Source organism: Notamacropus eugenii, chromosome 3 (assembly GCF_028372415.1).
Source record: "Notamacropus eugenii isolate mMacEug1 chromosome 3, mMacEug1.pri_v2, whole genome shotgun sequence".
NCBI lineage: Eukaryota > Metazoa > Chordata > Mammalia > Diprotodontia > Macropodidae > Notamacropus > Notamacropus eugenii.
Window position 1 is genome coordinate 348,453,527 of NC_092874.1, and position 60,081 is coordinate 348,513,607.

At 36.3% G+C, this 60,081-nt stretch overlaps 1 protein-coding gene across 1 annotated transcript; it reads left to right on the plus strand.

The window, feature by feature from the left end:
- Positions 1–6,552: 6,552 nt before the first annotated feature.
- ALDH7A1 (aldehyde dehydrogenase 7 family member A1) lies at positions 6,553–45,503 on the plus strand. Its single transcript, XM_072597220.1, has 18 exons — positions 6,553–6,934; positions 7,890–7,943; positions 11,128–11,193; positions 16,581–16,661; positions 17,751–17,874; positions 19,413–19,545; positions 25,658–25,702; positions 27,504–27,581; positions 29,366–29,463; positions 31,641–31,682; positions 32,901–32,995; positions 34,677–34,761; positions 37,753–37,859; positions 38,858–38,974; positions 39,381–39,478; positions 40,143–40,216; positions 43,398–43,473; positions 44,073–45,503. Exons 1-18 carry the CDS (start codon positions 6,740–6,742, stop codon positions 44,125–44,127), a joined length of 1,623 nt encoding a protein of 540 aa, XP_072453321.1. The 5' UTR covers positions 6,553–6,739; the 3' UTR covers positions 44,128–45,503.
- The last annotated feature ends 14,578 nt before the right edge of the window (positions 45,504–60,081 follow it).

The following is a 60,081-nucleotide window of genomic DNA, read 5'->3' on the forward strand; positions in this document are numbered from 1 at the left end:
AACCGCCAAGTTAAGAATATTTTAGAGAAACAAGAGATAGATTCATGCTTCAGAGTGGACTGAGGTGGAGGGAGGGGGGAAAGTAGGGACACATCCAATATGGAAGTCTCAGAATCAAGAGAACTATACTATAATCATATCCTTCAGCAAAAAAACAAGTTCCCCTAAAACAAGAGAGCCTATTTACAGAGAGCTATAATTTATGAATTCTCTATCTGTGAAATAAATTCTTGAGGCAAATGCTAATGAAACACAGAAAGGACCAGCTTCTTCTAAGCTGCTCATGCTCCACAGACCATTTCAGCCCCAAATGAAGCTCTCATCAATCCATTTGACATGAGTGCTGGATCTTTCATGCTTCCCCTACATTGCCCTCTACTCCACAGGAACATTATTATAGGTGGACCTCCACTCCCCCCCACCTCGTTTTGCACAAGCAGTGCAATTAACACAAACACAATGCAATATACACAAACCAATGCAGTTAAAAGTAAAAGAGAAGTAGGTAAATGGGAAAGGCTATTTGCAGCAGCTTTCTCTGATAGGAGTCTCATTTCTAAGATAGATGGGGACCTGATTCAAATTTATAAGAAAAAGAGCCTTCCTCAGGGTAAGTAGCTGGAGGATATGAACAGGCAGTTTTTTATTTTTGTTTTTTATTTTGCCACTTTCAATTATTTTATTTGTTTTCCGTGTTCTACAATCAGTTCCATAGATTTTTCCCTCCCTTCTCCTTTTCCCCCTCCTTCCTCACTCCCTCCATGAGACAGCATACAGTTTTATATAGGTTCTACACACAAATACATTTTCACCTTAGTCATGTTGCATAGAAGAATTAAAATGAAAGGGAGAAATCATAAAACAAACCAAAACTTAATACAAAAGAAAATGATCTGCTTCATCGAATTCCATAGTTCTTTTCCTGGATGTGGAAGATATTTTGTCTTAAGAGACCATTGGGAATTATTTAAGTCCTTGCATTGCAATGAAGTGCAAACTCTACCAGAAAAATTCCTCGCACACTGTGGTTGTTGCTGTGTACAAAGTTCTCCTGGTTTTGCTCCTTTCACTCAGCATCAGTTCATATAAGTTTTTCCAGGCCTCTCTGAAGTCTTCCGAACAGGCAGTTTTTAAAAGAAGAGGTTCAAGTTATCAATCACTTTATGAGAAGATTTTCTGAGTCACTAATAATTGGAGAAATGCAAGTTGAAGCATCAGGGTCATCTAGGTGACAAAGGGGATAGAGGGCTGGGCCTGGAGTCAGAAAGACTCATTTCCCTGAGTTCAAATCTGGCCTCAGATACTTAACAGCTGTGTAGCCTTTGGCAAGTCACTTAACCCAGTTTGTCTCAGTTACTGTATCTGTAAAATGAATTGGAGAAGGAAATGGCAAACCACTTCAGTATCTTTGTTAAGAAAACTCCAAATGGGGTCACCAAGAGTTGGATATGACTGACCAACAACCAAAGTTGAAGCAGCAGTTCAACCTCACAGCCCTCAGATTGGCAATGTTCACAAGAAAGGAGAATAAACGCTGGAAGAGAAGTGGGAAAAGAGATATACTGTTGCCCTGCTGGTGGAGTTATGACCTGGTCCAGCCTTTCTGGAAAGTCATTTAGGACTGTTCCCCAAAAGTTATTAAACTGTGTATACCCTTTGACTCAGCAATCCTACTATATGCCAAGGAGATTAAGGAAGGAGAAAAGGGACCCAAATGTTCAAGGATATTTATAGCAACTCTGTAGTAGCAAAGAATTGATTGATTATTATGCATCAGTTGGGGAATGGCTGAAAAAGTTACAATGTATAAATATGATGGCACACTATTGTTGCTGGAAGGAGGACTGTTTCAGAGAAGCCTGGGAGGACTTGTATGAACTGATGCTGAGTGAAGAAAGTAGAACCAGGGGGACAATTTATACAGTAACAATGTTATAAAGGCACGCAACTTTGGAATACAGGAACTCTGATTAACACAATGACCCACTACAATTCCAGAGGATGTGTGTGTGTTCATCCTTTGTTGCCATCAGAGAAATGTTCACATGACTTGCACTTGACTCTGTTTTCTCCTCCACAGCCATCTGAATCCAGTGACCAGGTATTCATCAGGATGACCCAGGAGGAGGCAATTGGGGTTAAGTGACTTGCCCAAGGTCACACAGCTGAGTGTCAAGTGTCTGAGGTGAGATTAAACTCAGGTCCTCCTGACTCCCGCACTGGTGCTCTATCCACTGCACCACCTAGCTGCCCCTCTAGAGGACATATGCTGGGGGTGGAGGGTGGTGTATAAAAGGAAGTACTGGGCAAAGGGGAAGTCCAGAGAGTTAGAAGCACAGACAGGAAGGGAAAACATGGAATAAGTATTTATTTGCTACACACAAAAAAAATATTAAATATAAAACACAAGGGTACATTTGGCAGAAATAAACTTCTATATATAGTGTACTAAAAATAATCAAATTTTTCTTTTATCATGCACATATTTACAATACCTCAAGGTTGGTATTATGGATAATAAGCACAATGTTGCTGGATGGCATGGAGAATACCATGCTTTGGGTAACCCTCAAGCCGTCTCTCCACCCAGATCCCACTAGTTACTGGAGGATATAGAGAATACTAGGCCTCTGGGAGCCCTCCTCCTTTTCCCAACGATTGTGAGCCCAGATCATTTCCCCTACCCTGCCCAACTCCCCCTGCCTCTCAGATGAAAGGCAAACATAGCTACTCAAAACTATTTGATGATCAAGGAATTAACAATCATGCTAAGATAAAGAACCACTAGTTACCCTGCAACTGAATCCTAAGGATTACTGTGTTTTTCCTTCTGTTGTGCCATTGAATCCTAAAGACCAAGGCAATATGATAGTGAAACTAGGGGAGGAGCACTTAATATACTGTAAGAGAAAATTTTTGTGGGTATAGGCCCAGAAACCAGAGGGTTCCCAAAGAGGGAAAGTAGTTCTCATTTGAAAGGTACCAAACATCTCATACATATATCTCTAGCTCAGATCTTTTCCTTTATGTAAGTGACATCTACAATCATTATTGAGATTGTGTGTGCCAGTAGACTTTTTGTCAGGGTATACAAGCAATGATATTATGTGTCTTTCATTAGAAAAATAGCCTTGGATTATACTAATACTGGGCAGCTAGTTGGCACAATGGATAGAAGGACTGGATTCAGGGTCATCTTCCTGAGTTCAAATCTGGGCTCAGAAGCTTACTAGGTATGTGACACTGGCCAAGTCATTTAACCCTGTGTATCTCAGTTTCTCATCTGTAAAACAAGCTGGAGAAGAAAATGGCAAACCACTCCTATATCTTTGCTAAGAAAACCCCAAATGGGGTGACAAAGAGTTGAATATAACTGAACAGCAATGCCAGTGCTGGCTTATCAGAATAAAATGCATGAGAGTTCTATAGGTTATTATTGTTTATTTACTTATTTTGTATATTTCAGAAATACTCAATCCAACATGCTTTTAATTGTTTACTATATGTGGAGCATTGTGGGAAGTACTGGGGATGCAAAGACAAAAAAAGATTGTCTTGGTCCTTGAAGAGCTTACTGGGGCAGCATAACAAGAAAACAGAAAACAAACAAATAATAATATGCCAAGTTACCTAAAGTGACTTTAAGAGAAGAAAGGAATGGGGAAGTAAATGAGGATAAGGAAGGTCTCCTGTAGGAAATGGAAACTAAGAAATGGGGCATTCTAAGAGGCAAAGCTGAAGATTTGGTAGATACTGTGTAAAGGCCCAGAGGAGAGAGAGAATTTTGTTTAATGGGAACATTTAGCCAGTTTAGTGTGAATAGAAAGGAGAGTATCTATAAATGTACTGTGAGAGACAGCAAAAGTTAAGTTTCCACAATAAGTTACTGTTAGTTGATAAAGTCATTGAGAATAAGTTAGATAATAAGAAGGCCAGCAGACAGCAGGTGGACTCAACCAATCAAAAGACAGACAGTGCCCTTCAGAAAATTACAAAGTTTTTGATAAAGGAACCAGATCTACAAGTAGCTGGCACTAGCCAAGAAAAATGACCTAGAGTTATCTAGAGAAGGCTTTTCTTCATGTGCTTGCTTAATGAACTTCATGCATATAAGCAGACACACCCTGCATAAAATTATCCCTCCATTTTTTTGATCATGGGTCCTATGTTAGAGCATGTTTGGGAGGGGGAATCATACTAAGGGGGGGGTTACATAATGGGCATGTAGAGAAGATAGTGACCTAATGGAGGATGGACCAATCCATCTCCTGGTGGGAAGATCTGTCTTGAACTAACAGTATATAGCTCATCTTGCTTCTTCTATACTCAGTGATCCCTCCTCCTGAAAATAGTGGGGGCTCACTTTGGCCAAAGTGCTCGATTCCTCTGAACTCTGCTGCAATAAATTTTCCTTGATACCCTAATAGTGTCAAGCGTGTTTCTAACAGCATGTAGACCCTGGATACATTTCTGTTGGGGTTTAGGCTCTGTCCACTCAGGGACACCAAAAACTGTTGAGGTTTCATAATGTGTTGTGGTAGAACTGTCTCAAATAATTCAGTCAGACCAACTCTAATCTAGGTATAGGCATTTATTGATTGACACCTCTCATGATGTGGCCTAAGTTCCAAAAGGAGCCAATAACGTCAGAGAAAGCAAGATGGATTTTTTTATAGGGTAAAGATGAAATTACATAACAGAAATTATGAATATTAAAAAGGCAGGAGAGGTTTATTAAGGGATTAGGTAATAGGGGAGAGGTCCCTTCTATTGGTTTGGTGGTTAAACATTCTTGTCATGCTGTCCTCCAATTAGTTAGTTATTGTGGTTCTGTCTGGTCAAGATGGATAGTTAGGTACTGTGGTCCTGTCTTAGGCTAAATGGGTGATGTGATTGTGGTTGAGTACAAGAACACACCTGTTCAAATATGTGAATTGGATCTGAGGTCAGCGGTTCACTAGGGGCAATAGACCTGCTGTTTAGTGAGGCCTATAAGGAAATTAGACTACTGTGGCTGGGGGCAGCTTTATTAGCATCCCACCATTTCCTTAGTGACCATTATTGAACTAAAAGAGGAACCTCATGGGAATTATATTGGAAAAAGTATTATCATTGGGTATTTTAACTGCTGCATTGAATTTCCACCTTGAAATGTCTTGTTATGCAAGGACAACGTGCACAATCTTGTGGCTAGTGCTGAGGCAAAAATGTTTAAGCAATATTCCATTTTGTGGCTTGAAAATTTCTGATCCCCTAACTTCTGGGAAGATAAAGACTGGGATACCTGATGAGGTTTAGGGGTGATCAGGGACCCCAAAATACCGACGGTCTGGGTTGTGCTTGAATGAATTCGACTCAAGCCTTATTAAAGCCAAAGAGAACAAAATTTATTAAAGATTCACCTAATTGGGTTGCCTCTTAAGGAGCCTAAGTATTTGTAAGGCTTGTATTCACAAGCGGGCCAGATAGAATCCCAGCTAGACAGGGTCTGAGCTGGATTGAATCTGAGCGCCTTCATGGAGGCAAGATGGACCTTAAATACAGAAAAGAGTATAGGAGGGATCTGGGGTGGTGGTGGTGGTCTGGTAGTCCAGGGTGATGGGAGGAGGGGTTTAGGAAGGGTCTTGAGGAGAAGTCCAAGGAGGGAATCCAAGGAGGGTCAAAGACTGGAAACAGCTGGAGGCTATCCGGAGATATCAGACTAGGGGGCGCCTTGGTGGGAAGCAGGTGGGGCAATCCAGAGATCTTGATAGGGGCAGTATGGGAATGGATACAGATCACGATGGGAGTGGTCGGCAGCCTGGGGAAAAATGGGGTTTTGATGGGATCAAGGGTGGGGTGCAACAAAGACCGGAAATGATAATGAAAAGCCCTTGGGCTTCCTGAGACTGCTGGAACAAACGGGAAGATTAGATTTGAGTAAGAAAGGTCAGATTAAGTGGGAAGATTCAAGGGGAGCTCAAGGAGGCTCCCAGTCTGAACCCCATCAGTCCCTTCCTACTTTTTCTGTTTTCTTACCCGTCTACCCACTCTTCCATCCAGCAACACTGTCCTCTCAGCTGTTTCTAGAACATGACACTCCTCCCTCTCTGTGCTTCTGCAATCGTAGTTCCTCAGGCCTGGAATATTCAGCTTCCTCAAATCAGTCTCTTGACCTTTTAGTTTCGGTTAGAATTCAGTTCAAATCTTACCATCTGCAGGAGGCCCTTCCTAGTTCTCACCTTCCCTCAGGCAGAGCCTGTTAGCCGAGATTACATTCCATTATTTTTTTTTTGCATATCTTCTATCTTTCTAATTACTTTTGGGTTAGCTTCCCCATTAGAAATGCAAGTTCTTTGAGGGAAGGGGCTGTTTTTACCTTTCTTTGTATCCAAAGCTTAACAAGGTGCCAGTCATACTAGGCATTTAAAGGCTTGTTGATTACAACAAAAAAAAATTTTTTTGGGGGAGGTGGGGAAAGAGTCCTTTGGTTTTGAAATACCTTTAAGTGCTTTATTCTTCTAAACAGTAGATGGCAGTAACTAATTTATTTTCTCTTGGCACCTCTGGCAGTTTTTCTGTGAGAGAGCTCAGGTTTTCTCAGAAAGAACAAACTCTTTGCTAAGCGGAGTCAGAAAGAGCCGATTTGGCCAGATGTGCGAAGGGGGCGGCGCTCTGGGCTGACCAATTAGAACCTCGTCGACCAGGGCTGGGCTTCTGCTGAACAGCTGCCTTGGCTTACAGATTTATTTTGTTCGTTATGCTACCCTTAACCTTTTCTCTTTCTCGGCAAATCATCCTAGGACGGAGGAAGATCTTTAGATACTGCCCCAAACCTGCTGCCCTCATGTCCACTTTGCTCATCCATCAGCCTCAGTATTCCTGGTTGAAAGATCTAGGACTCAAAGAAGAAAATGAAGGCGTGTATAATGGGACCTGGGGTGGAAGAGGAGAGGTAAGGAGGAGCTCTTGGAAATCCGATCTTAGATGGTTAAGAACCGTTCGGAGGCCATGACGCTTCTCTCATTTGCAAAAAAGTCTTTGTCCTTTTGGGTTGGAGTGGCCTTGTAAACAAACATCACGGGAGCTTTTGTACTGTCATTGCAACGATCGTACTCTTTATTTTAACCCCTGTAAATGTTAGGTTCTTGAACCCAGAGGAAGAAATGTAGATACTTATTTAAAGTTAGTGCTAACCCAAGTTTTTGCGGAAGAATCTGTGTGCAACTTGTAGAAATAGTCCTTTTTCAGCCTTAGTAGGGATCTTAGGCTGTGAAATACTTTGAAAAGAACACCTTGTACCATGGGGAGTTTTTATGCCTCCTTTCAGAAGTGATTATCATTAAAAAATTCCTTTTTGATCTACTGACCGCCTAATGGTTTCTTTTAGAAGACGGGAGTGGGAGGATGATAGGTATTACCTTTTTAAAGAGAGCAACCCTAAGGTTGCAAAGTTTCCCAGTGAAGCCACAATGTGAGCACGCACATGGGATCAAAATTCACTTCTGTTGCTTAAAGGCTGTCATGGCCTTGGGCTTGTTACAACTTCTCCAGGGCTTAGTTTTTTCTCTATAAAATGATGACGTTGGACTAAAATGCCTCTTGCATAATTAGGATTAAGTATTAAAAAGGAAAGTAAGAGGCATGTTGGGAGCATGTGTGTTTTGAAAGTGAACTTAAAACCTAGCTACTATTTTTGAAACCTTACCAGAAAGAAATCTACCTAATAATCAGTGCTTTCCATAAAGAATGCCTGTACTTAACAGCTGATGAGGCTGGAAAAACTTAATCCTGATGCCCAGGAGAACATTTGTTGACCCCCCCCTTCCGTCTGCCCCCTCACCCTCACCCCCGTTCCGCCCCTTTATCTTATTTTGATAACGTACTCTAACCATGGACTTTTTTTTGAGGTGGTTACAAGCTACTGCCCAGCTAACAATGAACCTATAGCAAGAGTCCGTCAGGTAAGCGTGCTATTAGTTTATACTTTATTTTTGGATGTATGAAGCTTATTCAGAGCATATGGTAATTAATAATGAAAATGCCCAAAGCAGATCATGATACTTTCATTTTTTTTTTAATATTTGGCATTTATTAAGAGCTAAAAGTGCTGTCTTTTACTGGATCAAAAAGAGATAACTAGATCAAGAGAATAGACTTACAGGTACTAGGCATTCCAAAAAGTATATACAAAGGATAAGTTTTTAATTGAACCCCAGAGAACATTAAAATGAGGAAAAAGATTTATTATGTAACAAATGCATTTGGAGAAAATTAGCTAGTAATTTGGCTGGAAAGAGATTTGAACTCATCTCTCAGCATATAATTTAGAGAATCCTAGCTTAATGTTGAAAAAACGCAATAAAAGTAGAAGAAATTGGAGTAAATGATTTATGTCATAACTGTTTCTATTAAACATACTGAATAAGATAGACATGCATTAATAGAAAGGAAATAGATGTTTATTAAGCACGACTGTTTTACAAATATTTTCTCATTTGATCCTCACAACATTTCCTGGGAGGTACAGATGATGAAACTGAGGTAGACAGACCTTAAATTGTATTCCTGGAGTCACACAGCTAAGTAAGTGGCTGAGGCCACATTTGCATACTTTACTGTAGCCCCTACAGCCACCTCTAGGCAGCTAATAAATAAAGCAGTTCTGTACAACATGTGAGTATAAATGACATTTTTGAAATATTTAGGAAATATAAAAATGATATTCCAAATGCATAAAAACTTTTAAAAATTTACAAAGGTAACTATTTAAATGATAAGAATACATATGGATATCAGTTTTCAAATGAGAAAATGTAAATTGTTAATAACTTTTTGAACACTATCCAAACTCACTAATTAAATTAAATAATTGAGGCATTCATTTGCAAAAAAAATTAAAATAGTTAAATCTTTCTGGAGACCAGTTCACAACACATTAATAGTTATAAAACTAATCACATTCTTTAACCCAGTAATTCCATTATTGGAAATATTGTCCTGATAGTACTAAAACAATTGGATAGTTTTTAAAAGATTTTCTTAACTGTAATTGCAGAAAACTGAAATGAACCTTACTGTGTCACAAGAAGGGGAGTGTTTAAACTGTGGTGATGATAAAAATCACAGTAATTAAACAACCACAATAATAATAGGTTTTAGGTATAAGCATTTAGCTGTAAGGTTTAACGAAGTGTTAAATATATGTGTTTTTGTGTGTATGTCATCTCATTTGGTAGAGTAATGTAAGAGAATCTAAAGCAGTGATTCTCAAACTTTTTGATATTGGGACATCTTTATACTTCTAAAAAATTATTGGGGACCTCCCAAAGAGCGTTTATTTATATCTACTGATAATTGCTGCAACAGAACTTAAAATAGTCCTTTTGACCCCTTCATAACATCTCTCACATATGCCCCCTTCTCTCCTCTAATACTGTCATCACTGTGGTGCAGCACTTCATCTCATGCCTGGATTATTACAATTCATGCTAGTTGACTTCACTATCACAAATTTTTCTCATCCATCATCAACTACTCAACTGGAAGTCATCTTCCTGAAGCACGATTTGCTACCTTTGCTCAATAAACTGCAGTGGAATCCCTCTAGTATCAAATGTAAAATTCCCTTTTTGGTGTTCAAAGCTCTTTATAACCTGACAGTTCTTACCTTTCCAGCCTTCTTATGTCTCCCATGTAGTCTGTGATCCAGTGACACTGGCTTCCTGGCTGTTCCTTGAACAAGACACTCCATCCCAGCTTTGGGAATTTTCATTGTCTGTCCCCTATGCCTGGATTGCTCTCCTTCCTCCTCTCGGCTGTCTGGCTTCTCTGGCTTCTTCAGATCCCAGCTAAAATCCCACCTTGTACAGGAAGGCTTTCCAAATCGCCCTTAATTTTAGTGGCTTTCCTTCCATTGATTATTTGCAATTTATCATGTATATAGGTTGTTTGTACATAATTGTTTGCAAGTTGTTTCCCCTGTGAGTTCTGGCGATCAGGAGCTTTATTTAGCCTTTTTTTTTTTTGCCTTTGTATCTATGGATTAGCACTATGCCTGAGACATAGTAAGCATTTAATATGTTTATTAGTCAGTAAACTCCCTGAAAGTGTCTGCGAGAAGATTGGGGGGGGGGGGGGGGGGCGGTCTCTGAACCACACTTTTTGAATTGCTGCAAGTAGGAGGAATATAAAGAAATGTGGAAAGACTTAAAAAAACTTTTTTGAGATAGAAAAAAAGCAAAACTAGATCAGAGTACATACCAACGATAGCTTCACAAAAGGAAAAAAGTAAATGGACAAACAACTTCGAGGAAGTAATGAAATTTCATACATTGAAATTCACATATTTGATTGTAAATAATTGCAAAGCAAGTTAAATAGGTAATATTGAGGCTTAAATTTATAATAAATCGATAAAAACAAAGAAATGTTCTTTTGGCTATAATCTGATATGTAGCCTTCCCTAATTTTCTTCCCACTCTTCAGCCAACAATGAACTTTCTTTTTAAAATGAAATACTCCATGTATCTGCTATGTATTTACCATGTATATGCATATTTTTCATCTCACCTATTTTTTAGTATTTCCCTTTAATGTAATAGGCACTTAATAAATGTTTGTTAATTGTCTGCTCTTTAGCAAATAGTGAGATACACTCTTCCTTTGGTAGGCCATGCAAGAACTAGATATGTTTGTGAGTACTTGGTTATACTCTGTGAATTACTTTGTGATCTGTTTTATTTTGGACATGGTAAGTATCAAGACAAAGAATGGGGAAGTGGAAGTTATTTTATGAAAAAACCTATCTCATCTCAGTATATATTTGTAAAATTTTTTTGCAGAGATGGGGAATATTACCTAAAACATCTTAGAAAGATGAAAATACAGATGTATTTTACATATATGCATACAAACATGTATGCAATATATATATATACACACATATATGGAATATATGTATGCAAAATATATCTGTATTTTCATCTTTCTGAGATTTTAGGTGAGATATGTATATTTATACACACATATATTACACACACACATATATATGTAAAAATATGTCTGTATGTTCTGAGCCATTACCAGTAACCTTTTCCTTTCGCCTCTCTTCCTGCCTGGCCTCTTCCCCCATTATTTCTTCCACAGGCCAGTCTGGCAGATTACGAAGAAACACTAAAGAAAGCCAAAGAAGCCTGGAAGATATGGGCAGATGTAAGCAATTCTACTCAATTAACATCATTCATTTACTTCTACCTTTCTTTTTTACAGTGTTGTGGTGGCAAAGTATGAGGGTTAGTGAAATGTTCTTAATAAGTAGCAGGAGTTTTGACAACCAGTGATTAAAAAGTCTCTAGAATGGTGGGATGCTGCCTTAACCTAATTTTGGAGGAAATGGAATCTAGCTTTCTAGGTAGGGAAGAATCCTAGTTCTTCTAAAGATGTTGTGCTAATCTGCCCAGCATAGAGATTATTACCGATCTCTCCTGCTCTGGTGAGTCATCTGTTCACTAGAGAGTGGCCTGAGGCAAGTGTTAACTAAGGAACTTGCTGGCCCTTTGCAGGCCCAGACAAGTTAATTTGACTTTGAAAAAGGGAGAAGCTGCATAATATGGTAGAAGAAGCACTGGCCCTATAGGTAAGGATTTAGTTTCATCGTCTACCTTTGATATTTACTATCTGTGATCTTCAGCAAGTCACTTAATCTTCCTGAGCTTTTTTCCTCATCTTTAAAATGGATTAGATCTCTTCTTTGAGGCCCCTTCTTTTGCTAGACTTGATGGCATGATCCTTTGGCATAAGAAAGATAAAAAAAGGATGAAACTCTGAAATGAACTGATCTTTCACAAATTTTTTGTTATCTGCCCTCAAGAGATAGTTTGGGGCTCATTTATTTACAGCTGCTCAGGCTAGAGAACCTTGTAAAAGGATGGGCGTGGGTAGAAGATTGTTCTGACCCTGGGGAGATTCTGCAGTTAATAAAAGAATAAGAGATGCAGCTATTTCTTCAGAAAGCAGTAATGAGGAAACTTGTATAACTTTGCTGAATTTTTGTTTAACCAGTTTCATGTATAAATTAGACTTAAAAGTCCTGCTTCACAATGTTCTTGACTTGGAATTAGTTAAGCTAAGTTTGCCTGTCTTAAATAAGTAGAACAATATCCAAAAATGTGTTGCTAATAATTATATGAAGATATGTGAACACAAATAATGTATGAAAAATTTTGTACTGAAGTAATTTTTTGCATATGTAAAGATTAACTTAGGGGACCTACGTAGACCAAGAAAAACCATACTACCCTTTTTGATAAAGTGCTTGGCTCTTACTTTTGCATTAAAAAAAATTATTCATGGAATAAATGCTAGGTAAGAACTATTTAGCCTAGAGATCAGGAGACTTAGGGAGACATAATTGGTAGATCTCTTTTCAAATATTTGTAGATTTTTTTTTTATGTAGAAGAGAGATTGCTTTTTCTGTGAGGACATACTTAGGAACAGTGGGTAAAAATTACAAAGATGAAAATGTGCAGTTTCTAGTGGTTGAGCTATCCAGGAATGGAATAGGCCCCCTTCTTCCTAAGGTGATAATCCTATAGCAAGTGTCCCCTCACAAGAGGTGTTCAGGCAGAAGCTGACCGTCACTTGTCAAGTATAGTTTAGAAAAAAAATATTCAGAAATAGTTGCACGAAGGGTCACTGGGTGTAGGATCTTGGATTTAGAGGTAGAAGAATCTTACAAGTCATCTAGTTGTAATTCTCCCTCACAGCAGCATACCTGAGGACTGCTGCTGGGAATAATTTTAAGAATCTAATCGCATAGTATGATGAATTCTTTATTCAACAATAAACTGAACGTTGTTCTGTAAAGCATAACATTCAGAGCAACATCTTTAAGCAGAACATATCAGCTAATATAGATACGTATCTCATGACACTCAGTATGTCATACGGCGCATAGCATGTATCACTGCATCACTGAAGTCAGGGGGTCCCAGACTAGGGTCTTCCCTAGCATGATGTATCCTTAAGGGGTTTTGTCTCAACTCACCGGGATTGTTCCACTTCAAACTCTTTCTGCTTCTGCCTGACAGCAGGCTCCAGGGGTTCCTACCCACAGCTTCTGCTTCTAGGAAAACCGAGCTTAACAGGGCTATAACAATGTTTATACGCATTACCAGCACCATCATCTCAATTCTCGTTAACAGCTCTTAAAAGTGGCTTAAGCTAAGCCTCCTTCCTTTGGGCAGATCTCCACTGTTCAGCTCAGTTCACTCCCATAAAGACCAACAGACAGGGCTTCTGTCTGAAAATCAGCGCAGACCAACAGATAGGACTCTTGTCTCAGAAATCAACACAGATGAACAGAGGGAGTACTGACATCATAAACATTCTTTCTCTTAGCCCTTCCCACAAGCAAGTTCCCCATGCCTGCTCATGCTCACTTCTGTCTCTACTCTCCTCCCTCCAAGCAATGCAACATATCTACTGTTTCCAGTCAGAGGCTCTTGATTCAATCAAAGGCACTTGATTGGTTAAAACAATCCAGAAAAACAGCCAAAAATCTTGCTTTGCTTGCCGGTTACATTAGTCTTTTGTTTTTACAGACCTGGAAACTGACCCAGGTTGTGACTTGCCCAAGGTCATGCAGAGAGTAAATAGAAATTGAATCTAGGTTGTTTGACTCCAGGTCCACTGTTCTTTCCCACATCACCACTGGAGTCCTTTCAGAAATTGTGATTATATTTTGTTTCTGCTTCTGCCCTAAGAATAATGACAGATACCTGCAACTTCTATTACCATTTCTTTTGAATCTCTGTCAGATAGGTGGGAGGTGATGATTGGAAAAGGTGGTGATTTGGAAAAGGAAGCAGGCAAAATCCAAGAGATGGTGATTATTGGATGTCAGGGGATGCGGCAGGTAGAACCTTCACTTGGCCTTTGACTTTTGAGAGGCAAGAGAAAGTTCAGCACTAGGCAGTAACAGTGAGTCATGCGGCTGTGCTAGCAACTAATGTTAAAATATAAAAACTAAAAAGTGTATGTATGTATGTATATATATTTAGGAACATAATCAGTATACACATGTATACAGACTTAATATGCTCTCTATAACCTTACCTTATCAGTAAGAAGTAAGTTTTCATCTCTGCAATAGTTCCCTTCTAGTTATCATGGATTAATCCAATATCGAGAAACAAAGCATTTCAAGGGAAATTTTACTCAAAAATAAAAAAAAAAATCAACTGTAACAGCTAGAAATGAGTTTAAGCAGTTAGGTGACTCAGTGGATAGAGCTGGGCCTGAACTCAAGAAGACCTCAGTTCAAATGTGACCTCAGACAGTTAATATCTGTGTGACCCCAGGCAAGTCACTTAACCTTTTTTGCCTTAATCGGCTGGAGAAGGAAATGGCAAACCACTCCAGGATCTTTGCCACGGAAACCCCATGGATGGTGTGGTACACAGAGTCACCAAAAGTTGGATGTGACTGAACAACAGTAACAAATGAGTTTAGAAAAGATTCCCTAACCTTAAAGTAAGGGCAGCTTAGGAGGCTCAGCTGGTACAGTAGAGAGAGTAGTACTGGGCCTGGACTCAGAAAGATTCATCTTCCCAAGTTCAAATCTGACCTCAGACACTTCCTAGTCATGTGATGAAATCACTTAATGCTGTTTGTCTCAGTTTTCTCATCTGTGAAATGAGCTGGAAAAGGAAATGGCAAACCACTTGGCACAAAATTTTTATAGACCGTTTCTCAGGTAAAGGTCTCTTATCTTAAATACATAAATAACTTTGTCAAATTTGTAAGAGTAAGAGTCATTCCCTAATTGATAAATGGCCAAATAATATGAGCAGGCAATTTTTTGGTGAAGAAATCCAAATTGTATACATATAAAAATGCTCTAGATCATTATTGATTAGAGAAATATAAATTAAAACAATTTTGAGATATCATCTTATACCTATCAGATTGACTGAAATGATAGATGTCCTTCAATTGGGGAATGGATGAACAAGTTACAGTATATGATCGTGATGGAATACTACCATATTATAAGAAATGATGAGCCAGTTGATTTTAGAGAAACATGGCAAAGACTTGCATGAAATAAGGAAAAGTGAAATGAGCAGTACCAAGAGAATGTAACAGAAATTTTGTCCTAAGAACAACTTTGAATGGCTTATTCGTCTTGAGTGTGATACCTATGAGTGAGGATGCTATCCACCTCAGGATGAAGAATAGTTAATTAATTAATAGTATAGTTTTATATATGTATTTGTACATAATTAGTAGCATAGTTTTATATATGTATATATGTATGTGTACATAAACATACATATATACACATACACACATGTGTATATATATGTTTGTGTATATATGTGTGTGTTTAATTGTGGCTTTTGATAGTTTGGATTTCTTTGAGAACTGCCTGATCATATCCCTTGACCATTTATATATTCATTAATGACTCTTAGTCTTATTAATTTGAATCTGTTCCTTATATATTTTCAAGGTGAGAAGTTAATATTAGAAATTTGATGCAAAGATTTTTTACCCCAGTTCTCTGTTTCTCTTCTCTTATAGCTGCATTGATTTTGTTTTTTTGCAAAAAAAATTTTATTCAATCTTTTAGAAGCAAAATTGCGCATTTTATCTTCTATGATCCTTTCTTCTGTGGTCATGAATTCTTTCCCTAGCCATACATCAGAAAGGTAGTTTCTTCATGCTCCTCTGATTTGCTTATGATGCTGCCTTTTACATTTACAACATGTATCCATTTGACTCTTGGTGTATCATGTGAGATGGTTGGTCAGTACTTAATTTCTGTTTGTGTTTTCCCTGTGGTTTTTGTCAAGTAATAACTGTGGTGTTCGCGTTTGTTGACAGCTGTGTTTGTTTTCTTCTGTATACTGTGTATCTAATCTGTTCCACTCGTTGTGTTCTCTGTTTTTTAATCAAGTCAAATCATTTTATAATTATTGCTTATGGTATAGTTTGAGATCTGTTACTGATACATCTCCTTCCTTGCCATGTTTTTTGTGATTGATTGCCTTTGAGATTCTCAACTTTTTGTTTCTACAAATGAATTTAATATTATTTTTTCTTATAATCCTTTTAATTGTAAAGTAATCCTTTGATATGAATGGTATGATAAAAATAGAGCTGTTATTTTTAATATGTGTGCTCAGCCTAGTCAAGGATAATTAATATTTTCCCATTATTCCCAATATTAATATTTTCCCATTAATTTAGACCAGTCTAAATTTCTATAAAGTGTTTTGTAGATTGACACTTTTTTTACTTCAAGCAAAATATACGTGTGTCATTAAGTAAATAAAGTTTCAGAAGTATTTTAACTTAATGAGTATTTTGATACCACAGTTGTGAATTACATGTTAAGTACCAGAGCTCTACAGAGATCCTGATCAGTTATGTAAGTTATTTTCTTTCCCCTGGCAGTGGGAGGTAAGGGAGTGTTACCATTTCTTTGTAAAGCTTTCTAATCAGTAATGTTTTGGATTTTACTTGATAGGCTGCTCATTTTTAAGTGCTTTCATCTTTTAAATTGGTCAGTAAAATCTCATTCTTTACTTAGATTCCAGCCCCTAAACGAGGAGAAATAGTGAGACAGATTGGGGAAGCCTTGCGACAGAAGATCCAAATCTTAGGAAACTTGGTAAGGTATTTTATTTTATTTTTATTTATTTATTTTTTTTGGGAAGGTATTTTAAAAATAAATGTGCCTTCAAAAAAACCCAGATCTACCCACTTGTAGCTGCTCTGTCTTCTTATTTTATGTAAGAGTGATTTTTAAAAGTCAAACAAATCATAATTTTAAAATGGACTTTATGGATCAGATAGTGACAAAATAGATAGGAAAACATAAAATGGATTTTTTTTGACCCTTTGAAATTGATTCTATATAAATAAAACTTGATTTCTTACCTACTGATATGCTCACTATAAATTAATAAGGAAAAAAGCATTTTAAGTTGAATATACGAGAACTTGCTGTAGTACTTATTAACTATGATACAAGATTTGATATAAAGTCTCTTGAATTTCATTCAAATGTACTTTGAAAAATGAAAAAACTGCAACTACCTTATTAAAAGACTTTCTCATTCAAAAAGAATTCAGTGGCATGAATCTAGAAAAAATCAGAAGTTGTTTTAGTGATTTTTTTTGACCTTTTAGACTTCTTCCCTTGTTTGCTGCACTCTTATACTTAATATTTGTATTATTTTGTGTTATAGTTATCTATGTATATGTTAGCTCCTTACTAGATTGTGTGGTCTGTGAGGGTAGGGACTAGACCCTAATATATATTTATCCCTCCTCGACCAGAGGTGGGGAACCTGAGGCCTTGAGGCCACATGTGGCCCTCTAGGTCTTAAAGTGTGGCCCTTTGAATTCAAACTTCAGAGAACAAATCCTATTGAATTTGCATGATCTCCACCCCTAACATATACCTCTTCCTAATCCCGAATGCTATGCTTTCCCCATAATACATGCTTAGTAAGTGTTTGGTAAACTTTCCTCTGTCTCTCCTCCTTCAAATCTTTTACTAGGTCCTGCACAAAGGTTTCATAATCTTCCCTTTCTTGTCCTTCTGTTTCTACTTTAATCCAATTTGTAATATCCTTGAGTAATACGTGATTCCTTTCTCCTTCTAGGTTTTTTTTTTTAATAAAGCTATCGGGTTTGAAAGATTCATTCATGTTAAAAAATTTTTTAAATTAGTGCATACATATTTTACTTTCAGGTATCTTTGGAGATGGGAAAAATCTTAGTGGAAGGTGTTGGAGAAGTTCAAGAGTATGTGGATATCTGTGACTATGCTGTTGGTTTATCACGAATGATTGGAGGACCCATCTTGCCTTCAGAAAGTAAGCAAGTAAAAAATTGTCATGATAAAATCTGCTAACTACAGTCATACATCTTTCTAGTAAAGTTGTCAGGTTAGTAAATAAATTGAGTTACTTAGGAAGATAGTTCCCCCAAATTTTCTAGATTCCACTGTATTTGAATGTGTAATTAATCTTGTTGAAAAGGATGGGGAAAACTCTTCATATGGAATTAGTATATGCCTAACTGTATATTCATCAGCTGGGCTTTGTTACTTAATAGTTAATTAATTTCCTCCATTTGAGAACATAAGTATTTAAAAATTTTGATTTGGAAAATTAGAAAGTACATCCACTGTTGCTATGATATTCTACAAAGAAGCAAATATTTTAGATTACTACTTCCAGAATTTTAAGAAAATACAAGGGTAACACAAAGGTTTTTATTTTATTTTTCAGTAAAAAAAAGCTGACTTTGCCAGGCAGAGGGGATACAAAGGTGAAATAGTTTCTGCTTTTAAGAAGGTTACATCCTATTGGGAAAACATGTACATATTATGCGTATAGAATAAATACAATGTAGTGTCAAAGAACAAAATTTAATACCATGCTCTTCATTTTAGACATCTGAAAAACAATTATATCTTATTAATTCTATATACATATTGTTCTATTGAATACAGAAATGTGAATTCTCTCATGCTCTAACGACATCTGACATGACATTTTTTTTTTTTAAATTTTTTAATTTTTTTAATGTTTAACAATCACTGCCATACAATTGCGATTTTATCCCTCCCCACCCACCCCCCACTACCTCCCTCCCTCCCCACGACTGCATACAATTCTGTATAGATTCTACATATACTTTCCTATTGAGTATATTTTCACTATAGTCATGACATGACATTTTTTGAAACAACATTTATTTGAAACAACATTCATGTTATCATACAGGTATTCTAAAGGTTAAGGGTAGTAGTTTTTTGTCTATTAAAACAGTAGTCATTGAACTCTTTTGGGAAAGCCCCTGAAGAATCATCCTCCTAACACAACTCTTTAGCCCACCTTTCCCTCAAAGGCTCTCTGTTGACTGGTCATCCCTGCCCTGAAGTAATCAAAGAGACTTCGTCTCACTCATCAATACTTTAATCCTGTAGGAAATGTCAGTTAGGTGGGTCATTATTCTGATCACTTCAGAGAAAAGCAATGATCTAAACTAAGTGGAAGATATTTCTTGGTTTGTGTCTGGTTACCACCTGTCATCACTGTCTTGGGCTTTAGCTTTTCTTCCAGTCTTTTTATAACTTTCCTAAGAGAAAGTGATTAGGTCTAGGAAAAGGGATGGAGGTCATTAGTGGAAAGGAGGGCATTGCTTCCTGAGAAGTTTAAATTCTCATAAGATTTCCTTCCTTATTTAGACTGCAGAAATACTTATTTTGTAATATTTCAGTTGAACTAAAAGATGGGGTTATGCTTCCACAATAGTTAGGGAGGTTGTGTCCTAGCAATTGGAAGGAATCATGCAAAGCTTTCTTTGCAGTGGTTCTTAATTTGGGTTCTTTATTCTTCTCATTCAGGACCTGGCCATGCCCTCATTGAACAATGGAATCCTTTGGGCTTAGTTGGAATTATCACTGCATTCAACTTCCCAGTGGCTGTGTATGGCTGGAATAATGCCATTTCTCTGATTTGTGGGAATGTCTGCCTTTGGTAGGACTTAAGGTTTCCTTTTCCTTTTTTTAAAACGATTTCAAATACGCAGGTTATAACATTGCCTTTAATGCACATTTGTGCTTTATTTTGTTTATATTTATAATTTTAAGTATCTTATTTTATTCATTGTTGATTTAACCCTTACTGATTTTACCCTAACCTCCCTTTTTTTATTTCCTTTGATACCTAGCACAGTGCTAGTGCAACACATTTGAGGTAACACAATTGTAGTAGGCTACCAAACTAATAGTAGATTTGCCAAATTGAAGGTCTACAGAGCTATTGTGCTGACCTCATTGTTATATATTGTGAAACCTGGACAGTCTACCAGCTCCATGCCAGGAAACTGAATCACTTTATTTGAATTGTCTTAGGAAGATTCTGAAGATCACCTGGCACGATAAAGTGCTAGACACTTAGGTTCTTACTTGAACTAATATGCCAAGCATTCAAGCTCTGCTTCAGAGAGTGCAGCTCCAATGGACTGGCCATGATGTTGGAATGCAAAATGTACACTTGCCAAAAAGACTTATGGAGAACTCACGCAGGACAAATGTTCACATGGTGGTCAGGGGCACTCTCAAGGTCTTTCTTAAGAACTTTGGAATTAATTGTGTGATATGGGAGAACACTGGCAGAGGACTTCTCAGCATGGCATGCCCACATTAGAAGGTGCTGTGCTCTGTGAGCAAAGCAGAATTGGGATAGCTCAAAGGAAACACAGGATGCACAAATTTGGAGTTTCACAAGGACTACTTGTGCCTGACCTGTGGTAGAGCATTCTGAGCTCATGTTGGTCTGATCAGCCACAGTTGGACACATTGAAATTTCACTTTATCATGGTGATGTCATTTTGGTCCTCTTCAAGAATGAAGGAAAACAATCAACCAACCAATCACAATTGAGAAGATGTTGAGAAATCAGTGTACAAGGTAACTGAGGAAGGGGAAAATATCAGAGGTTTAACAAAAGAGCTTTAGACTTTATTAATACTGAAAAAAGGTGGCCAAGAACATCAACTACCAACCTGTGTGTTTATTGTCTGTTCTCTAAAATCTCTGATATTCATCTATGCACAAAACAAGGGCATCCTATCTGAGGGGATTAGTGGGGAAAAGGCATGCTTTGTAAGCAACATTTAAGAGTGGAAAACACTTGAATATTAGATAATACATTTACCATTTTGTAGTGATTAAAAGATGTAGAGAATATAAGATGTCACTGTGTCTGCCTGCTGTTTGGTGATTATGAAAAGGCATTTGAGAGGCAGAGCCAAGATGGCAGGGTGGTAGGAAGCATTACAGCTGAGTTCCTTCCCCATAAAACTTCTTAAATAGATCTAGAAAATGCTCCAGACTGAATCCTGATGGGGTATTCCAAAAGAGTCATGAGTCATCTGTTTGGCCCCACTCAGTATAGAGAATCAGATGGAAAAGTCTGCAGACACTTGAGATGGACTCTGGCCAGAAGCATATGTGCAAGCACTCCAGTGCTCAGGGACAGGTAAGTGTAGGTCCCAGATCCATACAGGGCACCCTTAGACGCATACCAGGATACTGCTTTGGGGACAGGTGTGAATTGGTAGCCTGATTTCCCACTACTCAGTTCCAGGTCACAGATCTAGGGTGAATTGAGAAAAGAACCAGTGTCTAGTGGTGGTATTCCCAGGTAGGAAGGCCCTGGAAAGTGAACCAAGAAAGCAGTAGTGTGGCTCAGAGCCCAGGTACTCCAAGTGTCGAACAGGGTCTCATTCTCAGCATCTACCCCAACTTACAGAGGAGCAATGAAGGCATGAATCAGACCAAAGGGGAACCTATAATTCTGCCACTCTGAACCAAAAGAGCTTTTCACCTGCCTCATAGGGGCTGTCTAGCAGCAGTCTGCTCTTGCTCAGACCCAAACTCATTTCATGAACTTGTAGAGTTCAGATCAAGGGGGTAGTAATCAGACCATTCTGGGAGCACTGAAAGCTTACAGGTCCCTAGACACCTAGAGGTGTTCCTGAGATCCTGGAAATAATAGAATAAAGCAATAATTGGATTAGCTTAGACATTCCCTTCAGAATGACCAAACGATCTAGACCTAAAGATCCAAGTCTGAAGTCAGGAAGCAGGCTGAAAAAATGAGCAAAGAAAAAGAATCCCTCCATGAGAGAGCTATTATGGTGGCAGGAAAGTTCAAGACACAAGCTCAGAAGATGAGAGTGACCCCAAAACATACACGCAAAGTCTCAGAGCAAAGCAAAGCTTGGGCAAAATTTTAGCTTGAATTCCTGGAAGAGATGAAATGAGTTAAAAAGAGTTAAAAATGATTTTGTAAATGAAATGCTTGAGGAAAAAAATTGGAAAACAAATGAGAACTATGAAAGAAAGAAGTGGAAAGAAAATTAACAACTTAACATGAGACAAACCTTGCAGAACTGAAAGCTTGAAAATTATAATAGATTAGGTAGAAGCCAGTGATTCCATGAAGGAAGAAGAAATAGAAAAAGTAAAAAAAAGTGGAACATAAGGAAGATTATAAAAGGTGTCGTATAGCAAAACAACTGACCTAAGAAAACAGATTGCAAAGGAAAAAAAGTCATCAGGCTATCTGAATGCCACTCCCCACCAAAATAGCTTAAATTTCTTATTTCAAGAAATCTTTAAAAACTGCCCATATTTCTTAGGACCAGAGGGCAAAATGGAAATAGGAAGACTTCACTGTTCATCTCCTGAAGAAATCTCCAAATTAAAACTCGCAGGAATATTAAATCCCCAAATCCATAACTTCTAAGTTATCCATGCATGATTTTCACCCTATTAGTTTTATCCTAAACTTCCTTTCTGTATTGCCTTTGATACCCGGCACAGTGTTAGTGCATCACAGTTGAGGGATCACAAGAAAAATACTTCAAGCAGCCTGAAAGAAAGGATTTGTGATTAAGCAGCCACCACTATAAAGGAGGGGAGAACTTGCAGTACAGTATTCCAGAAGGCTAGCAAAACTGAGCCTGGTGCTATATGGGAAAAAATGAACTTTTAATAAAATAGAGGACTTCTAAGAATTCTTGATGAAAAGACTAGGTCAAACGTGACAATGAAGAGAAAGATAAAAAGTTAAACATAAGTGAACAATAATAAAGGGCTAAACAAAGAAAAAGTACTTATATTAAAATGTCGGGAGGTGATATACATGTCTTCTCTGAAATCATCAGTGATCCTAAGGGAAGTTTAATTACACAAGGCCAGGGAAGAGAGGAGAAGAGGAATACAACTGGGGAGGAAGAAAAAAGGGAGGTTAAGAAAAAATTTATCTCACATAATCAGGATATGCCAGTAGAAAGCTATATAAAAAGGAGGAGGGGTTAAGTGTCTGACATCTGAACCTCACTCTCTTCTGAACATATCAAAGGAGAGAAAAAATACACCTACCCAGCTGGGTATATTAAACAGGGAAATAGGAGGGAAAGGTGGAAAGAGATAAGGGGGGATTATAGAGAGGATGGTTTAAAGCGAAATTAGTCCGAAGCAAAACAAACTCTAGGGACATATAAAAATGTTTATAACTTTTCGAGGTGTGAAAGAATGGTAATCTTAGGGGGTGACCTTAGATTTGGAAATAGATAAATTATGGTATACAAATGTTATGTAATACTGTTAAGCTGAATTCTTATGTAATGATCAACCATGATTCCTCATGACTTTATGAAGTATGTTACCTACTTTCTAATAGAGAAATGAAGGAATCCAAGTGAGATAAATTTTTTTGGACATGGCCAGCGTGGAAAATTGTTTTGCTTGATTGTATTTATAAAGGGTTTTGTTTTTCTTGTGGAGAGAGGGTTCAGATGGGAAAGTGTGAAGGTAGATTTTGGTTGATTAAAATATATTTCAAAAAATGAAAGAAGAAAAGGCACTGGATTTGGTAGGGCAGAACTCTTTATCTTAAAGACTTACTTCTGACAAGATATAATCTTGTAACATCAATCGTTCAAAATTCCTTGAAGTTATAACAAAAAATAATCCTATTAAGTGTTTCTCTGATCATAAATTTGAAATGAAGCATCAAAGGGATACATTCTTCTCAAAGGTTTTCACCATTGATATGGCATGAGGTAGGGGATAGTGCACTGGACTTGGTTCAGATGCTATCTCAGACCCTCAGGACCTGTGTGATCCTGGGTAAGTCACTTAATCCCTGTGGGTGGCAGGTTCATCATCTGTAAAAGGAGAGCTTGGACTTGATCTTCTAAATCTGTTCCTTTAAAGGAGATCCAATGAAGAGTTCAAGTCAAAGAAGAATTTTCTGTGTGAGGTGAGATCCTCCAAATGCTTCTGGATGCAGCTGCCATTGTCCTGGTTCCATAAACTATTTCAGAGCCTCCTGGAATAGATTTATATTTGGTTAAGAGTTTGGTCTGGACCTAACATAAGGTCCAATTGGGAAGTAGCCTAGAAGAATGAACAGAGAGAATGAACATCATTAAAAGCACTTGTAATGACAGGGATGCTCAGATCACAAATCCCCCCAAAATGACTCTAAAACATAAGCAAATCTGTCATGAAGAACACATATAAACAGCCTTAACTAGAATTTCTGGAAGATATGAAGCAAAAGGTTTTTTCTTTTTTTAAAAAGAATTTTAAAAAGATGGTTCTAGAGGGAAAAATTAGAAAAGAAATAAACATTATGGAAGGAAGAATTTTCAAGGGATGTTTGACACAAGGGGTTTAAAACCTTGCCTCATCAACAAGCTCTGTAGAAATTAAAACATCAAATAGAAGTCAGTGACTCCATATAACAACAGAAAATATTAAAATAAAAGTCAAAAGCCTGAAAAAAATAGAAGAAAACTTAAGGCATCTTACGGAACGAACAAGTGGCAGAAAAATATCAAAGAGATATTTAAAGATATCATAAAAGGAAATCTAGAACTGGAGGGCAAAGTAAAACTAGAGAGGACCTACCTTCACTTCTTGAAGAAAAGTCCCACAATGAAAATTTTCTTGAATGTTGAATCCAGTACTGAAGATCCAGAGCTCCTTGGTCAAAGTAAAAAAAGAAATTCTCGAGGCAGTCAGAAATAAAGAATTCAAGTACAGTCAATTCTGCTTTAAATTCTTGCTTTGAAAACAAGCAAATTTGCTCACCAGGATTGATATAGTAGGGAACACCAACTTATTCGTGATTTCATTCTCAAATGTAGAAAAATGTACCCCTTCAATATAATTCACCAGTTGCAGCCTTTCTGAGGCTTACTTCCACAAGTCAACTTGTGGTCTTTTCAAGGTAAAGTGCCATAGCAATACTGTTATCTTCTGGTGCAGTAGAAACTATGGACAAAGGAAAGTTGGGCTGATCCCATGAACTCCTCACCACTTCAGTTATTACTGTCAAGTAGTTTATTATGTTCAAGATTAAAAATGATAATAGTACTTTTATTTTCATTCAGCCCAAACTATTTTATAGAAGGAAAAAGATCTAGAGAAGTCGTGACCTTGACAGTAGTCAATAACTCATGTTGTTAGTATTCTCTGAAGGAATTTAGTGAAATTAGGAATTACCAAAATAGTTTACACTGAATTACTTTCTATTTACCCTCTTAATTGCATGCTGAGAAGCCATTTTTTCTGTAACTGTTATTTGTATTCAAATATTAACATTACAGATAAAAGCAAGACAGTTTTCCATGAAAATGTAGAAAGATCTAGAAACTAAATCAATTCTTATTGATTTAACCAACTTACTTAGAGTAATCTGATGTGGAAAAAGGAAGTAAATCTGCTTCCTTTAGCCTTCTCAGGTGTGTTTTAGGAATAGGAAATCTGGGAAGTTTTCCTTTTAATCAAGTTTGTACCAGCAAGACCAGAGTAAGTCACTTAGGAAACTATTGGCCAAACATGGGAGCTTTTTGTTTTTGTTTCTAAGTTAGACTACTTGTAACCTTTTGGAGGGACTTAAGAGCTTAACAAATCTACTGGTAAATTCCTTATTTAGTCACTAAGTTGTCTTATTTTCAATTAAAAATAACTTTGGAAGTGACTTGCTGCTCACGAATGACTTAATTTTTGTTTTTTATAGGAAATGACCAAACAAAATTAAATTTCTTCCTTCTTTTCTTCTAAAGGAAAGGAGCACCGACAACTCCCCTCATTAGTGTAGCTGTCACAAAGTAAGTGCATGTATGTGATGTGAATTTCTTTTGTGGGGCCATGGTTCTGTACTTTGTATTCCCTTCCTACCACCTTCAATGCCTAGTTACTAAATATATTAAGTATATTTCTCTGCATATGTGGATAACTGATAAACTGTGCTTTTCCTAAAGTATAGGTCTGAACGTTGTTCTTTCCATGCCACTTCTTCCTCTTCATTCCCCTTCTACAATAAACTTCAGTGGCTCCCTATTGCCTTCAGGATCAAATACACAATGCTGTTTGGCATTCTAAGTCCTTCATAACTTAGCCCCCTCTTAGCTTCTCAATCTTCTTATACCTTATTCCTTGCCACATACTCTTTGATCCACTGGCCTTTTGGCTCTTCCATGAATCTTCCAACTTTTTCCAAAAACCAGCTTTTTTCTCTCTGCATTTTCCAACATTTTCTGTGTCTATTCACCATACTTGGAATATTCTCTCTCCTCAAATCTGCTTTCTGACTTCACTGGCTTTCTTTAGGAGTCAACTAAAATCTCATCTTTTTTTTCTGGAAGCCTTCCCCAGGTTTTCGTAATTCTAATGTCTTATCTTAATTATCTTCTGTTTATTCTGTATATATCTTGCTTTGTACATATTTGTTTGCATGTTATCTCTCGTCAGATTGTAAGCTTCTTGAGGTCAGGGGCTATCTTTTGCCTTTTTGTATCACCAATGCTCTGCACAGTGCCTGTAAGCATATAGTAGGTGCATAATAAATACTTATTGATTGGTTGAACTTTGATTTGACCCAAACCACATACTGGGTTTCAGATCTAATGTGATAGGTAATTTATCTAAACATGGAGCTTAGCCTGTGGACTTCATTGCCTAAAACTATAAGCTTGAGATTCTGAGAAATTCTGAAAGGGAGTTTAAACTTCCCTTTGTTAATTGGAAAAGAAACAGCTCTCATATGAGAAAGTGTTCCCCAAATGCAGGAGCTACTTAGGTAATATTTACTTACATGCTTGAAGATGGAATGTGAATGATAAAGAGAAAAAAATCCAGTGGTTTTGAAAATAAAATTTTAACATATAATTTTTCTTGTATGCGACAAAAGCTCTTGGAAATGGAAAAGGAAGTAGGTAACTATTAGTCACTTAATTCTCCATGTCATATCCTAGCATGTAATTTTGAGTTAGAGAACTTGTGTTCAGATGCTGGTTATGCTGCTTGCTAACTGTTGTGACCTTGTAACACTAAGTTAATGTTCCTATATAATTTATTCCTCCTAAAAAATGGAGTTGTATTAGATGATCTAAGATTTCTTCTAATTCTAAATACTATAACTTCATATTGTGTTTGTAGGGGGTGAAGAGGTTTAGCTATCTTGGGTGTTTGGTTACAAAGACAGTGTCAGGAATGAATTATTCCTTAGGCCAAAGTATGAGTATTAGAGCAACCAGTATTTAATATGGCAAATTTTATTTTTTGTTTAATTTTTGTTAACTAATTCTTGATGGAGGTTGGAAAATTTTTTTCAAGTTTTTGGTGAGATGTTTACACTTAGGGATTTGTTGCTGTCAGAAGATGTTTCTAGCAGTTACAGATCAAAATACTGAGACAAATTAAGGAGTAGAAGAAGGTATCGCGCATGAATTAGTGAGTTCTGATGATACAACAGAGATCTATAGATAATGAGTTGGTAATGCCACTCCCAGAGGAGCGACCAGGAAAACCAGTACAAACATTTGGGTAAAGAAGGTAGAGTTTGAGGAAACGACCCTTCTTTTAAAAAACTGGTTCAGAAACTTACCTACTAATGCATCTTTTCTTTAGGATAGTCGCCAAAGTTTTGGAAGACAACAATTTACCTGGTGCAATCTGTTCCATGACATGTGGTGGCGCTGATATTGGGTACGTTAGTTCTTTCATATTCTAAGGAATATCATGCTATGTAATATAAGGAAAGATGTCCTAACTTTCAAAGATGGTCCGGAATAGAAAGGGTTTCTTTAGGAACCCTTCCTTACTAGAGGTCTCCAAGCAAAGGCAGGATAACCACTTGTTAAAAATGTTGTAGAACAAAGTCTTGTTTCAGGAACTGGAGGACATCCAAGTGTCCCTTAATTCTCAGATTCTGAAAAATGATCCTAGGAAATTAAATGCATTTCCCCAGAAAAAATGAAACTATGACTAATGGATGGTTGAAATATTGTATTTTTAGTATATTATGGAATAAATAGGATTTTGTGAGCTATCTTTGTACCAAATCTCTGCTTCTAACATTGTTTCTCTTTTCTTTTTTCTCTTTAAAATTTTTAAAAATTAATTTATTTCTTTTTAGTTTTCAACATTCACTTCCATAAGATTTTGAGTTAATTTTTTCCCTCTTCTTCCCCCAAACAGTGTGCAATCTGATATAGGCGCTATATATACATTCATATTAAACATTTTCACAGTCATGTTGTAAAGAATTAGATCAGTTGGAGGAACCATGAGTAAGAAAAAACAAACCAAACCAAACTCAGCAAATAGTCTGCTTTGATCTGCATTCAGAATCCAGAGTTATTTCTCTGGATGTGCACAGTATTTTTCATCATGAGTCTTTTGGAGTTATTTTAGATCCTTGCATTGCTGAGCAGGGCCATGTCTTTCAAAGTCTAACATTGTTTCTATAGGAAATTGCATTCTGAGCTCCAAGTAACCACTTTAAAACTTTGGGAACATACTGCTTTAAACCATTATAGGAACTGGGTTCATGCTTTGTTATAATGGGGTTAGGACTATTGATAATATGAGGAGTATAAGAAATTGAATCAGATGTCCAAAGCTTTTGATCACTTGCTAGGCATATGTCTTCGAAAGGTCACAGACAAACAATTTCCATTTACACCAAAATATGTATAGCAACATTTTTAGTAATTAAGAAATAGAAATGAAGAAGGGAAATGGATAAAGAAATTGTGGTACATGAATGTAAAGGAATATAATTGGATATATGATGGGTATAGAGATATCCAGGTAGACTTATAAACATCAATTCACATGACTTCATTTTTAAAGATCACATGTTTCTATATTTATTTTTAAATAAATGTGGTTGAAAATATCCATATCCCTTGAACCAGGAATTTTACTGCTAAGCCAATGACAAAAATAAAAGGCCATATTTACACCAGTATATTTATAGCACCACTTTTATAGTAGCAGAGAAACAATAGATGCCTACCACTTGGGGAATGTCTAAAAAAATATGACATATGAATATTATGGAATATTGCAATGTTTTAAGAAGTTAAGAATATGATAAATACAAAGATGCATGAAAAGACATATGAGATAATGAATAAAAAAGTAAGCAGAACCAGAACATTCTTCACAATGATTACAATGATATAAATGGAAGGAATTGGCACCAGAAAAACCTGAATCTGAACCTTGTGTAATTATAATAATCAAACATGCCATGGGAGGAGATAGGAGAAACTACACTTCCTTCCTTCTTTTTGGGGCTGTGGAGCATCACATACAAGGTTACACACAGTTGATCCATTTGTTTTGCTGAACTGTTTTATTCTTTAGTACAAGGAATGACCAGAGGGAAGGCAGATGAACAGAGTGATTGCCAGACTTTTCTTAATTATTTATTGTTGCCCCAGTTCATCTGTTAAAATAGATCTGTGACTTTTCTCCTACAGCACAGCAATGGCCAGAGATGAGCGGGTAGATCTGCTGTCCTTTACAGGAAGCACCCAAGTGGGAAGGCAGGTGTCAGTCATGGTACAAGAGAGGTTTGGTGAGTGGATGGTCTCCTGACCATACTTCTTTGAATATTGAATATGGCCTTTTCTCTGCTTATACTCCTTCTGTGGAAATCTGTGCGGTATTTTGAAACATAGAAGTGTAAGAAAGAGTTGCATAATTGTCTTATTAATTCTTTTTTTTTTTTTTATTAATTTTTTTATTTTTTTAATGTTTAACAATCACTGCCATACAATTGCGATTTTATCCCTCCCCACCCACCCCCCCACTACCTCCCTCCCTCCCCACGACTGCATACAATTCTGTATAGATTCTACATATACTTTCCTATTGAGTATATTTTCACTATAGTCATGCTGTGTAGTCAGACTAAGATAAATGAAAGAATCCGTATAACAAATCAGAACATGATACACAAACACATACACATACACAAACATGATCTGCTACATTATGTGAGTGACTTCCATATTTCTCTCTCTGAGTGTGGAAGGCATTTTGCCTTGAGGTCCACCATTGGGATTTTTTTTTTTTTTCAGAAGTTCTTGTGTTATTACAAAAATCTAAGTCTACCAGAAAAAACTCTCACACACTGTGGTTGTTGCTGTGCATAAAGTTCTCCTGGTTCTGCTCCTTTCACTCAGCATCAGGTCATATAAGTCCTTCCAGGCCTCTCTGAAGTCTTCTTGTTCATCATTTCTTATGGCACAATAGTACTCCATTACATTCATATACCATAATTTATTCAGCCATTCCCCAATTGATGGACATCCCCTTGACTTCCAGTTTTTGGCAACTACATAGAGTGCTGCTATAAATATTTTTGTACATGTGGGACCCTTTCCCATTTTTATGATCTCTTGGGGATATAGTCCTAGTAGTGATATTGCTGGGTCAAAGGGTATGCACATTTTTGTAGCCCTTTGGGCATAGTTCCAAATTGCTCTCCAGAATGGTTGGATGCGCTCACAGCTCCACCAACAATGAATTAGTGTTCCAACTCTCCCACATCCTCTCCAGCATTTATCATTTTCTTGTTCTGTCATGTTTGCCAATCTTATAGGTGTGATGTGGTACCTCAGAGTTGTTTTGATTTGCATCTCTCTAACCAATAGTGATTTAGAGCATTTTTTCATATGATTATAGATAGCTTTAATTTCTTCCTCTGAAAATTGCCTGTTCATATCCTTTGACCATTTATCAATTGGGGAATTGTCTTATTAATTCTTAGGTCTAGATGACACCAAAACAAATTTTATAGTTTTCTAAAGACAGGCTTTTCCTGAAGAACATTTGTTAGATTGACCTTGATTGCATTGGCTAGGCAGATGACCCTCCTCTTTGCTTAAAGTCAAATCTATGGACAGATTTTATTAATGACACTGTTTGGGAAGAAGGAATCTCTCCCTTCCTGGGAAAACGTATGGGTACTTCTTAACTTAGGTGGCAGTAAGTAGGAGTAGCAGAAAAGTTGAGGGAAAAAAATTAATCAACTTGTCCCAAATTACTAATATCCTTCTTTCTGGGTGTTTATCAACAAATGGAGGAAATGTTCTAAAGGACTCAGGAGTATTATAGGAGTCATATCTTAATTTTGCTAAGCAGGCGTCTTAGACATAAGAACTGAATAAATTTTGTCTAAGAAGGGGAAATCAAACCTTGCTTTTCTTTCAGATCGCTTATGGATCAGTGAAAGTTATTCATTGGGGTCAGAGTAAAAAACATTAATGTCAGTGATAACGTCTTTTGTTTTTTGGTATCTCCTGACAAGATTTAGCATGTCCTGCACGTACTCTTTAAGCATCATTTCTGATTTAACTGCTATGAGTAGGGTGGCTAAGCAATGACTTAGTATTTCAGTAACTATTCAGCTGATCTAGTACAGTCCTGGTAGAAAAATTACCATATCATGTAGACTGTTTTCCTATTTTTTTTGGCGGGGTAGGGGGGATGAGGAGGGGTAGAAGTGAGAGAGAGAGAAAAAGGAAAGTTTAGAGTCTTTTACTTCCTAAAATAATTCAGGTGTGTCAGTGATATTTTGACATAGAAAAACTTAGCTTGGATTATTTTAAGTAAATTAGATTGAGTAAGTCAATAGAGGAATACAAGGTAAATATGGAAATATATTCATTCTTGGGGTAATGAATCTGTTGGGAAGAGGACCCCTGGGACACTAAAAACAAAAGGTCTTAACTTTTGTTTCTTTTTAAGGGAGAAGTTTGTTAGAGCTCGGAGGAAACAATGCTATTATTGGTAAGGATGATAGCATTTTTTTCTGGTTTATTCAAATTAACCAAATTGGTTACCAAATTATCCCTCTGAGCTGAAAGGAAATTGTAGAAGTTACCTACTCATTGATTACGGAAGTCTGTGTGTAGTGTTCATGTTTTTAAGACCTCTTGCTTGACCATAAAAGAAAATATGTACTGAGGGCAAGGATAGACTGGGAGGAAAAAATTAAATTGTCAATTAAGTTTTCTCAGGTTTTTCTTAATTTCACCTTCGTTATTAAGTTGCTATTGCATTCATATACCCCAATTTGTTCAACCAGTCCCCAAATCATGGACACCCATTTATCTTAATGGTTATTTGCTACTGCAAAAAGTCAACTAACTTCTTTTAGCTAAAGAGCTCAAGCTTCATTATCTCTTTTGTGACATTTATTGCTTTAGAATTTGAACACATTAGTTTGTTTCTAGTATTAGTTTGTCCTCATCTTGTTTGAGGAGGTAGAAATTATTGCTGGTGGACAGAATTAGGACTGATGGATAAAAGTTATAGTAGGCAGACTTAACCGGTTTATGAGGAAATAGCAGAATTGTATTACCTTAAGAAATAGCAGAGCTCTATTGCCTTGTAGAGAATTAGTCAGGAAATTGTCAAACTGTAGATAAAAAGAGGGATGGCCACGTTGGCTGATGTGGGGTCAGTCATCCCTAAACTGCTGCATAAGGTTTGTTTATCATTGTGATGGTTATCCTATGCTTTTAAGTAGAACCTTTCTTTGGTGGAATATATTTTTCTGACAAAAAAATTAATAAACTCATCCCTTTTTTTCCTAAAATAAGGAGAATTTCTGTATTTTAAAATAGCAATATTCTTGCTTTAGCAGGAGTGCAAATAGCTTCTATATACTGTGCTTGTAGTTGCTAAGTGACCACTGGTGGTTGTTCTGTCATTTGGTCATGTCTGGCTCTTTGTGATCCCATGGACCATAATTGTTCATGGAGTTTTCTTGGCAAAGATACTGGAAGGGTTTGCCACTTCCTTCTTCAGTGGATTAAGGCAAATTCTTTGAAAGAGTCACACAGGTAGTAAGTATTTGAACTCAGATCTTCCTTATTCTAGACCCAGCTCTCTATTCCTGAGGCTACCTACCTGTTTCCTGTTCATTCTAGTTAACAGTAAAGAAAATACACTGTTGTTTTTTTTATCTGTTTTGGCTTATTTCCTGCATACTTTTCCTCCAAGTTTTTGAAGATGCAGACCTCAATTTAGTTGTTCCTTCAGCTCTTTTTGCGGCTGTGGGGACAGCGGGCCAAAGATGTACAACTGCTAGACGATTGGTGAGTATATCTGTCTAAGTTACATGTAAATCAGTTTTGATACCCTAAGCCAACGTTGTTCCTTTTTTTTTTTTTTTTGATCCCAAATCCAGGGTCCATTGACTACTTTATAGTAAGGTGTTATAGTGCCAGCATACAAAATGAATTCTACAGAAAAAAATGATCAATGTCCCTAAAAAGAACAGTATAAATAAAAACTATTATATTGTGAACTGAACAGTGGGCAGTATTGGGTTCCTTTTATTTTTTATTTTTTATTTTCTTATTATTTTTTAATGTTTAACAATCACTGCCATACAATTGAGATTTTATCCCCCCCACACCTACCCCCCACTACCCTCCTCCCTCCCCACGACTGCATACAATTCTGTATAGATTCTACATATACTTTCCTATTGAGTAGGTTTTCACTATAGTCATGCTATGTAGTCAGACTAAAATAAATGAAAGAAATCGTATAACAAATCAGAACATGATACACAAACACATACACAAACATGATCTGCTACATTTTGTGAGTGACTTCCATATTCCTTTCTCTGAGTGTTGGGTTCCTTTTAAATAACCTTTTTTCTTTTTATAAAAAAGATATTTTGAAACTTTTGAAATTTTTGGGAGCTGTTTTCAGTTCATTCATGATTTCTTCTCTCTGTCAATGACATAATTTGGAACAAATGTGGAAATGCAGACTGACAACTGCTCCTGCAGGACCCAGCTACTGAAGATCCAGAAAAGAGGGTTCTTATAACCAAAGTCCTTGTCAAATGGTTCAATAATGAGAACTGGAAGTGATTTTGTCAGTGGAATTGATATTAAAGAAGAGGCGTTACTGTCTGGTTTGCCATTGAACCCTAAGGACCATTGGATTTTTCCATCTTACTTGTAGCTGAAACCTTTCATGTATTGTCTTCCCTATTAGAATTTGACTTAGTTGAGAGAGGGAACTGTTTTACCCTACTAATATTGTATATTAACTGCATCGCACATAGTAAAGCCTTAATAAATGTTTTTATTCATTTAGATAGAGATTCCTTTGCACAGAACTGGAAAGAAATTTGGAGATTATCTAATAAGGAAAGAGATCTAAAGAGGTTAACTGACTTGTCTAGTGTCATAACCAGAATTTAATTTCATTATATGAAATTTGAGAAATTTGGCTTCATTTCTGGGCAATTCCCAATAGCTAGATTTTGTTAGTGTATAATGTACCCTTGATTTGATACAATTGTCTATTCTTGTGTGATATTTATGATAGTATCTTTAACACTGTTGAAAATTTTGACTTGGTGCAAAATTTAAATGTAACATTCATCTTTATTTTTCTGGTTGGTTTTTGAAAGGTGGCAAACTTGACTTCCTTGGACTTCAAATTTTGCGCTAATTTTCACACAGAATGAATTATTATTTAAATGAAAACTGACATTGAAGTGACTGACAGTGTTATTTTACAAAGGACAAAAAGTCACCGTAACATTAAAAAAGAATAATATTAAAGTTTGCAAAGCTAGAATTCAAATTTTAACAAATGAAAAAAATAAACTTGTGAAATACATTTTTTATTTCTGTTCATTGTTTCTGGAAATTTTGAGTGGTGGAATCTTTAAATTAGAGGATGTTAAAAAATTTCAGAATGCTAAAAACTTTTCCAATTTTTAAATTTCTCATTTATATTTCTTTTTAGTTTTTGCATGAAAGCATCCATGATGAAGTTGTAGACAAGCTTAAAAAGGCATATGCCCAAGTTCGTATCGGAAACCCTTGGGATTGTAAGTATTTTTTCCTCTCTTTTGCTCTTGGATCCAGAGAAATAGTATTTATTACATTAAAGAAAGGTCTAATTATTCCTATGATTTCTAAGAGTTTTTAATAAAAATACTTGTATTTTTGTCAGAAGCCTTTCCAGTATCTATTGAAATAACCATATCTATTTTATTACTTATATTGTTCATATGGTTTATCAAATTAATAATTCTGTAGTTGTCAGACTAACCCTGTATTCCTGCTACATACCCAGACTGGTGCTAGTCCTAGTGTGTAATCTTTCTAATATGTTGTAGCTTACTTGTTAATATACTATTAAACATATTTTCATCACTATTTATGAGGAAAATTGTATAGTTTTCTTTCTCTGTTTTGTCTTCCCTTAATATCATATCCCCTATGATATTAAGATATTTGTATCAGAAGGAGTTTAGAAAGGTGCCCTTTTTTTCTTATTATTGCAAGCAGTTTATGTAGTGTTGAAAGTAACTGAATATTTAATAGAATTCACTTTTTAAAAATTTCAATTTTTTTTTGTAAAATTCTGAACTGTCTCCCTCCCTCCTTTCCCACCCCACACTAGAAAAGGCTACCATTTGATATAGAGATGTGTGTGTGTGTGTAAGACCATCCTATGCATACTTCTATTTATCAGTTCTTTTTCTGGAGGTGGCTAGCATCTTCTTTCGTAGGTCCTTTGTAGTTGATTTGAGTATTTATAATACTCAGAATAACTGAATTATTCAGTTATTCTTCAAACAAAATTGGTTAGTGTATACAGTGTTCTCTTGGGTCCACTCATTTTACTCCTCATTATTTCATGCAAGTCTTTCCATGTTTTTCTAAATTCAACCTATTCATCATTTCTTATGGCACAATAGTATTTCATCACCATCAGATACCACAACTTATTTAGCCATTCCCTAATTGATGGGCATCCCCTCAGTTTCTAGTTCTTTGCTACCAGAAAGAGAGTTGCTATGAATATTTTAGAACACAAAGGTTCTTTTCCTTTTTCTCTGATCACTTTGGGAAACAGACCTAATGGTGGTATTGCTGGGTCATAGGGTATATCCTGTTTTATAACTCTTCAGGCATAATTGCAGATTGCTTTCCAAAATAGTTGAATCCCTTTGCAATTTTACCAACAGTGTATTAGTGTTCCAATTTTTCCACATCCTCTCCAACATTGGTCATCTTCCCCTTCTGTCATTTTGGTCAGTCTGATAGGTGTGAGTTAATATGTCAGAGTTGTTTTAATTTGCATTTGTCTAATCAATAGTGACTTAGAGCATTTCTTTTTCACATGGCTATATATACATAGCTTTAATTTCTTCATTGGAAAACCGTTCGTGTGCTTTGACCATTTATCATTTGGGGAATGACTCATATTCTTATAAGTTTGACAAAGTTCCGTATATATTTGATATGAAACTTTTACATCTTATAATGTTTTCTCTTATTTATTCATAAATTCTTTTCCTGTCCCTAAGTCTGATAGTTCCAAAAGAAAAATTCCCTTCATGACAAAAGTGGCTATTCTTTTGGATCTTTTAAGTGGACTGAAGCCACTTGTCTTATTTCACAAAACCATAGACTCTCAGAGTGGGAAGAGATATCAGTGTCTCTCTAGGACTAGCCAAAATCATTTCTAAATAGAATTATTCTCTTCAGCCCTAAGGCCTACAGTGAGGGGAAACGTACTGCTAACTCTTGTGATAACTTATACTACTTTTAGAACTTTTTCCTTAAATGATGTTTAAATTTGTTTCTTAGTAACTTTACCCATTTTTCCTAGTTTTGTCCTTTAGGATCAAATATGGCAAATCCAATCCCTCTTTGAGATAATAACCTTCAAATACTAAAGATGACTATTGCCTTCCAACCCTATACCATCTCTTTTCTAGTCTGTTTTCCCTGTTGCTTTAATTAATCCTTATATTTAATGATCAAGAGGCCTTTTACTATCCTGGTTGCTCTGTATAGTTTTCTTCTATTTTGTCCCTAAAATGTGTTGCCCAGATCTGAACATAACTCTGCTGACCTAAATCTAGTATAACCAGGTTACAGTCCTAAATGCAGGAATGTGCTGGGAGTCATCTCATACTAGCCTGAGAAAGTCAGTTGTTTCAGTGTGAGCATTTACACTTTAGAAGTCAGCTTATTTCCTTATCAGGGCTTGATTTATTGTTTTGTATACACTTAGAAAATGTTGGAAAAGATGTTAATAATACAGATTAAATGTAGAAGTGTGTTATGTGTTTTCAGAGAGCTTCTTGTTGAATATTTACCAGCACATTCTTGACTAAATGTCAGGATTGGACGCGATGTTATTAGGATGAGAATTTAGGAGTCACAATGTGGGCCAAATGAAATTTCATATTAAAAAAAAACTTAATTATTTTGTGTGTACTTTTGTTTTATAGTGAAAACTATTTTAGTAGTAGATTAGTAATTTGATGGTTGTGAGGTTTCTTTTTAAATGTATGCTTATGGAGTGACTCCCTGGATGAAATTTTAGAGTTGTGGTTCATTTCCCTTAGGGGTTAAATGATTTGTTGAAGATTATATAGGTAGTTTTAAAGCTCGTGCTGAGAATAGAAGCTAGGTCTCCAACTCTTAATCTGGTGTTCTTTCTACTTATCATGTCATTCTTATAATCCATTGACTTTTCCATTATCTTTCCCAGAGTCTTTCTTCTAATTCCTGGGATTCTTGGCAGTGAAATATTAAGAAGATGCTGGTTCAAATAGTTAACTGTTAAAAGAATGAAGTTAGTTGTTGAGTTGTCATGCTAGCTTAGGTTAGCTATTGCAAATACTTTGCAGAGAGTTGAATAGTCTTAATGCAATATAACAGCTATCAGGCTATTCTGAGTAGGAAAACAAGGGAATAATCGATAATGTAATTAATTGTAAGGCATTAGTAAACTGTATTTTGTTATGAGTTGATGTCTTTGAGGGGAAAATCATTAAGAATTTCTTTTCTCTCTGTAGCTAATGTCCTCTACGGACCTCTCCACACCAAACAGGCAGTAAACATGTTCCTTGGTGCAGTGGAAGATGCCAAAAAGCAAGGTGGCATGGTGGTTTATGGTGGGAAGGTAAAGACTACAATTTCTATAATCCATAATGTCATGTGTTTAAAATGACCTCTCTTGCTGTCCATTATTTACTAGTGATGAATAAGACACAATTTACTTTTCTTGACCTCTTGTTTCCCTATCCTTCTTCACTAGTATTTTAAGGGGAAAAAAATCACTGCTTTAAAAAGCAGGTCTTTGTGTGATTTTATTTCACAGAATCCTGGAATCATTTAGTACACTTTGATGGGAGGCATAGAATACAGCTAGTATTAGCTTAATTATCGTCATCTCTTTCTCTTCATCTTCCCCGCTTGTATCTCTCCTCAGTTCCTGGTTCTTATTTCTTTCCCATCTACTTTATTCTATATATTCTTTTCCCCTGTCCTTCTGTCTTTCTTTCGAGCTCTCAGAGAAATGATGATAAAAATGGACAAAGGAAGTTGTAGCGTGATAGGAGGAATTATCTTTGTCAGCTATAACGTCAATTTCACTGGGTGTAGCCTTAAAAACCAATTACCAGGCTTTGAATGGACTTTGTAAAATAAGCTAAAATGGTAGTCATAATATTAGGAGGGAACTTTAATGCCAGCTAGTGCAGTCTTTAGGCAGTGCAGGAATATTTTTTCTGATATTCCTGATATATGAAAACTTAACAGTTTTCTCTTTAAAATATGGTTTTGCAATATCCAGAAGGTGACAACTCAAATTAATGTTGTGTTTATTATGTGTATCATTTACAATTTAATAATGGAAAGATACCTTTGGGACTGGAAGACCTTTTTTGAACGTCATACAAAGATTTAGCTTCTTTTCAGGCTGTTTAAAGAGAAGCTAACTCCAATGGAGTATGCTGCAGCCAACGTAGTTAAAATAGCATTTTCAATTTTTATTTGCAATGATTTTATTTTGGGATCATATTTTTCTCCTGACTGAATGTTTTTTTCTTTCATAGACAACAAATACTTGGAAACATAAAATGCAATTTTCTTTCTTTTTTTGTTTTCCTCTCCTTAAAGACTATAGATCGCCCTGGAAATTACGTAGAGCCAACGATTGTGACTGGTCTTGATCATGATGCATCCGTTGTGCACAGAGAGACATTTGCTCCTATCCTTTATGTTTTAAAATTCAAGGTGAAAACTGATAGTGCTTTTTCTTTCTGTGTTTCACTTTAATGTAAAAGTCTAGTTTTCCAATGAATAAATTAGGGAATGAGAAGAAAAGACTTAAATTTATAAAATGCTACTAGAGTAAATGTTCCATAGATCCTAGGTCATCATTCTGATTGATTAAAACCTGAAGATTCATAGTGAAATATTATGAGATGGTAACCCTGAAGGACTGAGATGAATATATGAATAAAAACTCTTACTCTTCAAACTCTTGAGTATGTATACAGTTAGCCAGATTTTTATACACTCACATACATATACGTTTGACTTAAGATGATGAAATTATGTTTATTTCAGTTTTAGAATGATAATTCACCTGTCTATATTGAGTATATTATCTAATTATTTGCATTCTTTATGTTTATAGAATGAAGAAGAGGTCTATACATGGAATAATGAAGTAAAACAGGGTCTTTCAAGTAGTATCTTCACAAAGGACTTGGGCAGAATCTTTCGATGGCTTGGGTATGTCATTATAGATAGTAAATATAGATTTAGGTTAAGGGGCAGCTTGGTGGTGCAGTGGATAGAGCACCAGTGCAGGAGTCAGGAGAACCTAAGTTCAAATCTCACCTCAGACACTTGACACTCACTAGCTGTGTGACCTTGGACAAGTCATTTAACCCCAATTGCCTCATCCTGGGTCATCTCCAATCATCCTGATGAATCACTGGATTCAGATGGCTCTGGAGGAAAAGTGAGGCTGGTGACCTGCACAGCCCTCCCTCACTCAAAACAAAGTCAAGTGCAAGTCATGTCATCATTTCTCTCATGGCGTGGTCTTCTTTGGCAACAAAGCATGAACACAATAGATTTAGGTTGGAAAACATAGTTGCTGAACAGTTTTTAATTTTAATTTTTTTCTGGTGATTCAGTTGGAATTAAGTGACTTTCCCAGGGTCACACAGCTAGTAAGTGTCAAGTATCTGAGGGCAGATTTAAATGAAGGTCCTCCTGATTCCAGGGCTAGTGCTCTATCCACTGTGCCACCTAGCTGCCCCTCACTGAACAATTTTTAAAGGTAGACATAGTTAAAAATTTTTTTAGCATAAAATATTTCATTTAGAAAAATAACTTTAAGGTACCATCTTCCCCACAGTAATGTCTATTATCCTTCTGTTTGATGTAGGCCTAAAGGATCAGATTGTGGCATTGTAAATGTCAATATTCCAACAAGTGGTGCTGAGATTGGAGGTGCATTTGGTATGTAGGGAATTGTTGTCTGCATTCTACGTGAGATGGGGGAAGAAATACTGGATTTTAGAAATGATTCATTAAAGTTTGGACTCTGTAAAGACCCTTGTAGAGATGGCAGGATGTGGGTGGGGATATTGCAAATATATACTGACAGACTAAGTTAATGTTTTTGGTTTTGCCAAGCTGCTTTTTTTTCTTCTGATATTTGTATAAGAGAAGACTTAACTGAGGAGGGAAGGGGCAGAATGTGATTTAAAGATAATAGGCTACAATAAAAATAGAAAATTAAATAATTAAATATTTCAATAAAAATAGAAATTAAAGGAAAAATATGATGTTCAGTATTCCACAGAGTGGCCAAGACTTTTAAGTTCTGTTCTCAGATCTGATATTTTAAAAGATCTAGGCAAAAAAAAAAATTGAAAAAGTGTACTTCAATTCCTATCATCAAAAATGGGTTTATTAAATATCAAATACTGTCTCTAAACATAGATATATTCAATGTTCGTTTTCACTACGGACTCCTTGTTTTTTCTCCCTAGTAACAAATCCAAATTCTAGACTCTCAGTTATAGTGATAGTGGAAGAAGCTAATAACAGTTTTGAACTTAGGTCAGAACCAGTCTCTGCCACCATTACCATCCCACCCCCTTTAATCAGCTTTTCTTGAATACCTTTAATGCTATTGCCATCATCCTAATCACTTAGACTCAAGCCTTGGAGTTGGAATAATCTTATTTTTCCTTCTACCTTACTACTCTGCACCCTCCCCCCTTCCCATCTGGTCATTTACTGAGTCCTATTTTTTTCTTTTTATTCTGAACTTAATGAACATCCAATAAAATGGATATTTACATATACATAATCAGGAAAAATTGTGTACATGAAATTGCAGATTTCTATTATATACAACTTGCTTTTCCACCCTACCTCCTATTCTCATCTGGTCATTTGCTGAGTCCTATTTTTTTCTTTTTATTCTGAACTTAATAAACATCAAATAAAATGGATATTTATATATACATAATCAGGGAAACTATTGTACATGAAATTGCAAATTTCTATTATGTACAACTTTTCAAATATATAAGTTCAAGCTCTAGTTTTTAAAACTGTCTTGCTTGTCTGTGCTTCTCTAGACTTCCTTCTATTCTCTGCATTTCTTACAAGAATGCTTCAATGACCATCTTCTTTTTTGGGGGGATGGGGTGTCGCCCCTTCCAAAGCCCACCCTGGAAAAAAGAAAAGGTCTTCGTAACAAATACACTTTTGTTGCATCCCGTTACTTCTTTCCCGCAGTGTCAAAGGAGGAGTTTTCACTCCTACTTTAAGTCCTTATTTTCAGCAGCTTCCTAAACCAGGTTCCCTCCTCTAATCTGCTCAGTCGTGCCATATTAATCTTCTTAATGCATGCCTCTGATTTTGTCACTTCTGCTTGTAAACCTTTAGTAATTTTCCATTTACTTACAGAATAATATCTAACTTCAAGACCTTCTACATTCTGATTTTCCAGACCTGTCCTACTAGGCATGTCTCATAATAAACTCTATGTACCCTGTTTTCCAATCAAGTTGGATTAATTACTGTTCCATAAATGTGTCCTTGTACCTTTTCTCATACTATTATCACTATCTTAATTGATACCCCCTATATTTTTAGCTGTTGAGCTGAGCTTTGAAGTATAAGTGAGGATTTCAGTGAGATCTCTTCTATGAAGTGTCCCTGATTCAGAAATCATCACCTTCCTTAGAACTGTCCTAGCATTTTTGTACTTCTATTATAACATATATTTTATCTTTTCTAAGAATAGAAATTTGTGTATGTGTCTCATTTTCTCTTTACCTTTGGTTCCTGAACCCACAGCACTAAACATTATTTCGGACATACTAGGTATTTGTTCAAGATGAATGGGGAGGAGGAAGTAAGGTACATAGAGGGTAGAGAGGAGGAGTGTACCATATCTGTTATGTTGGGGAAAGTAGGTGATGGTGATGGATCTTGTCTTAGTTTTATTTATTTTTTTAAGGCAAATTTCAACATTTATTGTGGTGACCAAAGACTAAGACTTTGCTACACGATGATTACTTAGTACAGATGATGAGTCATGCAAAGAGTACTCATAGAGAAGGATTACAGACCACTTAGTTCTTCAGTATGAAACTCACAGTACTTAAATTTCAGTATCCCTTTTTATACAGATCAATACTATTCAGCCCTGAAAGCATCACTAGTTCCCTTATTCATCATCCATTTTATTAACTTTCCAACTGTGATGTGCAAAAGTCTACTAAACACTGGACGAGGGAAATCTCTGTTTCCTTCAGGCTGGTTTGTCTCTTCCCTGTATAGGGCAGGTTCATTCCTGCCTCCAGGCTTTGGCTGACCCTGTAGCTTTCCTAGAATGCTTTCCCCTCTTTTCCACCTATTCAAAGCCTGTCCATCCTTAAGATCCAGTTCAAGCCCTACTTACTCTTACCTGACTGTTCCAGCCCACAGCGATCATTGCCCTTCCTGACCACTATTTCATGTTGGACTAGCCTTGTCTTTGCACCAATACTATAAGCACCTGAAGGGCAGGGACTTTGTTTTTTCCTGCTCTTGCAGCCCTTTGTGTCTTTTTTTCCATTATTTCCTTATATTCTTTAAAAAAAATTTTTTTTTAAAGCATTTACAATATAGCCCACAAATGAATTTTTTTTTAACATTAACCGAGACACAAATAATAACTATGCTAATTTCACAAGCTCTTGACCTAATTGTCTCCACACAATTACTGAGAATTAAAGGATCCTAACTTGTTGTTGTTGGTCTAAAGTCCTAAGCCTAATAGCTTAATTTTAGACTTAAACCTCAGATGTTCCCCTACCAACAATCTATAATTTAATGGATCTGGTATTAAGCTTACAAACTTTTTGACTATAGGAAATTGCCACTAAGAGTAGGGACATTGCAGGGAACCAATATCTCCCCAACTTCATGTCAGTTCCAGGCAGGATTAGATTGTCAACTTGCATTCAGCCATGCTTAAAGTCTGCCAGGTGTCAGTGGGAAAATTGAGTCAGGAGAATCCTACCTCAGCCCAGGCTGAACCTTGTCTTAGTTTTATATACTACTATACCCCAGGAAGTAAAATCTGTTTTGTTTTTTTAAAAGGTATCTGAATTGTGAAATTGCTTTGGTATTTTAGGAGGTGAGAAGCATACTGGTGGTGGCAGAGAATCGGGAAGTGACTCATGGAAGCAATATATGAGACGATCTACTTGGTAAGGATAAGACTAGGCCAGAAAAATATTGGAAGTAGAAGGTTATCTGGGGATTTCCTTCCCAGCTCTTTTCCTCACTCTCACATTATGTCAACTTGAATTTGACTCTTTGGCTTTTTTTTTCATACTTTCTCCAAGCTCAGAAATTGCCATTTCCCAGGGTGTCTTTGTATTCTGACTCTTCTTTTCCACGATGAGATGGGAGCAGTGCAAGTGCCCGTCTTCTGAAGCAAGTTGAGAGTTTACTAGCCAACAGAAAATATTGTCCATGGCTCACAGAAGTAGTCTTCTGTGTCCGGAGCACATAAATGGATCTTTAGGGAGATTCTGCAGGGTTTTATGGCTCATTTTTGATTAGTAATCCTTTCATACAGCACATGCTCTTTCCTCTGCTGTCTCACATTCTTCCACTAGCCCAACATCCTTGCCTCAGTGCAGTCAGCTATACCTTCCTCTCCCCTTACTGTGGGAACCTTGTCTGGGAGAATTCCTCCCAAGGAAAATCTGACTGTGTAGAGACATTATGCTTTTGTTAAGTCAGCTTTGTAAACCTTCAAGTTATTCTTCTAAAAAATTTTTTTTGCTTCTTTTTTCCCCAGCACCATCAACTACAGTAAAGACCTTCCTCTGGCACAAGGAATCAAGTTTCAGTAACTGTGTTTCGGGTTTATATGACCTCCACACTTAACTTTTTAAGATGATAACAAATTATGGGCCTCTTTTTGTTATTTGAAAGTGGAAAATAAAGTTGCAAAAGAAGCCTAAGGCATTTAGTGAAAGATGGATTGGAATTGCTCATCATTCCCATTTTCTTTTTTTAAAGGCAAATCTTGGATTTAAAATTAGCACATTCATTTGTCTAAGAAAAGTGAAAATTCGACTAATCCACTCTTTGAAAAGAAAACAAGTGTTAATAAACTTGAACAGTATTTGCAGGGCAGGGGGAAATGATAGCCATGTTTCTGATAATAGGGGTCTTAGATAAAACAAGTTTTTTAACCTGCCTATTTCTATAGTTGTTCCTATCACTTCAAGTGAAAACTTACTTACCATTTTAATCAGAGAATCTTCCAAACAAGAAATTGATGGTGAAAATCTCCTCGATTGTATTGGTCAGGATTATACCATGGTGGCTTGGGTTTTTGAAATATTGTAATGGGTACTGTTGATAATATGAAATAAATATTACTACATGTAGATTTAAAGGTATATATAGAATAGTCTCACTGTGATGATCATCAGTTTAGTCTTGAAATCATGTGGGTTTGTGGATTTCTAATGTATAGTTTATAGAATACAGGCCTCATATAATTCCTCCCCTCCAAGTTTATAATCTAGTGCAGAGTATCACTGAAATAAATCTTCTGTGGATTTTATAAAAAAATCTATTTTGATCACCCGGTTTTTCACTTTTTGTAATTGCAACTAATTGAGATTCTATGATTAAGGATTCCAGTATAAGTTTCTATAGGTTAGAGTGTAACTGTAAATGCTACAATAGTTATGTGAAAGGTTCTAAAAATATCGTGATAATACTAATATGTTGTATTTCAATCAGGCACACACATTTTCAGGTCATCTTTGTCAAGTCACCTTGATCAAGTTGGATTTAAGAGTTTTTCCTATAGGAAGATAAGCAGCATTCAGATGATTTTTCTAAATAATTGTGTATAGTTCTGGTTTAAAGATTGGCCTCTCATATTCTTTTGTGCAGTGTACAGTGGTTTTTCAAACTGTTGTGCCTAAATACAGATGGTATGTGTACTGGGGTTTGACGTTGCTTATATTTTTAATTGCTGTTTTTACCAATAACTTCTCAATGAGATATATTGCTTTTATGTTTCTAAAATGTCTTAAGACTTGAATTGCTGTGGCCTCTTGTATAGTGCTAATTTCGAGGTTTTTTTAAGAGGAGGATAAAGTTCCAATTTGGGACACTAAGATAATGTCATATAATGAACTTAAAGTACTTTCTAGAATGAATTGCCTAGCAATAACAAATAATTAAATATTTCCTCTTTTTGCTTTGACATGGACTGATTGTTTTAAATCAACTTGGAGGTAGAGCATTTCTGTAGGTGTGGAGAATAATAATATAAAAAAATGACCATTTGTTTCTTTTTTTAATAACATTTTTATTGATATCACCAAAATTTTTCTCATATACTTCCTCATCTCTCCAGAGATCCATCCTATAAAACAAATAATATTTTAAGGGCAAAAAAAGAAATATTCATGAAACTGATTAATACATAAAACTCCTGAAAATATGTCCAATGTGTCAAACTTGAAGGCTTTCCACCTCTGGAAAGGGAAGGTAGTGGGGATGATTTCACATGTATCTTTATTGGAGCCATGCTTTTCTTTGCAGTTTTGAACATTCACTTTTGATTTTTTGTCATTATATCCACTTATATTGTACTCATTGTGTATATTTTTTTTTTGGTTCTACTTGCTTTACTCTTCATCAATTCATATAAATCTTACGTGTTTTTTCTGTATCCATCACATTCATAATTTCTTATAGCACAATAATATTCTATTACATTCATGTGCTATATATTTTTTTAGCCATTCCCCATTGGATAGGCATTCACTTTGCTTCTAGTTCTTTGTGATCAGAAAAAATGCTGCTATTATTAGTATTTTGGTGTATATGAGAATTTTCTTATTAATGACCTCCTTAGGTTTAAGTTGGAGAGGGAAATCTCAGGATCAAAGGGTTTAGGCATTTTGTTAACTTTATTTGCATAATTCCACTTGGCTTTCCAAAATGGTTGTATTGATTGACCAGTCCACCAATGGTGAACTAACGATCTTCCACAATCCCTTCAACATAACATCTTTTTCTGTCTTTGTTAATTTGCTGAGTGTGAGGTGAAATCTCAGGGTTGTTTTGCAATTCTCTTACTATTTGCTATTTGGACGGACTATTATTATTGATTTATTAGTGATTTGGACTATTGTTTCATATGGTTAATAGTTTGCAATTCTTAGAACTCTTTGTTTATATCTTTAGGCTACTTAACTATTGGGAAATAACTTGGTTATATCTCTTATTTATGAATATGAGTACCAAAACCTTATTTGAGAAATTTGATATGAAGGCGTTTTTCTATTCAAACATTCCTCTTACTATCTTGTCCCTGTTTGCTGATAACATGGTTTACTTAGGAAATCCTAGGGAATCATCAAGGATGCTAATTGAAACTATAGCTTTAGGAAGGTTGTAGGCTACAAAATAAAGTCTCAAAAATCAATAGAATTTCAGTAAGAAAATCCATGAAGTAATAATAGAAAGGGAAATCTCATTCCAAATAACTACAAAATACATAAAATTTGGGGGATTCTGTCTACCAAAGAGGACAAAAATACTTCTGTAGATTCAATAACAAAGTGCTCCTAAAAGAAATAAACAGCTTAAAACCCTCAGAATGTTCAATGCTCATGGATGGGCCATGCCAATATAATAAAAATGGCAATGCTGTCAAAGTTAATTTGCAGTTTAAATACTGCACTAATCAAAGTACCAAATGAGATTCTTTGCAAAATTTGATATAAACAAAATTCATCTAGAGAAATAAGATATGGAATGAGAGGTCGGGATAAAGGAGGAACAGCACTTTTAGACTGCTATAACTACATAATAAATCATCAAAACTTTGCTATTGGTTAAAAAAATAGATCCATTAATACATCTCTGATGTTAAAGATCATACCATAAAAAAAACCTTAGAAGAAAAGTAGGTCATATATAGATGTTTTCTTAACCAAACTTGAGATAGAAGACAGTAATAACTAACATTTCTATAGCCCTTGCTATGTTCCAGCACTAGACTGAGTGCTTTATAATTAGCTCATTTGATCTACGTTAGAGCCCTGGAAGGTAGGTGCGTTCTCCCCATTTTATAGGTGAGGAAACTGAGGCAAACAGATTACATGCCCAGAGTCACACAGCTAGTTAAGTGTCTGAGGCCACATTTGAACTCAGGACTTACTCCAGACCTAGTAGTCTGCACCGGGTACAAAAGATAAATACATAACTTTTATTACAAGAAACTGAAAAGCTTCTGTATGAAAAATGTGCCTAGGGCTATTTGTTTCCAAATTTTTTGAAATTTAGGCTACATGTAAAATATACAAAAAAGATCCTTTTTATACAATCATGCTAAATCAGTAGGTATTTAGGAGTCACCATATGCTTAGCATGATGAGCCATAAAAGAAATCAGAGACTTGTTTTTTGAAAAACTTGGAATTTACTTAGGAAAACAATGTAGACTATATACCTGGAATGGGAAAATTTGAACGTAGTCTAATAGTTATTCATTACAAGATATAAGTATCATTGGAGCTCTGAAAAAGTGGAGATCAATCTTAATGGTATATATCACATAGTACTTTAGAGTCCTTACAGCAACTGCTATTATCACTATTTTACTACTGAACAAACAGGTTTAGAAGTCAAATGATACTGACATTTTGCCTGTTTCTTGATCTTCACCATATTTTAGTAGCATATTGAAACAGTCACATTTATCCTTCTGCCTCAGAATCAGGACCCCTCTAAGATCTGGAAGTTTAAAACTCACCACAACAATTTATCTTTCTATCCCCACTTCACTTATTCTTTTATTAAACTCTGCTTTTCATACCTGGAAACAGTTCTTTGACCTGTTCCTACTCCTATAGTGTATCTTCCTCATTCTGGCTTCCTTTGCCTCCATGGTCTACCACTTTAATGTCTTACTAGCCATGATCAACCTCTGCCACTGCTGCTTTAGAAGAGAGGAGATTAAGTTAATTTTCACCCGTTGATTGTACATAGCCTTGAATGAGCTTGGTTAGACAGTCTTACTTGGTTTTTGCCAACTCAATAACCACTTTCACATAGTAGCTTCCTAATACGTTTTTCTCTTTTCCTCAGTCTTTGCTATTAAATATTTTTACAACAGGTGACCTAATCTACTTAATTGAGAAGGCTGAGGTCTTCCAGTGTGAACAGAAGCTTTACAAATCAAACTACTCCTTTTTCCTTAAAACTCAGTGGCATTACTCTCCAATCCTTCCCTCTATTCACAAAAGAAATTTCTATTACTCACTAGAGTTAATCCATCCACTTACACCTTTGATCCCATTTCTTGCTGTCTCTTGGAGAATATTGTTTCAGTGGTTCCTGTCTATCATTGGCTTACATCTCTTATCTGTCATTGATTTCTCATTTGTGTACAAATCTACTTAGGTTCTCCTAATTAAAAAAAAAAGCCTTCCTCTAAACCAGCTACCATGCCATTTCTTTGTTGCCAAGATTTCCTTAGCAAAAGTTGTCTTCATCCAATGGCTATAATTTCTCAACTGTTTGTAATTATACTTGCTTCCCTACTTTATTGAAAGTAACCTTTCTAAGGTCACAAGGGAACTCAATTGCTATATTAATCACTTTCCTCCAGTTTCTTGGTATTCTCTTAATGTGTCTGAAATTTTTGACTTCAACACCACATTTACTCTTGATTCTATCTAACACTTTTCTCAAAATAATAGACCTTAGATTTAGAGGACCTTAAAGATCGTTTAGTCTAACCCTTTCATTTTACAGATGAAAGGGAACTGTAGCAAGGAAATAATTTGCTCAAGTTCATATGGATAGTGTATAGACATGCAAGGATCTTAGTCTTTCTCTTCTCTCCCCAAACCTTTAACATGGCCTGGGGTCGCTCTCTCTCCCTTTGAAATCTCATTCATTTAGGTTCAGTTTTTTCTCTTTCCATCTACATTTTCGTATTTATTCTCTTTCCTCTTCCCTTTTCCTCTCCCTCTCCAGCATTGTGAAGACACAATCATAAGTGACTATCTACCACAGAACTGCACAAAAGTCATCCAGAAACGCATGGATTACAAGAAAAGGGAACCTGCCAGAAAACCCAATAGCAGGACAGACAGACAGGACATAAGTCTCCTACCATGAGCCACATATACTTGTAGCATGCAGAGCTAAAGCAGAGGGCTCCCATAAGGAATTCCTAGTGTTGTTAGAAACCTACATCATAAAGCTTTGAAGTAACCCGGGGTAGCAGGGTTCAGACTAGGATATCTAGTCCCAGGAACTCTGAGTTCCTTAGCTGGTTGATTGGTTGTCTTCGAATACCAAAAATGACATCACTGTTGGAGTCAAGGTATAGTGTGTCTGACTAGCTGATCAGGATAGTATGAGCTTGGAAGGCTGTACGACAGGCTGGGCACAAATAGTTCACATGAACATTTGGAGTGGAGGTGTCTTAATTTGTGCATCTCATATCTTTTGAGCTACTGCAATTCTGCTTCACTTATAGAGCACAGTGACTTCTTTGATATGGGCGTGCCATGCTGAGTGGTCCTTTGTCAGAATCTCCCTTGTCATGTAGTTGATTCCACAGTTCTTCAGAGAGACCTTAAATGTGTCTTTGTATTGCTTCTTCTGACTTCTGTGCGAGTTCTTGCCTTTTATGAGTTCTCCGTAATTTAATCTTTTAAGCAAATGTAGGTGGATATTTGAACAAAATGGCCAATCCAGTAGAATTGTGTTCTTTGCAGTAGAGTTTGAATGCTTGTCAGTTAAACTCGAGAAAAAATCTCAGTGTCCTGCATCTCATCCTGCCAGGTGATCTTCAAACTCTTCCTAAGACAATTCAAATGTAAATGATTCAGTTTCCTGGCATGGTGCTGGTGTACTGTTCAGATTCCACAGGCGTACAACAATAAGTTCAATAAGGCTCTGTAGACCTTCATTTTGGTAGCCAGGCTAACACCTCTTTCTTTCCCACACTTCCCTTCAGAGCCTCCCAAACATTGAGCTAGTTCTTGCAATGCATGTATCAGCTCCATCATCTATGTATACATCCCCGGAAAGTATACTACCAAGGTAAGTGAACTTGGCCATAGTATTCAGAATTTCTCCATTTTCTGTATCTAATGCCAAAAGAGGTATAAACTGTATTCCCTGACCCAGCAATACCCCTGTTAGGTCTATTTCCCAAGGTGATCTGGGATAGAGGAAGAGATCCTATATGTTCTAAAATATTTATAGCAGGTCTTTCTGGTGGCAAAGAACTGGAAATTGGGGGAATGTCTATCAGTTGAGGAATGGTTAAACAAGTTGTATTTGATTGTAATGGAATACTCCTATCTTTTATGAAATGATAAGCTAGCTGAGTTTAGAAAAATCTGGAAAGACATGCTTGAAATAATGAGTGAAATGAGTAAAAATAAGAGATTTTATAGTATATAGTAATAGCAATATTGTTCAAAGAACAAATGTGAACAATTAAATTATTTTGAGTATTATATTCAAATCAACTACAAAGAACCTATGAAGGAAGATGCTACTCATCTCCAGAGAAAGAACTAATAAATAGTATGTATAGTATGGTTTTACACACACACACACACACACACAGAGACACACAGACACAGACACACACACACCCACACCCACCCACCCCTGTGTCTGGTGGTGGCTTTCTCTATTGTGGGGAGGGAGGGAGGGAGAAATAAAAGGGAAAAAATATGACCAATAACTATTCTCCATTAGATAAGAGACCAAAAGATATGAAGAAATGGTTCTCTAAAGGAGAATTATAAAGCATTCGTAATCATGAAAGAATGCTCCATATTAGTAATGAGAGAAATACAATCTCTCAAGATTTTGCCTCATACCCTGTATATTTGGAAAGTTGACAAAAAAGATAGTCATCATTGTTGGTTTGTGGGATGATAAACACAGTAATACATTGTTACTGGAGCTGTGAAATGGTCCAAATATTTTGGAAAGCAATTTGGGTTATGCAAATAAAATGACTTTTTAGTCCATATCCTTTGAACCAGAGATTCCCTTACTGGGCTTGGTGGTTGTCCTTTGTTCTTGGAGAGGATCAAAATAACATCGCTACATTGGAGTTAAGGTACAGTGTGTCCAACTGTGGCTGATCAGACAAACATGAGCTCAGAAGGCTCTACTGCAGGTCAAGCACAAATAGTCCATATGAACATGGGCTTATGTTCCAGGGAAGTTACCTATAAGAAGAAAGTCCTTCCAAACACCAACACACGTGTGTGTGTGTGTGTGTATACATATGTGTGTATATATATGTATATATGTGTATATATATGTATAAAATAACACTTTTTGTGATAGTAAAGAGTTAGAAACAAAGTAGATGCCATTATTGGAAATGACTAAAGAAATTGTGATACACGAATGTAATGATATTACTGGGCTGAAGGAAATAGAGAATGTGATCACTCCAGAGAAGTATGGAAGGATCTACATGTACTAATGAAGACTGAAGTAATCAGAGGCAAGAAAATAATACATGCAATGACTACAATGTAAATAGAACAGTTATACACCCCAAATTACCAAAAGTTAAGGTAGTAAAATTGTAAAGATCAAGCATGACTCAAATGAAGAGATAGGAGCAGATATCCTCAACCCACTCTGTGCAGGTGGGAGGTCCCTGAATGTTGCACATTGCATAAGTTATTGGACTTTTAAATGTGCATTGAGAATTTGTAGGGGTTTTTTCTCCTCTTCCTCCTCTTCATCTTCTTTTTAAGATAGTATTTGTTAGATGAGTTAGCTCCGAGAGTAGGTGGGATAGTGGGGGAAACTGATATAAAAAAATGACATTAATTCAAACTTATTAAAAAGAAAATTACATATTGAAGTTATTACACATTTAAAATATACTTTTATAGTATATATTAGTAATACCATTAAAGTACATAATAGAGATGCAAAATTTCAAGCATAATTTTTTCCTTTTATACTAGTATATAGAAATTGAAATTTTATTTGGTATTTGTTAAGTTCAGAATTTTAAAAAAGTTGGAGAGCCAGTATTTTATGATGTTTGCTGTCACGACTTTATCCTCTTTTAAGCCTCTTTGCAAGCTTCATTCATAGCCAAAGCATGCAGGTATTAGGTCTCAGGTTATTATTTCCATTATTTAGCAAATCTTTCAAGTAGATTGGAATTGATGAAAATTAGAGCTGACAACTTCTTCACGCATATTAGGTCTGTACATACCAGAGTCAGGGATACACCAGACACAGCTGAGCCATTGCTTTGTTGATACCTACAATTTCTTTGGTAAATTCCAAAGTTATAATGTATAACATGTATGACTAATTTTTGTCATTTACTCCTTCCAGGATGAATGCTGCTAGGGATTATAAAGGTAAATTTCTTCCAATGTTTCACAAAATTATTGGAATTTGAGTTCTCTATCAAATATAATAGTATAATACAAATCCTCAGAATCTTCAAAATCCCATCATCTCCATCTGAGGTTCAAGGTGGAAAACATCCCTCAGGAGTTGCTTATGAGATCATGATCATTGCTTATGAGATCGTAATCATTGCTTATGAGATCATGATCATTGCTTATGAGAACTGGGATAATCTTCCTGGTCTCATACCATTTTCCTGAAGCTGCTTGTAGTCCAGCTTTTTCACCAGTAGAACTACATCCTCTTCATGAGTGTGTAAAGGTAGCGTACGGCTGTCCTCTCTACAATTTTAACAGAAGAAAGTTCTGTCTTTCTAGTTTTTTCCTAGTGATGGTAGTTTGGCCTGTACTCCCTTTTTCCCCGATTCCTTTCCAGGTGGAAACAGTTTTATCCTTATGTCTATTTCTCATCATCCTTTCTGTGAGGTTCTTCAGTTGATTTTGCACCTGCAAGACTGAGCCCCTATTTACTTGCTTTGAACCATGCATGAGGAAGATGGGGTGATGTGTCTGTAAAAATGGACATTTTCAATAGTTCATATACTCTATGTATTTTAAATATTTCTTTTACATCATTTAGGGATATACTCAAATCACTGAAGCCTACAAGTCCTTTGGCTACTTGGTTCAAATTTCTCTTAGCTTCTTTTTCAAGGAGAACTATGCCTTGCTATATTAGCCTCACTTTGCCAAAAATTGGAATGGGAACTTCCTTTTGCACTGAATGATACTGCCAAACTCTGAAAGCTCTGTGTCTTCTAAAACTGTAGTCAAAGAATGACTCTAAAAATTGTGTTTATCTTCCTATATGTGTTATTCCAGGTTTTCTCTATCTTAGTTCCCACAGATACTTTAAAAACAAAATTATATATTTGTAAGACAGATAAACACAGCGCAACATGAGGGCTGCTAGCACAAGTTCACTCTTGATTTGGTCAGACAGGGGAGACACTAAAAGGGGGTTAATAATCTTACTTTATTCTAGCCTAGTTTTCTCAGAAGAGGATTGTTGATGATGAGAGGACAGACTCTTCCCTAATTATCTTTCTCACAGGGGCCAGTGAGGAAGGGGGGCAACTATCCCTATGTCTTGATGGGGTCAGTCAAGACAGGCACAACTTGTGCTTCCCTAAGTCCTTTCAAGCCTCAGTGGGGGCCAGCTGAGACAAACACAGATTCGCCCCAAGCCTTGTTGGGGACTGATCAAGGCACACACAACATTCTAGCTTGTGCACTCAACGCTAAGGTTCATTGGGGGCCAATTGAGGCACACACAGCATTATGCATTCAACCCTCAGGGTTCCCCATTCACTGACTAGTGACTACCTGCTTTACAGGGCATCAGACGAAGGTATTTTGCCAGCAGCAGCCTCACAAGTTTACATCACCTCATCCCTATACCTCACTGCGCAGCCACAGTGGATGTTTATATCATTTACCAGTATATAACTGCACAAACATGGTGGAGATGTTTTGAAGTATAACTGTGGGAACTCATATCTAGTACCTGGGAACAGGAGATTGTTATAGCTATGCTTATGGAAACTGAACTCTGAGAAACAAAAAAAATTTACACACACACTAAAATCTACTTTACTAAAATCCACCTTACACTAAAATTCACCTTACATACAGTATGAAAAAACCCTTGAAAATCTAATAAATAATTAATTTAAATTAAAAAAATTCAGCAGTTCTTCCCAGAAAAAATATTATTGAACACATTTTAACACATAAATGAGGGTTAAATTGTAACTCAGCATCGTCTTCTGGTTTAGTCTTTTAACATTCCTTAGCTCTTGTGCATTCTTGAACCAAACCCAAGTAGGTCATTCTGTCAATGTTACACTAACAGTCTTGATGCGCATAAGTTCTTATAAACTTACCAATGAAGAAACAGCTGGATAATAATTCTGAAAAACAGGGGAAGAGGGAAAGGAGGCCAGAGAAAGGAGAGGAGTGTAGCAGCAAACACTCTGGCATACACAGGAGGACCTGTTGCACCGGTTCTTAGAAGTGCTTTTGTAAAGGAAAAGCAACTTTTGAGAGGTCACCAATCTTCTTTAATTACATACCAACAGAAAAATACAAGCAGAGAGAAATAAAGACCACCTGACAGAGCTTCTACCTGTCTGACCATAAGCAATAGATATATCACAGATCAACAGACAATTCCAACTGTCTGACCGTTACATACATACATAGTTACCAGAGAGAGAAGCACCAACGTTTGGGTTTTCAAAGCCGGGAGGCTCCTCAATGGCTTCCCAGAGTCTCATCCGGCACGTGAACCTTTTTCCAAACAGTAAGTCCCAAAGAAAAACCTCACCTCCGAATATATATACAGTTTTCAGAGTCGGAGGGCATGGCCTTCGTGACCCATTGTCTCATTAGAAATTAACAAATGTACCTGAGGTCTATTAATGGACCGGGAAGATCTTTAACTTCAATTAACATTACAAGGAGGCAGAGGGAAATTATTATCTTGCACAAACTGCCAGAGCTAGCTAATATCAATCTAATAGATTGATTTACCCATGAATAGATATATCTATGTGCACACATCTGTATATACATATACATATATAGATAAATCTATACATTATATATATGCATATATATAAATCTCTACAAACACGATATAGTTTTATACATATACACATGCATATATACATATATTTGTAATTTGACTCCTATCTGAAGTAGATATATGCTTGAAATCATAGTGATTATGCATTTATAAGGGTAGTTACAAAGTGGTTTATTATGTCCTTAGAGAGCAAAACTCAAAAGTTCTGTTGTAATTTTGCAAAATTTTCATTTGTTGATTGATTGTGTAAATACTGATATAGTTTGTATAAGTACTGATATTAAATTAATAGAAATTGATCAATTTCACTCGTTGCTCAATCACTAGCTCAAATCACTAGTTGCTTTTGTCTAGTAGAAATGTTCATGCTTTTTTCATTTAAACAGATCAAGACTGCTTGTCTTTTGTGAAAGAAAAATGCCCTACAAGGTGAGATGCTTGCACTAAAATATGCAAATAGTTAATATTCTTTGTTACTTCTCCAGGTTTACTTTTTTTCCTTTTCCTAATGAATGAGTTTGCAATTTCATGATTTATGTAAGGGAATTTTAGGTAACCCTTGGGCAAGTACCACTATGGGGATTACTTGTAGTACAGAGGAACTTCTGTGCATGTACATGTACCTTGAATAGCAAGCAGTGAGAAGCTAGGGTGCCTGGGACTTGAGCCAGGGTAGACTTTGGATTTGGAACTTGGGATGGTGCCCTATATTTTTGTCTAGACCCCAGTTGGATGGTTTTATGATTGAGGGAAGCATGGAAGGGCAGCACTTCCATGTTCATAAATTGTGAAATTCTTTTCTGATCACAGTCTGTTGCCTTTCCATCTCTTCCTCTGTTTTACAAACCCTAACTCTGTTCTCTGGCTGCATAGTGACCCTTAGCCCTTTAAACACTTGGCTCCTTCTTAGGCTATAACCCTAGAACCAGCTATATTCTCCTCCCTTTCCCATCTAACCCATTGGTGCATCAGTTGAACTCTATGTTATCGTTTTCTCCTGAGTCTTTTGACTCAAGGTGGGAGCGGAAGACCCTCAGATCTTCCAAAGAGAAACAGTCACTCTCCCAGCTTGATTTTTTTTCTGACTGGGTCTACTACAAATTTGTGTTACATAATCTCAATTGGGCCTATCTTTTTACATTTTGCTAATTAAGTCATTATTCCATTCGCCACAGCTAGTCTTCTAAACCCTTTCATCTCTCCTCAAGCCTTCCACACAATCTCTCAGCTGAGAAGCTTTCTTCATATATTGCTGGAAAATTTAAGGATATTACTGAGAGGTCTCTCTTTTCCTCTTCTCTTAATCTCACATCACCCAAATACCTTCTTCCTCTGTCTCCTCTTTCACCTCTGTTTCACATAATGAGTTAGTTCTTCTTGATAAAGTAAACCCATCTCCTCATACAACTGGTTCCATTCCATCTCATTTTCTCTAGTAGATTACTCCCTCTATTATCTTTCACTTATCTTCAAATTCTCCCTTTTGTCTATTTTCCTACTGTCTACAAACATACTCATGTCTCCACCATCCTCAAAAACTCACTTGATCTATCTGTCCTTTCTAGTTAGTGATCTATGTCCTCCTCTCTTTTGTCAATAGTAGGTACCTCCATTTCATCTCTTTTTAACTTTCTACAATTTGGCTTCCAACCTCATCATTCAATTAAAACTGTTCTCTCCAAAATTAACTCACAAATAAGTATTGGATACCATCCAACCACTTTCCCCTGGATTCCATCACAGCCAGGTTAGGAACTTACATTTTCTGAAACCTTCAGGGATGGAATAGTTTGGGGTGGTGATCAAATAATAAGAAGCAAGGGAATGAGGTGAATATATACCTGAGATTATGGTTCTAGTATTGGTGGATGGGAGGTTGTAGAAGAGGAAAGGTACTCATTTTTTTTCAGGACCTAGAGATCCAAAGTGACCTGGGCCAGAATACAACCATAAGGTGAAAAAAACTCCAAGGTGAAAAGTTGTAGATCATAGTAGAGTACAATTATGGCACCTGTAAGCCCTCAGAAGCAGAACAAAAAACTTCTGAAGAGATATAGGGCATATACAAATTTACTAATTGTATCAACCTGGGCAAGTCACTTGCCGTCTTTCAGACTGTTTCCTTGTTATAAGCATTATAATTAAATACCATTAAGTATGTAAAATAATGAGATCTGCTAAATTCCCTTTCAGATCTAAGTCTGTGGTCCTGTGAATTAAAAGTTCTGTCTTCTTTTGGCAAAGAGATGGAAAAAGTTTCATGTATTCAGAGAAATTTCTAGAAAGTACTATGGAACTCACTATGTTGCTTTGACTGTAATATTTACAGCTCCTAAAGAAACTACAGTTGTACTTTGATACTCCATTGTGTTGTAGAGGTTGCAGCCTTCTAAGTTCTCAAAGGTTATACTAGTGTATATACTGTGCAAAATCTGGTAATTCCAACAAAGCTGGAGGCTTTGTGAACAAGTCAACAGTGGAATCTCTGTTATTTGAGGACTTACTGGAGCTTGCTCACAAGGTTATGGTTTTTTTTTTGTTAGAGCAACTTTTTAAAAAATAATTTTGTCTTAATTTTTAATTTTATAGATATCTTTTATTTTATACTGTTTTTATTTCTGAATATTTCCTTCTCATTTCCCTAATCCAGGAAACTATCCTTTATAATGAGGAATAATAAAGAAGAGAAAAAAGCAAAATAATTTATGAATACGTAATTGAGAAATCAAGTATCCACTGTGTTTCAGACACTATGCTAAGTGTTGAATATGCAAATACAAGAAAAAATCCCTGGTCACAGAGAGCTTGTATTTTTAATGGTAAAAACCAGTCCATAAATAACCACATGAAGAATAAATACAAAGAGAATAAATACAAAGTAATTGAGCACGAGATAGTTTGAAAGGGAGGGCACTTGAATTTCGGGTGATCAAGAAAGGCTTCCTGTAGAAAGGAGTGCTTGAGCTGCATCTTATTGGAAGAGAGGAATTCTATGAATAAGAAGTACATTCTTTACATCCATGCCATTGCAAAAACACAGAGATTCATTGTTATGTGTAAGATTCAGAGTGCTGCTAGTGTGTGGCATGGGAAATAATGTCTAATGAAACTAGAAAGATTAATTGGGGCAAAATTGTGAAGGTCTTTAAAAAGTTAAATAGAGGAATTTATATTTGATACTAACAGAAATTGGGAGTCACTGCTATTGACTGAGTTGGGGAAATACATGGTCAGATCTATGCTCAGGTTTGATTGGAGTGACAAGAGACTTGAAGCATGGAAGGTTGGTCATTACCTAACCTAGGTAAGAGGTGATGGTCTGAATTTAAGGTGGCATAGCTGTATGAGTAGAGAAAGGGTGGGGAGATTTGATAAATGTTTGAATGTATGGGTTGAGGAAGTCTGAGGGTTTCAGGATAATACCAGAATTTCAGGAATATCTGTTGTTGGTGATACCTTGGAAAGAAATACTAAAGAGGAAAGAGTTTGTTTAGGAAACTGGAATTCATTTTTAGGTGTGTTTTAGAGATCCAATAATTGTCATGGAACTGAAGTTCAGGGGAAAAACTAAGGCTGAATATATAGATCTGTAAGTTATCTCCATCAAAAATGATAATATAGTTCATGGGAGCTGATGAATTTATTGAGAGAGAATGTAGAGAGAGAAGAGGGCATAATGTGGATGATGGGAGATGGAAGAGTGGTCATATAGGTAGGAGAAAAATCAAGATAATCAGTATCACGAAAAACAAATGTAATAATGTATGTGATATTTTATACCTGTCTTACCCTATGTCTTCAAAGAGGGCAGGGAGGTGCATTTTCCCATCTCTTTTTAGGGCCAAGCAATCCATATAATTAAATAGTGTTAAGTTTCAAGTTTTTCTTTCCATTGACATACTAACTTGTATTTTGATCATCAATATCCTTCTAGTAAACCTACGTGGAAGTAAAATATGGACCACCATATTCTTAGAAGAATGGACAATTCAAAGAGCAATGAAAAGACATATGCTGGGTGTTAGCAGGCTACAACATATTTCCAATAATGCCATAAGAAGCTTTGTAAAAGACATGCAGGAAATTTATGAGCATTAGATTGTGAGCTCCTCAGAGGAAGGACTATCGTTTGTCTTTTTCTGCATTCCCAGGGAATATAATTCTGGGCTTGGAATTTCTGACCTCAGACACTAGACGTGTGCCCCACAAGGCAAGTCACAACCTCAGTCTGACTCAATTTTCTCAACTGTAAAATGAGGATAATAATAGCACCTAGCTCTCAGCATTGTTGTCAGGATTAAATGAGATATTTATAAAGGGGTTAGTGCTGTGTCTGATACATAGTAGTTGCTTAATAAGTGTTTATTGACTGGAAAAAAAAAGGGGGAGCATGACCTCATCATGTACAATGAGCAAGAGGACCTTGACAAATGGATACCTTGTACGGTTACCCAGAGAATGTTAAAATACGTAAAGGAAGTCATTTAGTCTCTTGTGGAAGGCAAATGGAAAGGTATGTGCAAGAAGCCAACATTGCGTTTTGATTTGTTCCATTGTAAAGGCATCACCCATGTTAATGCCTTCAGCAACTTGTGACAGATGTTTGTTAAGGGCTGTATATCTGTTGGCAGAGTTTTGAAATAATGAAATGAGGAAGGTAATAGAGGAAGACTGGTGGTTTGTACTTTGTACAGAGAACTGGAACATGACAAAGATAAGATTGAGAAGGGAGAGAATATATTTTCTGTCATA

What these genes read in the sequence shown, in the direction of transcription:
- ALDH7A1 (XM_072597220.1), top strand. Translation starts at nt 6,740, where the DNA reads ATGCTACCCTTAACCTTTTCTCTTTCTCGGCAAATCATCCTAGGACGG. An exon ending in ATTAGTGTAGCTGTCACAAA is followed by an intron (nt 25,703 to 27,503) that starts GTAAGTGCATGT and finishes TCTTTTCTTTAG; the next exon opens with GATAGTCGCCAAAGTTTTGG. An exon ending in TTTATGTTTTAAAATTCAAG is followed by an intron (nt 38,975 to 39,380) that starts GTGAAAACTGAT and finishes TTATGTTTATAG; the next exon opens with AATGAAGAAGAGGTCTATAC.